The following is a 72,089-nucleotide window of genomic DNA, read 5'->3' on the forward strand; positions in this document are numbered from 1 at the left end:
CCAAGAAAACTGCAGGGACCTGTCCAGGCAGTTTCCGAGAATTGGACACAATTGAACGGATTTAGAAAAAAAAAACTATTAGTACTAATACTATGTAGTATATGAAGGAAAGAAACCGACTTAACCAGCTGGTTGAGCTATTTTGAAATGACAGATGCCTAGATCTTGCATAACTTACTCTTAACTTTTCCCCCATTCACACCTTTGCATAGGAGTGGCTGCAGATATCAAGGCATTCTGGGAATTCACTGCAGGCAAAATAATAAAAAAAATGTTCTTAAAACAATTTCAAAAGAAGTACAGTAAAAAACTTTTAATATAGTATGGTGCTACTGTATCTGTTAACTAGAACATATGAGATTGAATGTCAAATGTAGGCAACAATGCTTAAGGATTCTTTTCAAAACACTGAATTTTTTCCTCCCCAAATTCATTTAACATAAATATAAACAATTTGATATAGATGGTCCTGGTACTCTTTCAAGGTAACAGATGAATATTTCCAAGAAATGTACTATATAAATAAATGCACAAGGTGCATATAGTACATTTATATATATATGACCTCCTCTAAACAATGCAGGATGCATGGCGTCAGAAGCTGTTTCTCTTGCTCCTTCTGTTTTTCTGGAGGGTATAGCAGGCAGAATTTGGCACACTGGGTAGAAACCTCACCAGTGTGCTGCCTGGATAAACAATTTAGGTGTGCAAATGAGAAGGCTGTTTGTTCCATGCTGAACTTGCATGCTGAATAATCAAAAGAAAGATTATGAGTGGCAAAAGAATCCTACATTCTTTCTCAGCCTTTTGCAGCAGTGCAAAGGCTGAGCAAGAACTAAAGGCAATAATTGGTTTCTCTCCTTTAGCACATTTATCTACTCCCCCACCCCCCAAAAAGGGAAAAGGTGAATGAAAGGAAGCAGTAGCTGCTTGTCTCCATATTGTAACTTTTTCTTCCCTCCATGGGAAGGGTCAGAGCAGTAATGGTTGATGCTCACCTGCTTTCTCCTCTACAACAGGCTACCTCCTTGCACTTCCTGTCTTAATTCTCTCACTGGTTGATATGTAAATGTGGGCCATTTTGGCTCAGTTCTCATCATGATGCTATGGAGAGGGGAGAGCACAAACAAGTGAGAGAATGAGGTGGTTGCTCATCTGTTGACCAATTTTCTAACCTCCACGGAAAAGGCGATTGTTTGTGCTCTGGTCAACAACGTGGGCCCCACGATCTGTCAATCTGCGCACAGAGATTAAGGAAGATGCTGCCTTCTCTTGCTTGCTTGCACCCTGCAAATTGGGAGAGAAGCAAAAAGACCCTAGCAGCTACCTACCTGTGGAGTCTCCCCTACATACCTCCTTCCAGGCTCCAGGCTATGTTGAAGAAGTAAGAGAACAAAGGAGAGCTATTTTTCCTGTTAGATCACTTCTCTTGTCAGATTTTTTTTCTTCAAAGTCAACGTAGCAGGCAAACTAGGCATGAAATAAAACAAATTTTATCAAATCAAATGTATTCCCTATTTGTGGTTTTAGGTATCTTGTTTTCAATTTGAGTGTCTACTGAATGGAATGTTCAAGTTAATACTGAGTTAATAAGTGCAATAAAATAAAGCAAGTGAAAGTAATCCACAAAGTCCATGCCAAATCACATCAGTGTTGAGGATGCCTACAATCAGTCTGCTGTTTTTGTAGCAGCAGACTAACACAGCCATCCCTCTGGAAAATTTTAAACATAAGTTAAGGTCCTGCGGGTCACAAGACTTAGAAGCAGGCGGTGGACTGTGACAGCCAATGTTAATTCCCGAAACCTTTCTGCGAGACTCGATGAAGCTCGACGTCTGAAGGTGCCACTTCCCCGCGGAAGTCCTGAAAACACCCTTTCCCCGATTTGAGCAGGTTGCTGCCCAAAACTGGGTCTTTCTGCCCCCCTCTCCCTTACCGGCCTGAAACGCTCTTAAGCAAATGAAGGCAGATGCGCTTTCGTCCGACGAGGAAGTGTTCCTCAGTTGAACCTCCGCGCTGAGGAAATAGTTGGGGCTGAGAAAGAGAAAATGAGGAAGCGAGCGCTCCACTCATCCTGAACCGACTGGGGCTTCAGCAGAGGCGCCCAGCAGGCGTAGCAGAAGAGCCAAGACGCCGGGGCGAAGTGTGCCGATTTGGGAGCTGGGGCCGAGGGAGGCGAAACCTTGCCCGGAGAGCCTCAGCGCTGACGTGGATTTCACCTTGGGGGCGCGTCTCTTCGCAAATTCCCTCACGCCGCTGGAAAGGCAGGGGCTCGCGAGCAGAGGCCCCGGTCGGAGGTTCCCACCACCCGTTGGTTTCTCAAGTAAGAGGCGCTCGTACGCCGGACTTCGAGGGTGGGAGGGGCTGGCAGAAAGGGGTTCGGAACTACCCTCTTCTAGATGTCTGTCGTCGAGGGCTTGGAGTTGAGTAATTGCGGGAGAGGGACATTGGAGGCGGAGGAGGAGATCGGAGTTAAGGCTTCCATACTCCTCTTGAGTTTGGGAAAAGGGAGTTACTGATAGGACAGTACCCCCCAAACCAAGAAATAGCAAGGGGTCGTTCGGAAGGCGGGACGCGGGGGTGTGAGGTCGAGCTCAGAAGAGGCGAGGCAGGGAGTGGCCTGGCTGCGAGTCAGTTGAGGGAAAGAGGCGTGTCCAGTGTGAAAGAAGAGGATGAAAAAGAACAGAGGCTCGTTGGAGCAAACTCCTTGAAAAATCGCGGCTTCGTTAGATTACGGCAGCGTTTCTCAACCTTGGGGACTTTAAGCTGTGTAGACTTCAACTCCCAAAATTCCCCAGCCAGCCATGCTGGATTACAGCTCTCTCAAAATGGTCCAACACAACTGGAGGGTTGTGGGAGGTTGATGTATGTGTATGAATAGTTAAGAGACCTGAACACAGAGATAGACATAGTAGTTTTTATGGAGAAAAAATAATGTCTGTTTCACACAGCCAGTGACAAAACAGAAGTGAAAGCCTCATTGTTACTAAAGACACCTCAAAATGCTTTTTTCTTTTGGAAGGGTTTCATAATACTGTACACAGACTACAAGTGGAAGTAGTTTTTTGTCAGGCACAATTTTGTTTTGTTTTCTTTCTTGTCTCTGCATTAGTGCACAGATCAGTTCAGACGAAGGCTGCTCTAAAGGCATGATTTTGGGTGAATCTTCAGACAGTAAGTTGTGCTCCAAAAAAAAAAGTAAAAATGTGTTTCAGGCTACACAAGGTAGGGAACTAAAAGAAGCTGTTGATAGTAAGTGCAGAATAGGGTTGCTGATGCAGGTGGCAGAGAAAACCAGGAGTCAGAATAATGTGTATAGAAGTGTCGTGAGACTTCAACTTTTTCTGCGAGGAGGGAAATTGTAAAGGGAACGTAGTTAGAAGTTAAGACTGATCATTTCATGCTCTGATATTCATGAGCAACTTCACAGGCACTCACTGCTTTCTGCTTCATGCTTGACTAGCTGTTCTTTTTTTAAGGGTTACACTTTTTATCTTCTTGGGATGTGTGTTGGATGTTTTGTGCCTCTGAGTCAATGTTGACTCCTGGCAACTACCTCGACCAGTCCCTGCAGTTTCCTTAGCAAGGTTTTTCAGAAGTGGTTTGCCATTGCCTGTTTCTTAGGGCTGAGAGGGAGTGACTGGCCCAAGGTCACCCAGCTGGCTTCATGCCTCAGGAGGGACTAGAACTCACAGTCTCCCAGTTTCTAGCCCGGTGCGTTAACCACTACACCAGACTGGCTCTTGTATCATTTTATGGCAAACCTTCAATTTCTATTGCAGTGTCTGTATATCACTGTTACATAAAGAACAGTGTCTTGGGGTCTTTGGTTTTTCCTTGCTCTATCTCATCACATTATTCTGCAGAGAAACCCCCTCTTGACATCGAACTGGCACCGTTGAAAATTTTTTATTTTATTTATTTATTTTATTTATCAGATTTGTCACTGCCCATCTCCTCTGAACGGAGGGACTCTGGGAGGTTTACAGCATAAAACAATAACTATACAATAAAATTCCAATATAAAATATAGACTAAAACAATTTTAAAAAATACCAAATATAATAAAATCCTGATGGCTATGGTCTCATTCAATCCTTGGGTAGGAGGGGCACTTCAAGGCATTAGCCAACCCCAAGTATGATTATTCTCCTCCCTGCCCCAAGCCCGATGGCAGAGCCAGGTCTTCAATTCCCTCCGGAAGGCTAGGAGTGATGGGGCTAATCTCACCTCCGGGGGCAAGATGTTCCAAAGGGCGGGCACAACTGCAGAGAAGGCCCGCCTCCTGAACCCTGCCAGACAGAATTCTCTTACCAACAGGGTCCATAGCATGCCGTCTCTGCATGATCAGGTAGGATGGGTTGATGTAATGGGGAAGAGATGGTTCCTCAGCCTGGTTCCATGCCATGTAGGGCTTTAAAGGTGATAACCAACACCTTGAATTGGACCCGGAAGCAAACTGGTATCCAGTGCAGCTCGTGAAGCAAAGGTGTTATAGGCACCCTTCTAGGGGCACCAAAAATAGCCCATGTGGCCGCATTCTGGACCAGCTGAAGCTTCCAGATACTCTTCAAGGGTAGCCCCATGTAGAGCGCATTGCAATAGTCTATATGGGAGATAACAAGGGCATGAGTGACTGTCCGAAGGGCCTCCCAATCCAGGAAAGGGCACAACTGGTGCACAGCTTGCAGCTGTGCAAAGGCCCTTCTGGCCACGGCTGCCACCTGCTCTTTGAGCAGGAGCCGTGAGTCCACGAGGACCCCCAAGTTACGCACCGGGTCTGTCTGGGGCAGTTCAATCCCATCCAGAACCAAAGATGACCAGAGTCCTGGATATGGGAGAGCCCTTAACCCATAACCGCTCAGTCTTACCAGGCTTCAGCCGAAGCCTGTTGTTCCCCATCAGGACCCCCACAGCCCCCAGACACTCAGAGAGGGTGGTCACAGCATCACTTACTTCACCCGGGATGGAGATATTCAATTGAGTATCATCAGCATACTGATGATACCTCATCCCATGGTGACAGATGACCTCACCCAGCGGTTTCATGAAGATGTTAAATAGGAGAGGAGAGAGAACCGAACCCTGCAGCACCCCACAAAGGAGGGGTCGAGGGTCATATCTCTCACTATCACCACTGATTGGGACCGGCCCTGGAGGAAGGAGGTGAACCAGCGTAGAACCATGCCACCCACCCCCAACTCCCTGAGCTGACCCAAAAGGATACCATGGTCGATGGTATTGAAAGCTGCTGAGAGATCAAGAAGAGCAAGGATGGATGTATTACCCCCATCCCGCTCCCGCCAAAGATCATCCATAAGTGCAACCAATGCTGTTTCCATCCCATATCCAGGCCTGAAACCTGACTGAAAGGGGTCTAGATAATCCGTTTCCTCCAGAACCCTCTGGAGCTGTAATGTCACCATTTTCTCAACCACCTTCCCCAAAAAGGGGAGGTGGGAGACTGGATGAAAATTATCCAATACAGTAGGGTCCTGCGATGGTTTCTTGAGGAGGGGTTGTACCAGTGCCTCCTTAAACGCAGTTGAGGACACTCCCTCCCTCAAGGATGTATTGACCATTGCCTGGACCCAGCCACATGTCACCTCCTGAGCTGCCTTCACCATCCAGGAGGGACATGGGTCTAGATGACAAGTGGTGGCATTTACTGTCCTGAGGATCCTGTTTGCTTCCTTGGTTCCAACAGGATCAAACTGTTCCCAGATAACATGGTAAGTACACTCCCTTGGTATCTCCACAGACCATGTGTCATGCTTGGAGTCTAACGTAGAGCAGATCCGAGCGATTTTGTCTTGCAGATGCTCCGAAAACTCCTCTGCATGGCCCTGTAGGTGGGTCACTGCACCCACCTTTCCCAAAAGGGACTGAGTAATTTTAAACAGGGCTGTTGGGTGGCATTCTGCAGACACAATAAGGGCAGAGAAGTATTGGCACTTCGCTGCTCTTATCGCCACCAGGTAGGCCTTAATAGTGGCTCTAACCAGTGTTCGGTCGGATTCGGTCTTTGTCTTCCTCCAGCGGCGCTCTAGATGTCTCTTAGTCCTCTTCAAAACCCTCAGCTCCTCCGTAAACCACGGGGAGCATCGGGTATGATGAGGCAAGAGAGGTCACACAGGCATAATCCTGTCCAAGGCCCCAGCCACCTCCCTATTCCAGGCAGTGGCCAGGGCCTCCGCTGGACCATGCAGCAGATCGTTGAGTATAACCCCCAGCTCCCTCTGAAACCCTACTGGGTCCATCAGTCGCCGGGGGTGGACCAATTGAATGGGTCCCACCTCCCTGCGGAGGGGGTTGGCATAAGAGAATCTCAGGGCCACCAGGGCATGATCTGACCCTGACAATGGGGATAGCTGTAACTTGCCCCTCAGGTCACATTGCCACCACTCCGACAAGAAAACTAAGTCCGGGGTGAGGCCACTGTCTTGAGTCAGCTCCTGAATAATCTGAGTCAGGCCCATGGCTGCCATGGTAGCCATAAACTCCCGAGCTGCCTCCAAGGCACACCCCAGGGACAGCAGGTTGAAGTCCCCCAGAACCATAAGTCTGGGGAACTCCACTGCCAATCCTGAGATGGCCTCCAGCACCTCAGGCAGGGAGGTTGCCACACAGCAGGGAGGCTGGTACAGCAGCAACACTCCCAACTGCTCTTGGGCACCCAATTTGAAAAACAGGGTCTCACAACCGGCCACTTGGGGAGCAGGGCCCCTGAAGGCCACCAGAGACTCCCGAATGACAACTGCTACCCCTCCTCCCCTGACCTGGTGTCTCACCTGGTGCCATGCCGTAAACCCGCCCGGGCACATTTCTGAAAGGGGCACCCCCCTTCAGGGCCCAGCCAGGTTTCGGTAATACATGCCAGGTCTGCCCCCTCCTCAGTGATCAAGTCACATATGAGGGGGACTTTGTTGTTAACAGACCTGGCATTGAGTAGCAGCAGCCGAAGGCCAGGGCCCCTGTGGATCTGCTGACCAGGGCCTGGGTCTGAGCACAGAGGGCCGGAACATGCCACCAGTAACAAACTCCGGGGGTGTCTTCTCCGTAGATGGCCCGCTCTCTGGCTCCTGCCATAGCATCCCCTACCCGTCACCACCTCAATAATATGACCTGCCCTGCACCACCCAGAGACTCCCCTCAGCCCCACTCCTGCACTTCCGGAGTCCCCAACTTGGAATAGAGGTCCCTCCATCCACTCACACACTCTCACACAAACACAGTTATCCACAGGGCAATGGCAGGCCCTCCGGCACACCAGCCCACACTCTCGGTGCCGTCCGGGCCCAGCCATCACCCACCCATTCACTCTTCAGTCATTCACTCTTCAGTCACAATGCTCCCTGTTCGGCCTCTCTCACTGGTCGGCCAGGGGCATCTCATTCACTCCCCCTCACCTCCTGCCTCTCACTCAGGAGGTGAGTGCTCTCCCACACCGTCAGACACTACCAGACTCCCCCCCTTGTTTCTCACCCTAGGAGGGGGTCCTCATTCACACTGGAGGGGCCACCACAGCTCTCCACTTCTTCCGGGCAGGTAGGAAGGGGATAGCCAAGATCTCCGTGCCAAGCCCGCTCCGCATCCCCGAGGTCTGTTATGCCGAGGCCTGTGCCCCTGGGTCTATCCTGGGGTCTCCCTGGTCAGTCTATCGGTTTGCCGTCTCATTGGTCGTCGACCCACTCTACCAGGCCGGTCCTCCAAGTCCGTTCTGCTGGCTCGCTGTGCTGCTGGTCCGCTGAATTCTGAAGGTGTGGAACTGCCAGGCTTAAGTTAGAGGTAATTTCACTTCTGAATGACTCAGAGATCTCTAGGCCACGTCGAAGTAGAGTTCAAGACATCCTCACATGCAGGCAGTGATTCCCTGCTGCTGCAACCAGGGGAGTGAGAAAAGGAGATTCCTCTCCTTCTCTGCCTGCCCCCCCACCAAGCACAAGTCCTCTCCCTTCCCTGTAAGCTGCCTGTTTTACTTCCGCAATTGGTGGACAGCATTGCCACCCGCCTCAATAGCAGCAGCAGCAGCAGCAGCAAGTCAGCACTGGACATAAACCAAACCTGTTTGGCGTATTAACACAAAAATTCCTAAATAAATCTTTATTTACAACAAGAAGATATATTATAATTAATTGAGCAACTAGAACAGAAGGAAGGAGAATTAATTCTCAATTTGTTAACAGGATTCAAATGTTGAAATTAAGGATTTAGATGTTAAAAGGACAACAAGAGTCAGGAGACTGTAAGGCAAAACAAGGTGGCAAGCATAAAACAACCAAACAACTAAGCTAGGGTTTTTCCAAGGCTGGCATGGCAACTAGGTCCTCAGCCAATTCAGGATGAGAAATAGCAGCGACACAGGAATCTTCAGTAGTCAGCGGTGAAGCAGCAAGGCAGGGCTGGAGTACCTGGGAGGAGTACCAGCAAGACTCCTCTCCACAGAAGAGGATGGCCCTGAAACAAGCAAATCCTTCCAATTTAGCTGCTACCATTGGAGCAATGATGGTGCTTTCCAGGAGACAGTAAGAGAAGGGGCTGAAAAGGCAAAGGATCCATGCTTGGTGGGGATGAGGGAGAGGCAGGCAGCTAGGAGAAGAATGAAACAGGGACGGTAAGGGAGGATACTAGTAGGAAGAACATTGTGGTGGGACGTGATGGCTGGTTTTGTGGATCTTACTAGTGTGAATAGTGACCTCATGCAGTGCAATCCACAAAGTCAATACAGTATCCTTCTGACCATGGGGGGAGAGGGGGAGAATAGGGGTTTGGTCTCTTGGGCAGATGAAGGGGAAATGGACACAGAGGTACAGAGCTCCTTGGAGGGGGCAGCCCTGTGGTGGGCCATTTATTTATTTGTAGAGTTGTTCATCTCAAATGTATAACTCTGGGCAGCTCACAACAATAAAAAAACAACTAAAAACAATAAACAAAATACAATATAAAACCACAAAAAAGCATATAAAACCATATTAAAACCATTAAACAAAACCAGGAGTGGTGTTCCAGAAAAACTCAGCAACATTCAGTATAGCCACTGAGCAGCCTCTGCCATGCATCTGGATCCCCAAGCCTAGTTGCAAAGGCATGTTTTCAAAGCCTTACAAAAGGTCAGCAGGGTCAGGGCCAATCTAATCTGGGAGGAGGATGTTCCAAAGGGCAGACGTCACAACAGAAAAGGTTCTCTTCCTGGGCCCCATCAGATGGCACTCCTGAGTGGATGAGACCTCGAACATGCCTCTCCTGCTGGACCTAATGGGATGGGTAGATGTACCTAGGGAGAGGCAGTTTCTCAAATAACCTGGTCAGATTGGAACACTGCAGGTTGCCGGCCTTTCTCAGTGTAATGGAATGAGAGCTTATCTTGGGGAAAGAATGAATGAACCGTTAAGGGAGGAAAAACAACAACTAGGTTCTAAGAAAGTGGAAAGTGTGAGAGAGGAATTCAAACTAACCTGCCTTGAGTGTGACAGGTATAAGCTGGGGCAAGCTCTGACAAGCTTTCAAGAGTCTGTTGTTATACCCCACAGCAATATAGTCATATTCCTGGAATCCTTGTGGTGTTTGTTCCTTGACCTGGCCTACTTCAAAGAGCTGATATTCAGGCTCTTCCTCTGTCTGTTCACATAGAAGGGGGGAATTGTTCTTTTTCCCAATGGAAAACACTAGTTTTTTTCCCAGCTCACTTTGATCTGGCTTCAGCCAGCCCCAGCAGCAAGCTGGCTCCAACCCAAAGGTTCTGATGTGAGGACATCTTCCTTAGCAATTGGAAGCAGGCTGTCTTGGAGTCCTCTTTCACTCTCAAGCTTTAATCATTGTAATTTAAGACTCTGCAAACTTGGCAAATGTCTCCCATCACATTTTCTTTTAATTTGTTTAAATGCTAGACCATCCTTACTCTAAAGATCCTGCCAAAAATCACAGAAAATGAATTCAGTGAACTGTACTAGTAACTGACAAGTTTATGTGGAAACAGTTAAGTTCTGTAGTGGAAAAGCATTTTCAGCCTAGGACCCCATTCCCTCTGCTGCAGTTTAGTGATGTTGCCAAGCAGTTATGGGAGACAGTCAACTGCATCTGAAAGGTAACAGATGCTATAGCCACTTCATTGAATAGGGGACACCAAACAAAGAAAAATCCATATAGAACATACTCTTTACAATATTATTCAGAGTTTCAGAGTAGCAACTGGGATTTCTGTTACCCAAGCCTCAGACACTCATTATCAGACATTGGGCTTGTAAACCATGGTTTAAAACTTTATATCATATGAACCCAGCCAAATGTGAATTAGTCCATAACCATAGGAAAGCAAAACATGGCTTAGCACAATGCATCAATCATGTCATCTATGTATGTGATGGCAGGTCATAAATAACCAGGGCTCTTAATCACATGCAGGGATTTGGATTATTTCAGCCCTTGTAATGAATATGTTATGGGCAATTCTTTTCTCTCCTTTCATATATACTTTAAACATTATCTTAAGTATTTAAATACTTTTAACAACTCTGTTGACAAACATGATTTTGCTGCAAAGACTGCAATCATGTATACATTTTTTCTCAAACAGATTTTACTGAATTTCCTAAGACTATCTAATCTTAGTGAATGAAAATATTGTGTGTGCGCGCACGTGCATGCCTTTCAGTCAGTCTTGACTCCTGGCAACTGCCTGGACAAGTCCCTGCAGTTTTCTTGGTACCATTTTTACAAGTGGTTTGCTATTGCCTCCTCCTCAGGGCTGAGAGAGTGACTGACCCAAAGTCACCCAACTAGCTTTGTGCATAACAACCAATGTACCAGTCTGGGTCTCAAACACATTTACATACTACCTTTTAAGTAAAAGGTGAGAAAAAGTAGGTTTTACCACACTAATTGTTTTTAGATTCTAGAAACAGCTCTTGAGTAGTAATTCTTCTCTATATAACTTAAACTTTATAAACGCTTACCTCAAATTCAAATTATTATCTTAGCAGAGCATATCATGCTTAATTCAGAAACGATTAAAAGAAAGTAATTGCCATAACTACATATTTTTATGATTTATATAATCCAGATTTAGTTATTCATAGAGTAAACCTACTGAGGTGAATGAGATAACACTTTTGAATTATTATTAAGTGCCACTGATATCAGGTAATTTATTCTAAATGTAACAAGGCTTGCATCGCTTGCGAGATGGACAGTGCAGAAATGTGAGAAATAAATTAATAAAATAATAAAATAAATAAACAACATTTGAATCCAATAATTCTAAAACTACTCCATGGAAATAAGTCAAGCTGATTGACTTATACAGTTATCATAATGGGGGCGGGGAGCTGTTTGTTTGTTGTGCTCACATTCTGATTGCAGTTTGTCGAGTGTTAACTTCCCTAAATATTACTAAAATTGATATAACATTAGATTGTTGTTGTGAGCAGAATTTGTTCAATTTTTTTTGTGGGAGATTTAATTTAAATTCTTTAATACCATATTAAACCATAAGGAATCTTTCTGTTGTTATTAGCTCTTGATTTTGCCACTGCTATTCCGAATAGAAGATATGAGAAAGAGAGTAAATGCAATCAGAACATTTTCCCTAAATCTTCATATGATATTAGAAGATGGGAAAATTTAGTGCTTATTTTATTAAGGTTTAAATGTATGTTTATAGGATCTTAAGCAATGTGAGTTTGGAGGAAGGAGGAGAAATGGAACAAAAATGCACTAATAAATATTTTGTTACCTAGTGAAATGTACATTTTAAAGATGCTGGAGTTAAGTGAGAACTTAGCAACTGAAGTTCTCTGAAGTTTGAAAAGGGTAGAAATTTACTTAAATATCCTATAGGTGGTAAAGCTAAACCAGAGGTCTTCCTCTGTGCCAAATACCTTGATAAAGAAGCAGTGAAACCTGAAGAAATATAAATTCTATACTGTCCCTAAACAAAAATTTCCCTAAACAAAATTTCTGGCTGGTTTATAAAATGTATCAATTATGTTAATGTCAAAACTGATACCTGAAATAACAGTCATAGAGATAATAAAATCAAAATCTAGCAAAAAATTAGTCTTCAGAATAAACATACTGATAAAATAGCATAGTAAATAAATTTATATCAAATTTATACTAGAAATAATCATAGAGATGACAATCATAGGGAACAAAATCAAAATCTAGCAAAAAGTTTAGTCTTCAGAATAAACATACTGACTAAAATAAGCATAGAATTAGTATCAAATTCACAAAAGTATCAAAATGTACCATAGTTTGACATAGTGCCAAACAGTCACAGTGTAGTCTCTCACATTTTTATTGTCTATATCAGTGTTTCTCAACCTTGGAAGCTTTAAGATGGGTGGACTTCAACTCCCAGAATTTTCCAGTCAGCAAATTGCCGAGGTTGAGAACTGGTCTATATTGTCTCTCACATTTTATTGTCTATATTGTAAAATTACTTTCCTGCTTACTTTGTGTATTTTTGCTTATTACTTTTTCTTATTACTACATTTATGCTAGAGGGAGAGAGAGAATTGACACACCGTTAAATTGTTTATAGTCATGTTTTCTAAATACAAAAAATAATGTGCCTAATGTTTTAAATAATTGATTATTTTTGTTAGATTGTATCAAAGGAACACAGATAAACTAAACTAATTATATTATTCTAGTAGCCCTGTGTAGTTATAGGAACATAGTTTCAGATAAAAACAGGAAGCAGCTTTTCTCAGAACTATTTTTTGTAAGTTTTAGCAGAGTATATTTTACTGATAGAGTAGGAAAAAAAATCTGTCTTGAATATCCAATTATATGTATTCAGATAAATATTGTTTAAAATGTAAAAAGTATGGGGACTTTAATTTTACCTATTGATTTACCATATTATTTTCTTATCATTTGTGGTAGTTTCTGACATTTGAACTAAATGCCTATAGGGGCTGCAGTGGCTCAGTAGTTAAGACGCTGAGTCAGAGGATCATTAAGGTCGGCAGCTTGGCAGTTTGAAACTCGGAAGCGCAAACCGCATGATGGAGTGAGCTCCCATCACCTTGCCCCGGCTCCTGCTAACCTAGCAGTTCAAAAGCATGCAAATGCAAGTAGATAAATAGGTACCACTTCAGTTGGAAAATAACAGGGACATCAAAGGAGCCCCCTTGGGCATCCCCCAGGCAACGGTGATGTCACTGGCAAATCCTTTCAACACAGAAGCACCTTGGCAGGTGCTTCTGACATGAAAAAAGCAAAACAAAACAAAACAAGAAAACCCCTAAATGCCTGAATTGCAGTCCATACTTAAGCAATGTTAATGGGTTCTTGAGCTAGCTTTTGTTTTTTTAATCATAGATCAAGGCAGGCAATATAGTACAGCAGTATCTATCTTTGTATAACTGTATTCCCATACACTAAGAACATAATGTTCAGAGTATAGTTTATGAACTACAGTGACTTGTCATAGCGAGAATATGTACTGGTTCAACATCACAATATGATATGATTAAGAAGCTTGATGATGGTATAGACAGTGTAAAAACTCCATACATTGCAGACCTAATTCCTAATTCTGCTAATTGGATAAAAGAGTCAGCTTCCATTTCCCTATGAGAACCAAGTATCAGACCCTAGTCAATGTTTCATCAGGGTACCAGCTAAAGTAATGGCCATGGCAGACCTCTTGTCTGGCAACTCCAAATTGCCCTATAAATATTTTCTCGTCTCATGTTTGGCTGTTTTCCAGACCAGCACCAGAACACATGGGGATGACAATAGGACATTTATGTCCTTTGCTGGACAAAGCCAGCAGCATACTCTTGAATCACATACCTCTGCTCCATTGCAGCTGAGTTTTAAATAGAATTACAGCATAAAAAGATCTGCAAAACCCTGAATCAAATTTTAGGCTGTGTTGCCTTTGCATCAAGATTTTCAACATCTATAACTCCTTTAATTATGTTTAATGAGGTTTTGGTTATAATCCTGAGATTTCTGAGGATGTCACAGCAGCAGTAAGTTTTTTCAGATTTTTGCCTTCAGGGATGGAAAAAGAGTACTAACTACAGAGAAAGAAATTCAGTCTTGGAGACCTCCCTGTCAGCCCATATGGAACTTGCTGGGACCAATAGGAAGGGGCATTAGGCATTATGTTGAAAGTGGGCCAAGAAAGGCTGTAGAACTTTCCCCAAACTAATTTCTAATCTATTCCAGTCAAAGTATTAACCCAAAATGAAACCAGTCGAAAGGGAAGTATTCAGAAGATATTTGTTTAGGAAGAGTTAAAAGAGAAATAAACATTGCTCCTTCCTCAATTTACCCTGCCATCTGGAGACTCTATAACCTTTAAATTCAGCGATATTAATTTCTAACCATACAGATAGGTAGAAGTGCTGTGCTTGAGAATTATTTTATTTTGGGGGGCAATTTATGCATTGCCTCAAGCCTAGGGGTGTAGATGGTTCTCATCCTCAGTTTATGTGACAGCAAAAATAGATACACAAGTCATCCAACTGTTAAAAGGGTTTTATCTGAAGTTGCAAAATATTTCTGGGTATTATTATTATTATTATGCATCTGCATACATGTATATACCGTATAGTAATTCTGTGTTAAAATCTCTTCTAAATTTTTTTACCATTCACATTCTATTTGATTGAAAAGATATTGCTTAACTTTTTTTTTTATCAAGGGAATAATATTTTGGTGACATTCATATTGGTAGTATGCCAAGGTTTTGCAAGTAGTTAGGAGTGGGGCAAAAGGATTTGTTAAAGTATCTTGTCTCTTATTGTAGATTTATCTCTCTGGCACTCTGTGTCCTCTTTGATTTTCATGTCTGAACTATCCCAAGGGGATATTTCAGAAGGGGACTTGTGGGTTTTTTAGACCAAGAAATGCGAAAGAAGCTGGAGATTTCACAGTGATAGAGATGCAAAACAAGAATAAAGGAAATCCTCTGCAACTTTGGAACATTAAAGTAAGCTCAAAACCCAGCATTTCTTGTTGCTATATACAGGTATGACAATCCATGATTGTGGAACTGGGTAGACCATAGCTATGTACTACACTGATATGCTTAATAGTAATATTTTCACTTAAATCAAAGAATATTTACATCATTGTATAAATAGTTATATTAAGGACACTTTGTTCCACTTGATTTTCTTTACTACCATGGGTGAGGTTTTATTTTTGCTTATTGCTCTAATAGCTCTGGTATTGATAACTTTTGATGTTCGTGTATTGATTCCTGGAGATGTTGGCTCTACATTTTCACATATATGCAAATTATTACAGTTTTCTTTCCTTATGCTGTGCTTGATGAGGTTTGGTTTGTTGCTTTTTATCATTTTATTCATAGAGTTGTCAGATAAATTGATACTTGTATTTATAGTAAAATAAATAGTCCAGGTTTTAAGGTTAAGATATGGAAGACTGAGTATGTAAGTCTCCACAAAAAAATGAACATAGTCAGGAACCATCACCCATATTCTCATTTAATAATTTATATGTCCATATACATTCTGGTTATCAATCCATTGTGTGAAAATGATAGAACTGTCATTTGATGCCCTTTGAGATCATCCTGCTGCTTGATCTGGACTAGGAATATGAGAAACATTTTTTCCAAACACCCAGGTGTTCTCCATGAAATGAGAAATCCCCATATCAGAAATTTTGAAAGTTTTCTCAGGTTTGACAAAGGGGCAGTTGTTCAAGAAAACTAAGGACAAATCACCCTTGAGTGTGTAAAACTACTTGTGTAGGTCATTTAATTCCAGACCATATTGGTAAATAGTTATAAAATTCCACTCCATAAAAAAAATTACCTATCCTTCTTGTGAAATACTTTCTAACACGCATATCCCAGTATGATTTACCAAACTGACAATGCATGTTTTAGCCTGCTTTCCTTAGATTTTTTTTATGTATGTACAGACTGAAATGTGAAGCAGTGTCATCACCTTGGTGACATCAAAGCAACTAGTAGTTACTTATTGATTCACAGTGGAACCAATTACTTAGAAAAGTAGTTAGTCTGTGTTTCACAGGATGTGGTCAAGCAGAGCCTGGACAGCCATCTGTCGTGGATGCTTCAGTCTAGATTCCTGCAGTGAGGAAGGGATAGGATTTGATGGCATAAATGCCTCTTGCCAACTAAGATTCTAGGAGAGATAGAGATACATAGATATAGAGTTAAACTGTTTGGTATGCTAAGTTCATAGCCATTGCTTCCTCTCCTTTGCTGTATTGTAAACTTTATAAATAGCTCTTTATTTTTAATATTAAAGATTATCTCCAGGAGAGTGAAATAGTTAACACATTGGGAAAAGTGTTGACTTTTTTATGTAGTGCTGGGCTACTAATGTTAACAAATTACTTATACAAATAGGTGTAGGCAGATGGTCTATTAAATTCTTGGTAGATTTTTCTCTTATTTTACTGGTTGACATGTTTTGCTAACTGTAACTGCAATCCTAACTCTTCTGTCACTAAAATACTTCTGGTTTTGGACAGAGGGCTGTCCTGACTTAGAGCAAAAAACCACACTGAGACAGGGATTTGGTCTCTAGTGTTTATTGAACTACTCTAGTAGACAGAAAATCCTGCCAAACTGAAAGAGTGTGGGAAACCCACACAGATAAACCCCAAACTCAAGGTGGGTCTGCTCTGAGTTTCTTTGAAGGACAGTTCAAAGCCTTTAAACTACGCATGCATTTTCCCCCCTGGATAAGGGCCCCTTCCTGCTCACCATCCGTACTCATGGCAAGGACACTTTTCTTTCACTTTTTCTTTCTCAGTTTTTATTTTAAATAACTCCAGGAGCTAGAGGTTTCTTTCTTCCTCAATAAATTCTAAAGTAATTTTGCTAAATCATTACTTGCAGTTTGGCTGTCCTATTGATGCAACTTCTGTTAAATATGCATAGGACTCATAATAATTAAAAAATTAATATTTATTATTAACAATTATTTATTATTTTAGCTTTAGAGAGGATATTATGTCTATGTTTAATTTAATCATATTTACTCTCAATTGAAATGTAATTTGCTTAAGAGTACTGTTGTGTTGTATATTTTCTTTCTCTCTGTATATACTTCCAAAATATGCAGGTGCAATTTTTGAGGAGGATGAAATATATCTAGCAGGACTTTAGTAAAAAATTGCTAACTGCTCATCCATTCTACTTGAAGAGATTGTATATAGCTTTTAATTAAAAAGGCATACAATATTTCTGCTGCAAATTCACCTACTGTAAGGTGTTAGTTTGGAGAGTTTGAAAATTATAACAAGAACAGTGAAAAAGAATTGTACTAATTGCCTAATTTGGGACAAATCTGTTTTCTCTGATGTTCACATTTTTAAAAGCACATGTTAATTCTGTTCCATTTCAACCTCAGTTTGTAAGGGGTCTTGTCTGCTTATATTTTTATACATTTTCTTTAATAAATGTATTTTTATAAACACATTTATAAAATACATTTATAAATGTATATTAATATATACACTTTTGTATAATTCCTCCCACCCCATCCTACCCCACCCAGATTCTCTCCTTGCCACCTCACCCTATCCATGTATACTAATGTATACATTTTTGTATGATATTCCCCTTCCCACCCCACCCCAATGCAAATTTCTAAGAATAATTTCTAAGAATGTTCATTAATCATAAATAATTTCAGCTCACAGATTAATGCAAAAACTATGAATTTGGTAGTTTCATATTAAAATGAAATTAGACATGAGGTTTTTTGAGCCTCCCTCCTCCTACTCTTTCCTGCACCCAAAGTGTAAATGACTTTAAATGACTTTTGAATGTCCACTAGCCACAGAAAGAAATAGAAATGCAGTTTAGGTGCTTTCAGCTAGAGGTGCACATATATTTAAACACCAAAGATCAGCACTTGTGGTTTCCTGTATAAGACTAAAATAATAATTATTAAAAGGATACTGTGAGAGCCCCAAGTCTGCAAAAACTGCAAAATCAACAGGGTTAGGAGGGAGGGGAAAAAAGCAACAGTTTCTAAGGCATGGTCCAAAGGTAATAGCTGAAGAATTCTAAGCAAACACAATTTTTCTATTATTCAGCAGCTCTTAGATGGAAAGAGCAATTGAATTTTATAATGCTAAGTCTAGTAAATCAATGGTATATGTGTCTGAGCTGTATGTACCAGTATAGACAAATTCTTAGGTTGCATTCATATGCAAGCAATTCACACTTCAGTGAGTAAAGCTAAGCCAGGAAGCCCCTGATTCAAAATGGATGTTGTTGTTGTTTATTCGTTTAGTCGCTTCCAACTCTTCGTGACTTCATGGACCAGCCCACGCCAGAGCTTCCTGTCGGTCGTCAACACCCCCAGCTCCCCCAGGGACGAGTCTGTCACCTCTAGAATATCATCTATCCATCTTTCCTTTGGTGGGCCCCTCTTCCTTTTGCCTTCCACTCTCCCTAGCATCAGCACCTTCTCCAGGGTGTCCTGTCTTCTCATTATGTGGCCAAAGTATTTCAGTTTTGCCTTTAATATCATTCCCTCAAGTGAGCCGTCTGGCTTTATTTCCTGGAGGATGGACTGGTTGGATCTTCTTGCAGTCCAAAGCACTCTCAGAATTTTCCTCCAACACCACAGTTCAAAAGCATCGATTTTCCTTCTCTCAGCCTTCCTTATGGTCCAGCTCTCGCAGCCATATGTTACTACAGGGAACACCATTGCTTTAACTATGCAGACCTTTGTTGTCAGTGTGATGTCTCTGCTCTTAACTATTTTATCGAGATTTCTCATTGCTCTTCTCCCAAGGATTAAGCGTCTTCTGATTTCCTGACTGCAGTCAGCATCTGCAGTAATCTTCGCACCGAGAAATACAAAGTCTTTCACTGCTTCTACATTTTCTGCCTCTATTTGCCAGTTATCAATCAAGCTGGTTGCCATAATCTTGGTTTTTTTGAGGTTTAGCTGCAAGCCAGCTTTTGCACTTTCTTCTTTCACCTTCATCATAAGGCTCCTCAGTTCCTCTTCACTTGCCTCCCAAATTTACTATGGCAAAACCATGGTTTATGTGAACAAAAATGGATTTTTTTCTAAATTAATGTTGAGGGTAGATAAATGTCCTTTAAAATAGTGCTGTCACTACCCCCAAAATGATAATCAAATTCTTATACTGAAGTTTGAATTAGGGTTTCCAGGGATATCTATCTATCTATCTATCTATCTATCTATCTATCTATCTATCTATCTATCTATCTATCTATCTGTCTTCTTCCCATTTACCCATTTTCAGTGCTAAAGAAAAGGTTCTGCACGAACCCCTCCAAGTTACATTTAAAATAAAGAAGTTGCACTATTCCACCAAAGCTGACCGAATTTCATCTAGCACAGGGCCGCAACCACAAGGAATGGGAAACCAGCAGCAGTTTCAGAAACGGGGCTGATCCACGAGTATGACGACATGCCACAACAATGGATATGAGAGCTTTTTATCGGGCCCTTCCTTACAAGCACGGGAGGCAGATTATAGTATGATGGCTTAAGGAAGTGCTGACTGCATTTTCAGCTGCTCCCTTAGCAGTGAAGCCGAACGGGTTGTGTCAGAACAAGAAGCTGCATACTTGATAGCGTATCACACTAAGCCTGTGTAGCATATATGGAGGCAGGGGAAGGGGAAGTGAAGGAAGACCAGACCGACAGTATGTCAAATGTTGCCATATTTCACATTGTCCATTGACTTTACAAACATGGAATTCAGCTGGGACACTTAAGAATGGAAAAACTGGCAGGTTATCCTTAAGCTACTGAAATCAATATTTGCTGTCATGGTGGCCACTTCCTCCATTCTAACCCCTTCCCTCTTTTTTACTGTCACATGGCCAAGAGTGAAGGTATTAAGGGATTGGAAGGCATTTCAGAAGCCACAGAATGCTTTCTCTTCCATGTTTTACTTTCTGATATGTGATATACGTATCCATGAGCAGTGCACTGCTTACTCCTGTACAAGAGCATCATGAGATATGGTCAGCTAAAATATTGTTTCCCTTTTGTTTATGATTATGATTCATTGATAATCTCTTAGATCATGATTGCATTGTATATATTTCCATCTCATGGTTCCAATAAGATCATCAAGGTAGTGTACAAAATAACATACATTCATATGAAAATGTCACTAACTCAGGTTTTTCATTCTTTCCAGGTGTAATATAACTTCAAAAGCAAACAAGCAAACAGACCAGTGGGAAAAAAATGGCAGGTTTTAATTCTGTTAGCCACCTAACCTATTTTTTTGGCAACATCACACGTGAAGAAGCTGAAGACTACCTGCTGCAAGGAGGACTAAGCAACGGACTCTACTTGCTGAGACAGAGCCGAAACTTTCTAGGTGGTTTTGCTTTGTCTCTGGCATATAATAACAAGGTTTATCATTATACCATTGAGAGGGAAATTAATGGCACTTATGCTATTACTGGAGGAAAATCCCACAGGAGTCCTGTAGAACTCGTTGACTACCACTCAGATGAAATTGATGGTCTAGTGTGTTTACTCAAGAAACCATGTAATCGGCCACCAGGAGTGGAACCCAAAACAAGTCACTTTGAGGACTTAAAGGAAAATCTAATCAGAGAATATGTTGAACAAACCTGGAATTTACGTGTAAGATTATTATTTTTTCTTTTCATTATAGTTTTCCCTCTTTTGCTTTTGGGTGGGTAGAGATTATAGCTGGCGAAGCAATGATGCAAAGTAGGCAATACCATGTCATATATGTAGGCAAAGCAAGGATTTTCCATCTTACTTGAGTTTGGGGAGGAAATTGGAGGTTTCTATATTTGTTCATTATTTGAAGCCTATTTTAGGACTTGTCCTAAATTTGAAGCCTATTTTAGGATTGCATTTGACATGTATTTATCACTTTAAAATGGTGGGAAACCATGCCATTTATTTTAGCAATTTTGGTCAGAAGATTTTCTGTGAACTGCAAAAAATAGATCACCTTGCCACATATGCTCCTGACATGTTACTCACCCCTATCTAACAAGCAAGAGGTACAGTGGTGCTTAAAAGTATGTGAACCCTTTTGCATTTTTAATATTTCTGCATAAATATGATCTAAAACATCTGTTTTCCACACAAGTCCTAAAATTAGATAAAGAGAACCCAATTAAATGAGTCAAAAACAATATACCCATTCATTTATTTATTGAGGAAAATGATCCAAAGCTACATATCTGGGTGTGGCAAAAGTATGTAAACCTAGTTTTAGAACTTGTGTGGAAAACATATCAAGTTTTAAGTCCTATTTGTAGAGAAATACTAAAACTTCAAAAGGGTTCCCAAACTTTTAAGCACCACTGCATGCGTATACTGACATTGAGCTGTTTGGCCTATAATATCCTAAATATCCCTTGGGTTCGTTTTTTTAAACATTGTGTCACATGAGTCAACTTCCAGTCTTCTCACACTGTCCACAATTGAAGTATAAGTGTGCTAGAACATCTTCTTCTGATAGCCCAATGTGCTCTAGATGTTCCAATTCCTTCCCTGGGAAAGTCAATACAGGTTCAGGTATCAGCCCTATATCTTCTGCAGCAAAGGCAGATACAAAGTATTAATTCTGTTTCTCTGCAAACTCCATATTCTCCACAAACATTCCTTTCACTGCTTTGTCACCTAATGACCTAAACACTTCTCTGGCTAGTTTTCTTCTTTGAATATGTATTTCAAAATTCTTTTTGAATGATTTTGCAATTCACTTTCAGTTATTTTAAATTCATTTGTATTCGTTAGTATGACTTTACACCTTCTCTGCCAGGGTTTGCACCGCAGACATTTCACAGTACTGCTTGTGCAGGCAGAAGTTAGAAAACACCCCTTTTGATACTGGGCAAGAAAAGATGGACAGAGTTTGCCCTTGCAGTGAGCCAGTGCTGGTTTGAGAACAACATCATATCTTCAAGTCCTCAGAAAAGGGTTAGTGGAGAAGTTCCTGTCAGAGCAAGCCAGACATCTGGATGATCCCTAAAAGTTATACTAAAAGTTCTACACTCTAAGTTTGTATACTCTAAAATCGTAGTAAACTGCTCTGTTTATGTCCAAACCATTCATAGCAACTTCTATAATTAACTATATTGTATACTTATATCTTTGCCCTTCCTGTCAATTGTACAGGGACATGCCCTTGAGCAAGCAATTATTAGTCAGAAACCACAACTGGAGAAACTGATTGCTACAACAGCACATTTGAAAATGCCCTGGTTCCATGGGATGATATCTCGGGAGGAATCAGAGCACCGTGTGCTTCTGGGTACAAAGACCAATGGAAAATTTTTGTAAGTATACATTTTTCCCTGCAGTTTCCAAAAATTAATGCTAACAACCAGAAGAATAATATGAAAAGTAAATAAAACGATGTGGTATATTAATTGTTTTAAGCCATTCCAAATAATTTTTTTTACTGTCATTCAATGCATTTCCATTTACTTAAAACAGCATTCATGATTTGTTTACAGTGGCGTTATCAATTCTTTACAGAATAAAGAACTTCATGTCCCCTGACCGTAAAATTGAAAAAACTTTTTCATACACTATCACCTTCATGTAAAAACAAAATGGACAAATTAATGGTAGGTGGCGGTTATAATCTCTATAGATAACTAGAAAGTCCATATTTCAAATAGTTCATATTTGAAAGCTTTTGGCCATGTCAGAACCTGGATAAACAACTAGAGAACTATGTTGCTTTTATGCTCTCCTTGTGTGCATCCAGAGGATTGGTTTGAAAAAGCAGATCCTGAAATAAGTGGACTATGGATGATAATGATGCATTCTTCATTCTGTCCAATGGAAGAAACTAGATCAACAACACTAAAAAGTATTTTGTTTATTTCTCCCACTGTCATTTATTTGACATTGAATGAAAACAGATAATAAATTTGAGATATATTTCCATATTCTTCTCTCTCAAAGTATAGTTAGTTTGCTATGCTTTCTGACCATATTTATACCATTTATACAGTTTTTCAAAGTGGGTATTGTCCCATACTTTATCATGTACTCTTCTTCAATCTTCTTTCACTTTGCAGTGTTATTTCTTAGATTAGTATTATATACTTTGATCTCACAACTGGACAATTCCAGCAGTGTCTTTCAGTTTGCTGTGCTGTCTATCAAAGTAACTTCTAAGGATAAGCCAATATAGGCCCGTCTATGCCTAGAATTCCATAGCTGGCCTGACTGTTGCTGAAAATTCTTGAAGTCCAGATATACAGTAGAAGCTACCCAGGTTGGGGAAAAGAGCAATAGAGCAGTCTTCAGGACAAAGCTGTAGCAAGAAGACTTGACCAAAAATGCTGCAACACTATTCCCCTTGTAAGTTATTAACAGTATTCTGGCTTGAAAGGAAAAATAACAAACTGCCTAATCACCCTGAAGCAATTCTTACTTGTTGAGGATAATCAAGTCAGAAGGAAGTTACAGTTCATAGGTTTCATCTACCATTTAGAAGGCAGACTGCAGTAGCCTCAAGAGATTGGCAACTATACCTACTGTGGTCTTAATAATAGATCTCTACTAATTTACTAAATAAGTAATAGGTCAATAAAGTAAACGATGTAAGCTACATAACATGTAATTTTATTATAAAACCTGTTTCTAGTATCCTGAAAACCAGAACTGGATTGTGTGAAAGCCTAAATTCAGTAAAGGCAGAAAAGTTGCTGAAATCTGCAGAAAAAGCAAATATTATTCTGACTTCCTGTCTTTTTTATTAGCAGCTGACCTATTTATAGGTCAATCAAGAAATGCACAGTGTGATAGTAATTCAGGAACTGGAATATACTAATCATTAATGGAAGCTTGGAAAAAATGTATTAAGATCAAATCAGTTACCGTATGTCTTTTTTTACAGACTGTGTCATAGAATGAGTGTAAGTCAGTACAGTTCTTTTACTGGCCTTCATTTTTCCTTATTTTGCAACTTTTTAAAATATAACCTTCTAAGAACATGAACTGGGGGAGGGGAGTAAGTAAAAATGAAACCAATTTGTACGGTAGTCCTTATCTGGTGTCATTCGAGTGTATTAAACTGCAATCATAGCCCAATGCATTTGGAAGGCATCAGATTGGGATAGGTTGCTATAATTGAGTTGCCGTCATGATAAGAGACATTGTAAGTATTCGTATCTTTTCTCAGGAAAATTATGAAGCTAAGCAGATTCTCCTTGATAGGAAAATGTTCATATAACACATTGACTGTACGCTTAAAATATTGATTTGCTGAAATAGAATCCAGCAATGAGCATCTTTTACTGTACGGCTTAGACTACTACAGGAGTTGCTTCTTAGTGCTTTTGTTACCTCAAAGGTTGCCCATTCTGTGATTTCTTGAGAAGTATTTGCTGATTTCCAGATCCATTAAATAAATTGTGGATAAGTTAAGTAATTCAGAAAAGTATATGATGAGAAGCGCAAACATCATATAGCTAATGATGCAGTGAAAATTTAAACCCATGTTTGTCTCTGTAACAATGGCTTCACTTGCATGTTACAATAAGCACTAATTTCAATGAATTTTGGTTTACAGTGAATGAGCCAGTATCCTAATGCATGCTGCTCAATTGCTATCACTTGGCTCTTTTAGGCAATAAGTAGCTTAACAGACTGCGGAAGTCTCCATACTTTGTTTATGATGCCATCTGAATAGGTAGAAGTTGGATCCAAAGCCAAAATCTTCAGTAGTTTCTAACTTTGGTGGACAAATAAGATTCTCGGTTTGGCCAGATATTTAACTTAGATTACAGACTGGATTATAGCACCATATGATTAGACTGCATTTATGGAAGGAGTGGGACACACAGAAGAACTATATAAATATCTGATATGAAAAGATGTACTACAAGTATAAAAAATCAGTCTGTTAGAGGTACAGGATAGTCCTCATTTGGCAACCACAATTAGGACCAGCAACTCCTTTGCTAAGCAGAGTGGTTGCTAAGTGGGAAATCATTTGACTGCAACTCAAAACTGACAAGACTAATCAGTTTCACATCTTCTCTTTTGTTTTGCCTTCTAACCACTCCCTCACCTTTTTGAATCCTCATCTCAGTGCTGGGGTAATTAACAAGAAGGGAATTAATGTTTGTATTTACAGTACATTCATTGGACAGGAAGGGATTACAGGAGAGCAAGCAGGCACACAATGGGGAATACACATGGAAAGGAACGCAGTGGCGCTGGCAGCCGTGAGCGTGCTCTGCAAACAGCCCAGTTTATTCCCCATTGTGTGCCTGCTTGCTCTCCTGTAATCCCTTCCTGTCCAATCTTTCCACTCTGTAAGAGGGGGAGGAAGGAACAGGTCAGGCCAGGAGACATTGCCTACCGAAATTGCTTGTTTTTTTTCCTTTCCCCCCTTTGAAATGAAATGAAATGCTTTCCTGGTTTCAGTATCTCCAGATGAGCAGTACAATCCATGGAAGACAAACATCAAATTCACTGTCAATAATACACTAAGAGAAAAATGATACAATATGTTCTCCTCCTGATATATTACCCCAGTGATTATTTCTAAAATGGATAATATATATTCAGAAAAATTTTGAAAATGTAAAAATCAAGTTGGAATGTTTTGTCATATCTGGTGGCAGTGTCATAAAGCTGTTTTTCTATCAACTGCAGGATGAGCCAAGTTATAAATACTTTGCTACCAGTTATTTTTCTGTTAAGTATTACTAAACTTTATATATATCTACAAAATAGATTTTGCTGTCCTTATATATAATTGCTGCCAGGATACTTTATACTTTTTACTGGAAATCACATTTCATTCTGTAAATAGTTTGCTGCCATATCTGAGATTAGGGTTCTCTTAAAAATAAGGGTTCTAAGCTCTTTAACTCTGGTTTATTTTCAGTAGATAGATCTTTCAGCTAATTTAAAATTTGATTTTAATAATAATTAAATATAACAGTTTTGAAACTGCTGAAGTATTAAGCTATCACAAAACTATCTTTATAATTGTTTTAATCCAAGTGGCTATATAAGGATAAATGTGAGACGCTTCTTCCAGTGGAATAGGTTCTACATTTGTTTTAGTTTTATCTTACATTAGCCTGCAAACTTTTCCATATAATATCTGTATTTTGCAATTTCTCTGTGTCTTTTTTCCCCTTTTCTTTTTAAAATAAATACATTTTTAAAAGAATGTCAGTTTGAACCACATAATAACAATCTCAGTTGTTTTATCTACTGCTGGCAGGAGCAGCTGAATGATTGCAGTTTGGGCAATGTGTTCCAATATGTTTTGCCTTACATATTAGATTGTCCTATGTGACACACCCCTCCGTATGACTCTTTATACAGAATATAATTTACTTTTTTTTTTTACTTTTTAGGATTAGGGAAAGAGATAACAATGGATCCTATGCTCTTTGTTTGCTTAATGAAGGCAAGGTAGCACATTATCGCATTGATAAAGACAAGAAAGGAAAACTTTCAATCCCAGATGGAAAGAAATTTGATACTTTATGCCAGGTTTGTTGAATGCTATTCACTTAACTATCTATTAAACTTGCATGCAACAGAGAGAGAGAGAGAGAGAGATTGGTGTAAGTGTCTATAGTTTTTAACAATGCTATAATTATTTTCATAGTTACACTGAATCCTTATGTGTGTGTATGTACAGTATGTCCTTGTGTGTATAAAATATGTCCTGTTAAATATTGATTAAATTAACCTATCCAATTAGGGTAACCGGGCAATTTTTGTGGCGGAGCAGATTGGGAAAGGTGTTTGTTTACCGATCTAAATGAAAATAGCCATAACAAATAAATTTAAGATTCCTTTTCAGAATATATGTGTTCACCTTTAAATGTTTTCTGTGTCTTGAGGGAGTTTTAATTATAAAATGTCTCAAAAGGGAGATTGTCTTGGAAAATCGTAGTCTTAGAAAGGAGGCAGAGAATTGCAGTAACCAACAAAATTAACTTTTAAAGTATGAGACTTTCATAATATTTTATATGTAATTGTGTTAGTTGTATGGCATAGAGAATTGAATTCTATGACTGGGTTTGTGGCTTATTCAACAAGCCACGATTTAAAAAAGCCATAGCATTGTGATATGTGTGAACCATTTCATACTTAAGCTTTGCCAAGTTATTTTCTTAAGTGCACATACCACATTGCAAAAAAAGTGCACATCTAATAGCATGAATAGCTGTGAGCTGTATCTATTAATTCAGTATGATATTGGGAAAAGTCTATGTGCTTCCCATTCACCCTTTAGACAAAGGGTGCAGCAAAGTGTACTTCCATACATCTTAACAATAAAGGTGCAAAAAAAGACAAACAGGAGACTAGTGCATTTGCCATTACCTCTTTTATTTAATAAACTGCATTCTGGCTTTAGTCCCCCTTATTCTTAAATGTTGTGGTATAAGGGCTATCTATTGATTTAGAGGGCACTGGCAGCTTTGTTGTAATATTGTCTCAGGTAGAAAGCTATTAAGTAAGGCAGTTCCATTGGAACAAACAAGTACAACTAAGAGGAGTCTGAGTTTGGTCAGTCTTGGGAGCTGTGGGGATATAAATATTTATAATAAACTCTTGTTCTAGATTATAGTTATATTGCTTTATATGTAAGTATCAAAATACATGGTTGCTTAGGGAGACAGAGATTTTATAAGTGATATAAACTTAGAAGGTATGTCACCGTGCCAAAACAATTCTATTATTCACAATAGTTTCATAGCCATCTTGGGGGAAAAGGGCAAATAACAGAAGTGTATCACAAGACATATGCCTTGTCACCTCCAGAGTAGATTACTGTAATGTGCTCTACATGGGGCTGCCCTTGAAGAGTATCCAAACGCTTCACCTGGTGCGGAGTGGCTGTGCAGACAGTTATGTTTGTTACACCACTGCCATCTGTGAGCTGCATTTGCTGCTGATCTGCTTCTGAGTGCAAATCAATGTCCTGGTTTTGACCTTTAAAGCCCTACATGGCATGGGACCAGGTTATTTGAGGGACCATCTCTTCCCGGTTACATCTACCAGCAGGAGGGGTATGTTGCGGGTCCTGTCTCCTAAAGAGTTTCATCTGATGGGACCTAGATGATGTGCCTTTTCTGCTGTGGCTCCCACCCTCTGGAATATCATCCCCCCTGAGGTGAGGTTAGCCCCATCCCTGTTAGCTGTTCAGAAGGCCCTGAAAATGTTCTTCCAGCAACCTTGGGGATCCCGTGGGAAGCCCTGTGCGATGGCTGTACTGTGTTTAGATGGATGTTCTTCTCCCGCACTTGTCAGGAATATAGAGCGAAGAACCATGCTGAGATCAGAAGATTTAGCTCTAGTGTTTATTGTTCTACTCTATATTACAAAATCCTGCTAAACTGAAAAGGAACTAGTAAACCCTACCAGAAAAGCCCAGAAAGCTAAGGCGGTTCTTTTCTGGACCACTTAATTGGGAGGCAAAGAGATTCAGTGCTGCACATGAGCTTTTCCCCCTGGAGAGCCCCCCCAACTCTTCACCAGCAATGTCCATAACAGCACTCTTGCTTTTATTTATTTTTATTTTTGAAGTGTTTTAATGGTTGTGACATTATTTTAATTGTTGGTTGTACATTGCCCAGAGTCAAGTTCAGTAAGATGGGCAGCCACATAAATTTGTTAAAATAAATAAATATATTGTGCATTGTGACATCACAACACAAACCATGGTAACTTACATACTTGTGCCCAACATCAGGAAGCAAGTGTGAAAAGCCAGGATTTGTATTGTGACATCACGACGGACTGTTTATCAGTTTTGCATTATCGTAGTTTGTACTGAATTCCTGTGAATAGTTTTAGAAATGACATGAACTATTAATTTTATTGCATTTTGGCTGTGTGAAAAAGAGAATCCTTAATATGGATTTCTCAAATTTTATGTATGACTTTTAATGTCATTCTTATACTGGTAAAATCAGAAATATTAAAATCTCTCACACCAGCTATATAACATTGTAGAGCTAAATCCTTCTAGTTTGTATACTAAAACTTTACTCATATTTCTTGTTGGTGGAAGAGGAGAGTTGGAAAGAAAGAGGCAGTTACTTCCAATTCTCTCTTCAGTTCTTCATGCCACCCAAAAAGTTGGATGCCTCTGTCAGATTGGAATAATTTCTATCAGTAGAAAAAGTCCTTCAATTCAAGGGACAAAGAAAACTACAACTCTTTGTTCTATTGCCCTTCCCCACAAAGCTGTACTTTATGCTAAGCCTCTTTTTAGTTTAGGTTTACATATGGTTTAGGTTTACTGAAAGATCATTTAATAGCTCAGTTGGTATTCTTTCTACTTATTTTCTTCAATGCCGTCCCTTCCACCCAAAACCAGATCTTATTAAATTGAGCAACAAGGTCTGGACTTTGATTTCTTACTGTCATAGATTCTGCTTTACAAAACTCTAGGAAGGGCCTTGCTCACTACAAAATTACCCTTCTTTATTCACCAATTAGAAGATCCTTATGTCAGCAGCAGCGTTCTCTCTCTCTCTCCTTCTTTCTCTCTCTTTCCATTCATTGACTCTTTAGATAGATCATGTGGCTAAAAGGATGGGCCATAAAGGTTGTGCTACTGTTCTTTCTGCAAAAAATTGGGTTAAAGGAGGGGTGAGAGTGTTCACAAGCCCAGTCTTTAATTTCTCTAGCCATATAGGCTTAATACCTGCAGAAGTCTACTTGAGTCAATGGCTAGTAAGAAAGAGGAGCTTAAAATAGTATCCGTAGCCCAGGAAAGATATTTCAGTTTTATTGTGAGAGTTAAATCTCACATACTTCAGAGGAAAACAATCTAATATCACATCTAACCATTATCAAAACAAAAGACAGGTGGAAATTGGACTTCCTGCCCCAAGAAGGGGCCAAGTAGCCCATTAAAATGGGTGGACAATATAAATACAAAAAGTTTGAATATTTATTCTATAAATGGCTGCAATCACACAATTATTTCATGATAGCTTTCTAACTTCAGTAAAACTAATTATCAAAAGTTCTCACATTCTTATTAAATTACCAAGTTGTTTCCAGTCCTGCTTGCTCATTGAAACCTGATATTTATGTACAGTATGAAGCAGAAATTATTAACCAAACTTTTAGCTGTGGGCTGGTGTAATGAATGCCTATTCTAAAACACTCTCAGACTCATGAGCAGGAATGCAAAGATATCTGATTTATTAAAGAATAGTATGCAGGATCACGAAGAAAGCTGAGAATGATGAAAGCGCGCCAAATGCAAACTAAAAACCCTCGGTGCAAATGAAATCCCTCCCCACATAGAATCTTCCCACACTCACAATCCCAGGTGCTCCTAACGGCTTCTGATGGTCTGCAGGAAAAGTCCTTGAACAGGGCACATAACCCAAACACATTCCATTGAAATGAACATAGATACAGAGCTTGGTACAAGGTTTCACAGCAGCTCCCTCCTAAACAGAAACGCACGTCAGCGCCATGGCATGTGAAACGTTACCATGTACAGTGCACATTGAAACAGTGAACATGACAGCTGGAACTAAAAATTTAATAGCTTGTTCATGCATTTATCTCTGCTACCTTCTGCTTAATTACCCCTATTTTATTTCATCTACATGAAAGCTAGTGGAACATTATTCCTACAAAGCAGATGGACTTCTAAGAATAATCACAGACCCAATTCCAGATCCAGATTTTCAGTCAAGAAATAGTAAGTGGCTTATATTTTTAAAATGTGGAATCCATACACTGTGTGCATTACTAACATCTGATTCTGTCAAGATGGATCAAATTCCTAGTAATGAAATTAAAAGTACCTAGCAATGGCATTACACGCATGATTAATTTAATTTCTCTGAAAGGCAGTTGCTTAAAACAAGATAATGGTCTAATGGTTAAGGCTAGAAACCAGGAGACTGAGAGTTCTAGTCCTGCCTTAGGCATGAAAGCAGGCTAGGCGACCTTGGGCCAGTCACTCTCTCCAAGCCCAACTCACCTCACAGGGTTGTTGTTGGGAAGATAGGAGGAGGAAGGAGCTTTAGGTATGTTCGCCACCTTGAGTTATTTATAAAAATAATAAAGGCAGGATAGAAAAATAAAATTAAATAAATAAATATCTGTTGCATTGGTGGAAGAGACATAATTTCTTTCCATTTGGAGTGGTGAGTTATAGTGTGGTGTGTGTGTGTGATCCATTCTATATCCAAAATGAAATTGGATCAGATATGAGTTGCATATACTTGTAAATGAGGACTGTGCAAACATTTGAAAGAGCCCTTTGCATAGCACATTGGCACAGATGAAGTGTAACTCCCATAAATATTGACATTAATGTAGCCTCTAGATAACTTGGCTTCTTTCAAGTTGTAGGTACATGTCACTAAGACCAAACTTCCACTGGGAGTGCTGATAAAGCGAAATGCTCATGCCTTCATGAGCATGCAAAACAACCTTTTTTTTTTACTTATAATAAGTCAAAAATGTGTTATTTTTGATGTGTTATTTTACACATCAGGAAAACCTGACATGATAAGATCTCTATCCTTCATCTGGGGCCAATTTTAGGGAGGGTTATTAAATTTTGCTCCCAATTTGATTATTTTCGGATGATGAGCTAGTAATGAGGCTCTCATTTTCAGCCTGTTGAAAAACCTTCCAATAGATTGCAAAGGTACAGGATTCCTCTTGAGCAGCAGATAAAAGTTTATATTAGTGTATCTCAACACCTTCTACTTTAAGACATGTGGACTCCAACTCCCAGAATTCACACATCTTAGTGTTTCTCAACCTCGGCAACTTTGATTTATATATAACCTTTTCTACTCCAGAGAAGTCTGTTCCAGGACCAGTTCACATGTGCTCATTTGTTCACAGTCTCTTTTTCTCTTTTATTGGGAACTGGATTTATTTTTGCATGGAGATAAAATTTCCACCTGTCTTTCCTCCTCGACACTACTCTGAATAAAAGTCACAATGATATTTTTATAGTAACTGATATGTCTTTTTACCTTAGGTACATTTGATTTTGGCCAATCCCCAACACTTCCTAAACCTCGCAGCTCCAAGGTAAGAAAATGTACTGGTGAAAAACAGTAATATTTTAAATAATTTTATGAAGTCTTGCCATATTTAAGTGTTTCACTTTGGAATGGTTTAGATATTTATACTTGCTGAATAGTATGTTAAAATAAGTTTCATAAACAGGTTGCAAATTGCATTTTTACGTATTTTCATTGGATAGGACTATGTTTTGCTCTCCCTTTAAATGGTATATAAAATTAATTTGTTAAAAGGCAACTATAGCACTAGTGATTAGTGAGTATTTTATCTACCATATATAGGGTTGACCTGATATAGATAAAATAGAATATATTACTTATTGGAATATTTCAAATTTTGAAACACCAATTCTTTATTGAGAATAACTAATGAAAATAAGTAGCTTTGGATTTATTTATTTGCTCTGTAATCCATATACATATGGGATTTGAATGCATTTCAAAGCAGAAGATATAATAGGAGAACAAGATGAAAGAAGATAATGGGGGCTATATTTAAAAGGAATAGGTGACAATGTTACAGAGATTCATATAAGATATTTGAAGAAGAGAGAAATTAATAAGCACAATCAAATAAGACTTTTAGTCTCAAGCATTGAACACTACTGGAAATTCTTGTCCTGGTTTGTAAGACTGGATTTTATCCTTTCTATTCACATTAGTGCTAGAACAAGCATGTAAATGACTTAAACTTTAAAAGTGATTATTTTAAGCTTGTTTGTGTCCTAGTTCAAATAATTCTACTGCTTATCTTAGACACAATCTATTAATTGTGCTAAGTCATAATGTGACTGGTTGATAAATCTAATCATTATGCCTTATAAATTATGGTTTATGGCTTAGTATGACATGTGAATCTAACCAATTATGCTTAATCTGGAAACATGTTTAAATAAACTAGGCCTTACTGGTATATATAAAATTTGTCTATAGATGGCTGTTTGAAATAGATCTGTGAAGCAGTTTCCCAAATACCTGTGCCAGGAAGAGAGCAAACAAAAAATAGCCAGTTCCTTCAGGAATATATAATATATCATAAATGCCTCATGGAAGAATCTCCAAAAGTTTGGATTCAAAGCAGCTGTTTACATGTCCATTTCCATAGGTGAACGAGGCCAAAGTATAAACCTGTTCTTAAACAAGGATGGTGCATGTTATTAAAAAATTAAATTCCAATTCCAATATTCCAGTATATGTAAAACAAATTGAACCATTGAAAAAGAAGAAAGAAATTTGCGCCTACCCAGTAGAACTTCTTGGCATCTCCCATATTGTTGCTAAAGACATAGCCATAAAAGTGTATTTCTCAGTTATGACCTTTAAAACAAGCAACCTAGCAAGCTGATTAGAAAGCCAAAAGTTCTAATTAAAAATGCAACCACTGTCATGAAATCCAGAATTAGTTCTACTTATAATAGACCCATTGTAATCAATAAGTCTGCAGATGAATAATTTAAGACCTATTGATTTTAATGGATCTCTTTTGAAATAAGACAAAGTGTGAATTCAGCCAGAGTTTGATTGAAGCAAGCATCCATTTAGCTTTAAAAACCAGAGACTGCAATGTACTGCACAGAATATGCTATTCTTAGAACAGACCTATTGTAAAAGACTGAAAACAATAGGTATGGTTTTTATATTTTCTTCATACATTTATTTATCCTTTTGATATCCTTTATGATTTCTAGACTTGGTCAACAGGTGGAATTATCACCAGAATCAAATCATATACTTTCCCAAAGCCAGGAAGCAAAAAGGTGCAATTAAACACAGTTTTGTTAATGTTTAAATGTGTGGAAGGACTTATCTTCACTTCGCTGACTTACAAATCTTTTTCATAGTTTACTCTGTCTCTTGTTGCTAATCCTCTGTGCACATTTGGCAACTTTCTTCAGCTTTTACTTTTTAATTTATAGAATTAATCCATGGCTATTCTATAATTGGGCTTGCATTTTATTTCTTTCAAAATACAATAATGATATTTGTTTTACTAATTAAGTTGATTAGAAAGAAGGTAAATAAGTATATTAGAAACAGATCCAATTTCTGAAACATCAGGCAGCCCAAGTTGACCGGCCTCTCATTGTGACACATTGTCCCCCTGTAAGAAGTAGTTTAGGTTGCCTGGAGTGAGTGTGCAGGCTCAGTGCAGGGCCTAATATCCTTCCTCCCCACCCACCCACCCTTGAAGAAGTCCAAGAAGAGAGCAAAGAGGAGATTGGCTGGGTTGCTGGGGTGGTCCTCAGGAGGAGAAAGAGACAGTTGCAGGAAAGGCCCTTGAAGAAGTGCTCAATCCTAAACTAGCAATTGGCACAGGCTGCCCCCATATCCCAGTGCAGCAGGAGCAAGTGAAACTTCCCTCAGTGTCACTTGTGACTCCTGCTAGGATGTCATGGCCCAGAGTTTATGAACCCCTTGCCTGCATAATTCAAAGCATTAGACTAATTTCTACTACTTACCTCTCACACTATAATAACTGTACTAGTGATACTGAGTGTTTTTGATTGCCACCTTGTAATCTCTTTCAAAGTCTTCCAGCTGCTTAGCCCTGTGCAAATTCCTATATAATATAAAGAAAATTGGTGCATGGGCTTCATTGTGTTCTGAAGGCTCTTCTAATAGAGAAGTATTAGAACAATTTTATTAGAACATTAACTAAGTTGTTAAGTCTGAAACAAACTATTTCGAGAAATGAGTTTATCATCCTTTTAAGTGTTTTACATAAAAATCTGTAAAGGAGATGCCTAATTTACAAAACAGATTTACAGGTGCTTGTTTCTTTTCCCATCACATGGGTCATACTCACCTCTTCATAACTAAATAGGGAAAACATGTTTAGTCTGCCTCTCTCCTTCACGCTAGTTCTGATAAAGTCTCATACAAACAAATGTCATATGTAAAAGTAATTCTCAGATAATATAAATTCATTTAGTGCTGTCAATTTCAACACGCTCAGTTCCTCATTGCTAAAGAGCGAATCAGGTGCTTTGGAGAAGACAGGAAGATTAAGTGATCAGTGACCTTTCCTACAATATCTCTATTTTTCTCTGCTTCATTCAAAATAGGGCTGTTACATCTTCCTAGCAGATATACAGTAGGTACTTACATACTATATTGGGAAATTCATAGGTATCTCTTAATTACTACAGATTCCCTTTAAAAGATTCAGTACCGGTAACAATTAGTTTGTTTTTCTGTGGCATACATAACAAATAAAAACCATTTATAAGTGATTTAGTAGCAGCAGGTTTTATGTTAAAAACATTTGTAACTGACTTCCATTTTTCCCATGAAAAATGGTATTCAGGATTCCAAATTGCCATCATAAAGGCAGCTCTAAAGATATATTATTATAAATATTTATGAAGTAAATCATTTTATTTAAAAATAAACATACTTAGGCTACTAGTCGTCTTTTTGGAACAAAGATACTCAAATTGTTTTGCAGCCTAACTCTCCTTGTAGCTTGGCTTTTTTTTAATCAAATTTATCTCAAACATTACATGTTCTTAGGATATCAGCTTTTGTGCAAATTCTACAATTTAGTTGGAAGCATGTTAAAATTGAATTTACAGATAAAGCAACAAAAATAATTGAATGTGTTAGCAAGATGCTTTTGTTGCTTCAATATGATGGATGGATGGATGGATGGATGGATGGATGGATATAGAATTCCCGCAAAATATTTTATTCTGTATGTTATCTGTTTATTCTATTATTCTATTCATTCTGTATCTTAGGCATAGTTCTGATTCAAACACACATTTGCCTGAAAAAAACATTGTCCAAAAAAGAGATGAAAGATACACAAAATAATTTTATGTTCACCATAAATATGTATCTGTTGCATCATTTGTTTATCCTGGTACATGCATTTTCATCGGTTTTTTATTTTTCCAAGCAAGCTAAATATCTTAATAAGCCTTCTGTTTTTATTCACTTTTACTAAAAGAAGCATAGGTCTGGAAAAGCAATAGGAGATATTTAGAGAGAGCTTCATCCCACTGACTAATTTCGCCTATGTTATCCACATTAGTTTCAAATAATGCTAGACCAGCAGATCACATTTATTTTCCCAGTTACTGTTTCCAAGTCCATGCACTTTTGAAGAATGGTTTATACAATGAAAAGTAGGAGTGAAAATATAAATTGTATTAGAAGAAAAACACTGACCAGTTCTTGTTTCAGTGGATGCAGTATTCTGAAATAAGATCTACAGTTGTGTAATTGAAATACAAAAGAGTTATTTAATTCCTTTAGGAAATTATTTAAAATATTTGCAGAAATCTTTATGCTTTTGTGTCATAAATCTTATTTTACTGCCAAATATATGCAGCAAATAACTTACCTAAGATTTAGGTAAGCTTTGCTCCCTTCCTTATTCCTTAACCCCGCTTCCATCTTTTTTTTTTTGGCTTAATGTTTGTCATGTAATTTTCTTCTTAACTTTGTCCCTCTCTTCACCCCCAGAGGCACTAAAATAAAAATCTGTTTGTGTCATAGCTATCTTTCTCTGTTCCTGGCCAGAAAGATGATTCTGCACTACTTGCAATGATTAACAGTTATGTGCCCTCATGGGCAAAACGAGGTATGTAATAACATTGTTTCATTTCTGGTAATGTCTAAAATATAGGCAGTTAAGAAAGTGTCTCTAGCTATTCACAAGTCAAAATGCTTTTTTATTTCACTACAAACAAGTGAAATCACTTGTTCAGGTCTTGCATGACTTCTCACTATGTGATTTTCCCCAGCTTTCAAAAAAAGTTGGCCTAAGATTTCAACACATTGATTTAGCTACATTGGTCCTTTGTAGAACTATGGACCAGACTCCTCCAACTCTTCTCTAACCTGGTGCCCTCAAAATTTGCTGGACTTCAGTTTGTTTGTTTATCCAGATGGCCATCCATCTATCCAATAACTCTGGGCAGCAACCCAGATAAAAGCAAAGAATTCCATTAAACCCCAAAACCAAATAAAACTGTATTGAGAGTCAGTAAAACCACAAAACCACTAGTCGCATAGACCCATGCCAGAGCTCCAAAGCTGATGTCCCCACCCCAATGCTTGGGGAAAGAACTAGGTCTTCACGGCATTCCAAAAGGGCAGTAAAGTGGGGACTGTTGTAGCCAGCACAGCTAGCCAATTGGATCATCTGTTCCTTACTGTTTGCTGACTGGTAAAAAAGCTTCCTTACATTTTGTATCTAACGTTTGCCTTCTCAGTAGAACCTAGTTGGGACTCTAGCCTCAATAAACGTTCCAAATAAATTTCTATGGCCATACTCTCCTTTCTTTTACTACATCAAAGAAAGATACTAGCTCTTTAACTTGGTATCTGAGGAAAAGGACTTTCTGTCTTTTGCCTATCTTTCTTTCCATTTCAAAAAAATTGTGACATTGGTTGGGAACCATATCCAAGGCTCTTGTGGTTGATCTTTAAATAATGTTCACGCATGAACATCTTTTTTTTCTTTTGAATTAAATAGTTTTTATGTAGAAATAAAGTCAGCAACATGGGAATAGAAAGACTGAGTAATTGGGATAATTCATAATGTATTTTCAGAAAATTTATTTCAGAAATCCTTTGCCTATTTATAAGAAAATAGATTAGTCCAGAGTTGATGTCCTGCTACTTTGAGTGTTTCCCATGAAAATACATTTTATTTCTTTTCTAAGCATTAATTTCGTTTGATTTCACAAACTTTGAATAATCCAGAAAATGTTTCTATACATGTGATTCAAAAGCAAATGAGAACCATATGATATGCATAAAATAGCACAGTAATAAAGCCATTTTAGTTCACTCCTGAAGTTCAAACTAAAATGTAATCTCCCCATGATTATTTGAAAAGATGTTCCTCATTTTGAGCTAATATTTAGTAGTTAACTAAATCAGTAAAGACATTTTCAGGTTACAAAGGAATATTGTAATAAAGTAAGTTTTGCTGTTCATTTAACAGGTGAACAGAGAGAACCTTTGCCTATGGATACAGAAGTTTATGAAAGTCCATATGCAGACCCAGAAGAAGTAAAAGCTAAAAATGTCACCCTTGACCGAAATTTACTGACTTTGGAGGAAAAGGAACTTGGTTCTGGTAATTTTGGTACAGTAAAAAAAGGCACTTACGAAATGAAAAAGTAAGCTATTGATCCCCTTCTTTATTCTTTTAGTATGCTTTTTGTCATTTACTTTGATACTGCTATTAATTATTAGAAAACTTATATGAGACCCTTTATCTAACATAGACTTAAAAATGAAGTAGATTCAGTCAAATGAATATTGTTCATTTGCTATAACCTTCCAAGTGATTTGGTAATTTAATGTGAATATAGAGTTGCTCACATAAAACAATAGTAGCAATAATTTAACCATTAAGTAGATTAACTCTTAAGTCCCAGATCCTTGCATTGGATTGCAGTTGAATAACTTGTTAGCTCAAAACGAAGGACACTGGCAGTTTTATTCTCTCTGAGCTCAATCAGAAGTCCCATTAAGCTCAGTAATTGCTTACAGAATTTCAGCCTGAATCTTCCTTATAGATATGGATATAATTGTATCCTTAAAATGCAGTTTTGTATATGTTTACCCAGAAATTCAGTTGATTTAGCCTAGAAAGAGTGTTTTGGATTACAGCCTAGCAGTTTGTTAGAAGACTTTCATATCAGTATCCTTCTTATTTGAATTTATAATTTGTTCATATGGAAAATTAGCATTCTTCCTTTGATTTTAATCTGGTGCTTTAGCAGTAGACTATATAATTAACAAACATTTTTTCTAGATATCTTTGCCTTTTCTGTTAGGAAAAAAAATGGTTTGTGTGCAACACTTTTATTTTATTATTTGTATTTATTTTTTTATTTTCATAACAAAACAATATTTAATCTTAAAAAAAGGGAATTTAAAAAAATTAAAAGTACAAACTAAAAAGGAAAAGAAAAAAGAAAGAAAAATCTATCTTATATGTTATACTTATCAACAGTCACTGCTTTACCGATGAATTCGCTACTTAATACGAACAATACAAGATATTAGTGTAAGATAACACAGAATTTCTGCCATAGTAACACATATTGCTGCATCATTTGATCAGTAGAAAATAATCTGTTTTGCATTTTTCAAAACAGATAGATCACACAATTCCAACAACCATTCCTTGACATCTGAAATAATGTAACTTTTCCAATTTCTTAATATAATTCTTTTTGCCACCCTCACCTGCCCCCCCCCCCATGTTTGATACTACCACAATTTCTGATAAACAGTCAAATTCCAAAGCTTTGGTATAAAATTAAACATTACTTTAACATATTTAACATTTAAAGATGTCCTCATAAATCTATTAATATACAATACACTATCCCAAAAAGATACTAAATGATCACATTACCATATCACATGGGTCAGTGGTCATGATAAGGTCTTTACCATATTATATGGGTCAATATGGGTCAAATATCATATCATATATGGGTCAAAAATACCATTGGGCCAAGATTTTATCAGCCACCTCTTGGTGGAATGAAAATATAATAGACTATTATCTCTTATGGACTAAGTTGGACAGTTATTATCTATTTCCTTTGCAATCATGGCAAGTGCTTGAAACAACTTATAGCAGAAAAGATGTTTTATTTCCAGGAGTACAAGTGGTGAGAAACCTTTGAGCCATATTGAGACGTAAACTGAGTTTTGATAATGAGACTCATGAATATTTAACTCTGGAAAAATTCTACTTTGAAAATTGGTGGTAAATCTCTTAATTGGAAAGTTTTGGTGGAAGCTGGGATCATGATTTTAAATCAACTACAATGTAATGATTATTTTAAGGATTTTTCCCAACTTCAAATTGAATTTGGTCTTCCCAATTCGTGACAGTGGAGGTATCTTCAGCTTAAGCATTTCTGACAGATCAATATGAACCAGATGCTTTGGCTGCCTCAAAGGCACCTAAGTTGCTTTCTTGCTTGATGGAATCTATTACAGAAATAAAACCTATAACATATCTCTATCAACAGCTCAAGAATATTTTTAAAGTGGATATTTCTGGGATATTTCAAACATGGACTAAAGAACTGGAATTTCTGGTAAAGCCACAGCAATGGCTTCAGATCCTCAAAAATATTAAAATTGTATCTACAGATTTGAGATTCAGGTTGATTCTGTAAGGAAAATGTTAGCAGAGCAAAGCAAGTGAATTACTGCTGGCCAGCAAACTTTATTTTAGGACAGAGTAGGCCACCTCAGCCCATATGTGAAGCCCCAGCATCCCATGTCCAGCCGTCAGAGCCTACCCTTCTCTGGAGCTTAACATAATTAAGTTTCCTGGGATTCCTGTTACAGAGGAAAGAAAACTGTGGCTGTGAAAATTCTCAAAAATGAAAGTAATGATCCAGATATAAAACATGAACTCCTAAGAGAAGCAAATGTAATGCAACAACTTGATAACCCATATATTGTCCGAATGATTGGAATATGTGAAGCTGAATCTTGGATGTTGGTAATGGAAATGGCTGAGCTTGGCCCCTTGAATAAATATCTTCTCAAACATGGGTAAGTTGACAGCTTATTACAAGTTTTGACCAGTAATAAATAAAACTAATGGAATCTAAATTGATCATTAAAATGCCCTCTGCTCATTGGAAAGTGCAGGTTATATGAAAACAATACAAAGTAATGTAATATCCAAGGGATTTCTGATATTGGTGTTTCTTTGGATACTTCAAAAGCAAATATTTTTGTAATACTGACATTTTCAAAATTATTAATACATGATTATTTTTAAAGCATAATTCACTTGAAGGCATACCTACAACTTTCTGGCTTACTACTGAATTTCAATAAAAGTGAATTTTGTTGAATGCAAATATATATGACTAGGCTGTGTTCATAGTAAAAGATGGTATTCTGACCTGCCATCCCTGCTTACATGAATGCATGGTATTTGGCTACCATATTGCTGGATTTACTATTCCACAAGTATATTTCCAGAGCATGGAAGTCACTGCAATATAGAAAAGTCACAAATGCAAATGATTGGGTCTATTTAGGTGAGTCTTTGTATTGGTTTCTGTAAATTTGCTTCTCAACAGATCTTTATCAGCCTAAGTCAAGCTTTTCAGGGGCACATTACAGAAAGTTGCTAGGATCAGGACAGAGAAATCAGAAAAGATAAGAAAATATTAATTTTATTTTAATTTAAATGTGATTTAAAAGATTAATTCAACTAATATGTTTATTGACAATTATCACTTTCTGTCACATTATAATTATGTCACATTAAAATTTACAATTCAGTGACAACTTCCGAAGGGCTCTGAGGCTGTACAAGACTTGGAGGAAAGAACTCTACCCCTGTTCTAGACTACTTGGATGCTACATGGATATAATTAAAATTTAACAATATTGTATGAAAAAGAATGAATGCATAAGGAATATGTTCTCTAAGTAATTGAAGTTGGAATATTTATTGGATGTATAATTAGTACCTGCTCTCTACTGGGTGGGAGTGGGTAATGATGAATGTAAAAAATATATGTAGGTTTCTAAAAGTCAGGTTTGATTTTGCAGAGATGTCACAGAAAAGAATCTAATAGAGCTGGTTCATCAAGTTTCCATGGGAATGAAATATTTGGAAGAAAATAATTTTGTGCACAGAGATTTAGCTGCAAGAAATGTGCTTCTGGTTACACAACATTATGCCAAAATCAGTGACTTTGGACTTTCAAAAGCTCTTGGCTCTAATGATTATTACAGGGTAATGTTTCACTCTTTAACATGTTTTAAGATTTTATTACCAAATATCACTGTGCATTGTGATGTCACTGGAATTCAGCTTCCGCTCAACATTATGTCTTGTATAAATTCATTGGGAGAAAAGACACTGAGTAGAACACTTCTTCCTATAGTTAAGCTTTTTGAAGCATTATGATGTTATGATTTATTTATTAAATGTATATGACTTGTTCAGTAAAACATTTTATCAGGACATCACAAAAGCCACTGCAAAGCATCATTTAAAATATATCAACTATCACTTATGTATGCTGAGTGAGTCAAGGAGCTAGAATTCACAGGAAGAATTCTAGTATTATTTCCAATTAATGGCATCAATTTCTTTATAGTTAGGGGTGGAATCCTCATGAGCCAAATGCTTCCTATGAAATCCTCATTCACTAATGGTCCTCATCCTAGAAATGTCAGAGAGGGAGTGATTCTTCCCACTCTTTGCATGGAGAAAGATATTCATGAATGACAAAGTGAAGACCAATAGCATCTGCCATCTGCTCAGAGAAACATATAGTATTATTATAGTATTTTTATTTGATGTGTGCTTATATCTAACAGCAGAATAAGCAAACAATAGAGCATATATGTTTTTTTTTATCTGTTCAATCGTGTCCAATTCTCAGAGACTGCCTGGACAAGTCCCTGCAGTTTTCTTGGCAAGGTTTTTCAGAAATGGGTTGCCCTTGCCTCCTTCCTTGGGCTGAGAGAAAGTGACTGGCCCAAGGTCACCCAGCTGGCTTTGTGCCTAAGTCAGGATTGGAACTCATGGTCTTCTGGTTTCTAGCCTGATGCCTTAATCACTACACCAAACTGGCTTTCTCTATATATGTACAGTATAGTATATCACAATATACTGTAGTATAAAACACACATACATGTGTGTGTATAAACATAAAGAATTTTATTGTAAACCGCCCAGAGTCCCCCTTGTGGGGGAGAAGGGCGATGATAGAAATTTGAAAAATAAAGAAACACTAATCCCAACACTACTATAATTTAAACCAATATTGGGTACCACAATTGACAAAAGTGTTTTAAGGACCTTTTCAAACTTCAGGAGATCAGACTCCAAACATAGTTAGAGGGAGAGTTGATTGCAAAGAGTAGGGCCATCAATTATAAAAAAACAAAAGTTACAGTCTTTGGGCAGAAGTCCCCTAGACATAAATGGAAGGTGGTTGAAGAGTGGGCACCTGTCCTTCAATCAAGTAACTTCTAGCCACTAACTTGGCCTCTTATTTACAGTGAGAGAGATTGCTGTCCCACTACTGTGCCCCTCAAATTAAGACAACAACAGCTACTGAAATGGTGGCATAGTATTGATGGTCATCAAATTAATCCAGCATTACATCTCCTCAAAATGAAGTTAGCCTTTTTTTTTCTTTACGAAGCTAAGTTTTGGAATTTTTGTTCATCATACAATCTTGATTTTTTTTTCAAAATAAATTCTTAAGAACTGTTTTGGGAGTCCCTAAAGGCACCCCTATATCTTTCCTCTGTGCAGAGAATGACATCCAACCTATTAAAACAAACATCATGGTCAGATCCTTTTAGTACCAGAACACTGTAAATTTCCTTTCAGTTTCCTGGTTACCTAAATTTCACCCATTAGAGCAAATAAAATATATTCCAACAACATATCCTTACTGGTTCAAAACACTAAGGGGCCTCATCTACACTTGTGGACTCAGCATATTTCTTTGCATCTCAGAACAACTTGATAGCTCTGTGGACTTTTAAGAACAGGATATTTGATATCTTTGCATAAGTTGATTTAAGTTTAGTGATTATTAACGAAGTTGCTTTTTGATATGTGATGCTAAAAACTAAAATAAATACAAGCAATGTCTGAAATATACTGTATTTATTCAACTTGCATAACTGCCCAACTCACAACGGGGGGAGGGGCGCTATTATATTATTGTCCCTTCCCTCCAGTCAACATTAGTAAGATTAGAGATGCAACGATCAGCATGGGGTGTATGTGATAGTCATTGCCTAAAACTTTGAAACTCCCAATGAGTCTACCCCTGTAAGAAAACAGTTTAAAGGTTGTTCCTACTGTCTGCTATATTGCCCAACTTCCTTGCCTGCCCATACCAAATAATTAGAACCTCTTCTAAAAAAGGAAAATATTCTGGCCAGATTCCCATAAGATTGAAATTTTACTGAACACACAGAAGATGTGGAGATTGGCAAGTTTTGCTTGAACAGCAACTGAACATTATAAAAATTTCCTCTATAGTGTAATTAAATGAAGATGATTCTGTTCTTATAACAATTTTGCTAATGACTATTAACCTGATTTTATATAATTTAGAATTTTCTTTATTAATTATAGTTTACTGTTTTATTGTGCACTTAATAGATGTATTTTATGTTAAAACCCATGTTTTCTGATTCTTTTATAGGTTGTGGTTAATAGATATAATACACCAATGTATTATTTTGTTTTCTTTAATTATGGGTGTCATTACAGGCAGAACATCATGGCAAATGGCCAGTTAAATGGTATGCCCCAGAATGCATGAACTTCTTCAAATTTTCTAGTAAGAGTGATGTTTGGAGTTTTGGTGTGTTAATGTGGGAGACATTTTCCTATGGGCAAAAGCCATATAAGGTAAATAAACTTTATTTGCTATCATTAAAATTTCCTTTCTTAATTCCAAATCATAGATTTAAAAATAAACCAAGATGGAGATGCTATGCAAATGTCTTACAGCGCTTCTTTGAGAGAAAAGTATTTCAGAAATTGTGATATTCTTATTTCAATTAGGGCCCAAATTGTCTTGGTTTTCTGTGTCACTCTGTTGTAGGGTATGAAAGGAAGTGAGGTTGCTCAGATGATTGAAAGGGGAGAACGAATGGAATCTCCACCGGGCTGCCCATCTGAAATCTATGGATTAATGAAATTGTGTTGGACATATAAGTGAGTATTCTCATATCAATTGTATTTTGCTGTTGTTTACTGAACTGACTGCTTCATTTTTTTATTCCACTTTTTGTTGTTGTTTAATTATGTTAAATTAAGTTGAAAAGATGAATTACCATGCTTTAGTTTTTCATGCTTCAGCTTATGCTTCAGGATATTCCTCACCCAATTCAAAAGTGAGGAGAAGTTCTGAAGCATTAGAAGCTTGACATGTTGTCTAAATCTGGGATGAACTATGGTTAATCTTAATTACAACACATGAAAAACTAAAGCATGGTAATTCATCTTTTCAACTTAATTTAACATAATTAAACAACAACAAAAAGTGGAATAAAAAAAAGGTGTTGCATCTAAACCACATACAGGGACTTTCTGCACCACCTCAGTATGGAATCCTTCAGTGAATGAGAAGCATATCCTATATTATTGCAGTAGAAAGCTTAGAAGTCTTTTTCTTATATGTATATAAGAAAAATAGCAACTGAACTTTTATTCCCATTAGCTTCTGGAGCAAAGATAATTTCATTATAGTTATTAAGGAGGAGAAGACATATTTGGAATTGTAAACGCAGTTGTGGATGAACTCACAAAATATCACGAAGCTTTCCAATTCAGGAAATGACCACAAGGGCATGCCCATTTATCATAAAGCAAAATGGCAAGGTAACTTCCAGACACTCTACCTAGCCACTAGGATGTTTTCTACTACTCTAGTTTTCTTCTATCATTTTTCTGCACAGCTGGATAAACCCCATTTTTACATTGTTACATGTGTCACAATGTAAAAAAACGTACTTTGATCTCTTGTTTGTGACCACCATCTGACTTTTTTGACCCATTCCCTGCTTTCAACCCCCTCCATGCAGACACTCCTGGTCAGGACCTGTCTGATAGTATTGGTAAGTAAGAAGATGAAAGAAAAATACAGATCATGACTTTGCCTAGATTTGTGATCCCTTCCAGTGCTTCCAAAATGTCATTTCACAGTGCAGTATTTTGCCGGGTCCTTCTTCCTAATACTGCTGGGAAACAGCTATTAAGTTATCTGATAAAAGTAGCAGTTACACAATATGTTATTCTGAGGCAAAAGAAAGTGTTAGTAAATGTTGTTATTAAAGAGATAATATATTGACTGGAAATCGTTAGACAAATAACAAAAAGTCTGCTTGGCTACAAAAATACTTGCCTTTTTTCTTCCAGTGCTGATAATCGGCCATCATTTTTTACTGTTGAATTAAAGCTACGTAACTACTACTATGACATTGCTCAGTAAGAATATTGTGGACTTACAGTGAAGACATCCCAGAAAACTGATACAAAAATTTTACTTTTCAAATAAGTTGCCGAGTACCAAAATGCACTCCAGAAGAATCGTTGTGAAAATACAGTTGCTGTAGAATTGCCTTGCTATTTTTAAAAGCTTGCTGGTATCTAAAGTAATATTTTCAGAGTGAACTACTTTGATGTTCAAGAGTTTAGCATTAATTATACATTCCTAGTCTATTAAAAAATGGATTTTGTTAGAGATTTGAAACAGTTTAGGTTGCCCCCTGATACTTCTCTTGCTGTTGGAATGTACCACCTATTGTGATATCAAAAGAACATTTGTATTTTCATCATTGCTACCGCTAAGAGAATTTGATACTCTCACTTTTGAAAACTCAGAGGAGAGATTGGTTTTAATTTAGAAATGAGCTGAGAAAGTTAGAAATAACAGATCATAGCTTTGAAACATATGGTATATATGTGCAAAACAAGAGCCATATCCCCATTTCTGCCAGATGTTCCCCCTTGGTATTTATTGTTTGGAAAAAATATAAACATCTGTAAACAAAATTGGCAAGTTATTTCATACAATCACAACAGATACCTATTGTTATTTTAATATTTAAGGTTGCATTTACTAAAGAATAAAAGTAAAAAATATAGATGAATTAGCATCAGCACTTAACCTCAGTCTGTTGTATCTAATAATCAAAACAGTGGTGGGCTCTGGGAACCTTATTTATTTAGGTTTATTCTATATTAAAACCTTAATTTGTTAGGTGACATTAAATCGGGCTTGTCTGCTGGGGTACTGCTCAATATCTCAATTTGTCTCCAAAAATAATCCATAACTCTTCCAGTGACAATTATGTAAAATTTTGTACATCTTGTCCATCTACCTTAACCACTGTCTACCCTTTCTTCTACTTCTCCAGTGTTGACAAGCAAAGTCATATTTTTAAATCTATGATCAGCTCACATTACATTTTCAAAGTTTGCAAATTTCAGCTTACTAATTATTGCCTCAGTTAATTACCTTTATTTGGCTCAGGATTGAATAATTATTTTTGCATGATATTCTTACTGTCTCCGGGTCCATAATTTGAAGTTGCTTCTCTCATTCTTTCTCAGTGTCCATATATGTTATTGGAAACACCATTGCTTTAACTATTCCGATCATTGTGGTCATCAAATACCCTCCTCCAAAATATCCTTTGAGGGCTTTTCCCCACTTGCATCTAACCATAATACAAACATACTCTAGCAACTTCTTTATGCTGCTATGTTCCCATGTTGTTGTCTTCATCTTGTCCCCAGCCCACTGATGAGACAGGCTTAAGTTGTCCTTATCCATTATTAAAGCAGTGTTTTCACTGTTACAGTTCAGGAACCCTTAGTCTTTCCAAAGTGTGAAAAATACACTTCATGGACTATTCTGTCAGCAGCACAGTCAGGTGACTTCTATTGTGTAGGATCAGCTTCAAGTTAGTGCAATCACACACTTTCCCCTCAGTTCCCAGGCATGTCACCATTCTTTTTTCTTAACCTCTGGCAGAAAGCACTGGGCACAGCTGCTCCAGACCCAGCAATTTCATCAAAAACAAGTTGTGAGGACTTTCCAGATGCAGGATAGGGATTGGCAATGGGACAACACATTTTATGCCAGTATAGTTTTCTGCTGACTCAAACATAGGTAGCCACTTTAACTAGGCAGTAGGGAAGGGCCCTCTTCGTCACTGCATTTATCCCCAGGATTAATGTCTTCTTTACTCTTTGTTAGATAACCTTGAGTCCAAAAAGATAACACTTGCCGTCTTCACTGCAAATGTAAGCCTATAATATTAATTGTAGATGACTAGATAACCTTCCATGGCTGATGTCCAAGACATTTTGATGAGAAGTATCTGCAAGCAACCAAGAATTTGTCAGCTTAAGCATGGGGAGACTAAGTGTTACTGAGCTGATTCATACAATAAGAGTTTCTAATATTGCATCTACTGTGCAAAAGTACTTTTCTGTGTGCTTTTTGTATTTTCTGTAATAAAGGGCTATCAGAAGAAGTACTTCAATGTTCATGCCTTAGCACTACTAAAGCATCTGAATTTGGGTTTCTTGATGATACTGTTTCTACTAAACAGCCTTCTTGCATTATTCTCAGAATAAAGTCAGGTATTCGGACAGTAGGGCATATCCAACTATGCATGTTTCCCCTGTTAGCTTAACATCTGCCAGTGAAATACATTCTCCTTCCTCATTCTATCCAAATATGCTGCAAAAGATTGCAGACACTTGTGAGTATCAGTTGCGTATTACAAGGAGCACAAATGCAAACCCTGTTGCATGTGATGCAGAATAAAAGTGTAACTTTAAATGTCCCCTATTATCTTATTTGCTTTGTAACTCTCTTACATTTCTGTAATCTTACTTGCATCTGTTTCTTACCACAAAAAATCCACTAAAAAGGGAAAGATGGACTAATACCACAATGCCCTTGATTGATAGTATTAGCAACCATGTATTAGGAAGCATCATTATTGGCTGAGAATTCAAGGATCTCTGGAATGCTTGAGGTGAAGCATTTTCTAAACAATTCCTGATCAATTTTGCAACTTTCCACTGATTTTTATACTGTACTTTCTGTATATTTTAAAATTTCTTATTAGTTTGTTATTTTAATTGCATCCCTGAAGACTTGCAGTACATGTAGCCATACATCCTATCATACAGATTTAGGAACAGATAAAAAGTAAGTTATGTTATGGAAATGTATATTGCTTTAAATAACCAAACATAAAACATTTTGACTTTAATTTATTTTTTATATCTCTTTACATATATAGAAAAGCATTCTGTAAGAATGGAATTGAATAGCTAATACTTAATTGCTGTTTGTTAGTTTTATATGCATTCACAAGATCCTATTTTATCTGTTTGTATGGCAGATATATTTGTAATGATGCAGATGAATTCAAGCCACCTGTATATAATAAATATATCATCATAGTAGTGAGATAAATGTATCTATTTAAAAACCCTGATGCACTTCATGAATGAGAAGTGCTACATGTACTACATTTAGTACATGTAGCTTAGATAAAGACCTTCCATCTCCTATGTCAACATTCAGAACCTTCCATCTCCTATGTTCAACATTCATGAGTTCCGATTTTTTTAACGTTGATGTAACTATCAAAATTGAAGGTGAGGGATATCAATGTCTTTCTTACCTATTTTAGACACCTTAAAAGATTATTTCTCTTGTTCATAATAAAGTGTTGGAGATAAATGCATGACTGACAAGGGTGACTGAAACTCTGAAAAGACAAGTGGCTAAATATAGTTTCTACAAAATCAGACTCATGTTCATTTAAGCTAGAAATCTATACACCTTGAATTCCATGGAGTTTCCAGACAGATATTTACAAGGTTGCTCTGTAAATGTCTCTTCAGGCTTCTTTGTGGCTTGAAGAAAAAGGAACAGTTTCCATCTGTAGACATGGTTCAACAGGGAAACAGTACAACTCCTCTCCTTTTGACTTTATTGCCAGAGGAAAAGAAAAGAAAGGTAGTATACACACACACACAATTTCATCACTAACTACTACTAACTGGAATGCTTTCCAAGAGGCTTTAAATGTAAATGTATACAAATGAGAAAGCTGCTATAATCACTCCCTCATCTCTCTTGAATGTAGAAGATTAGTAAAAGGTATATCTGTTCATTTGACAGTTAAAACCTTTGTATAAAGAATGACTATGGAATGTGAGAAAATAAAAAATCAGCACAAATGAAGAGCCCAACAAAATGAAATTTAATACATTCAGACATTTAAGCCTTGATACTCTAAATAAAAAGTAAAATTAAAAATTAAAACCATTGTTTAATATATCTTTTTAAATGATGTTCTGTTACTATTATCCACCAATGAACAGAAAATGTTTCTATTGCATTATTTCCATTATCTGCATTTTATTTTTTGAAATATGTGTTTACCTACTTGTTTTTCCAAATAATTGCCTTCTTTGGTCTAGTATTTCAATTTCTGTATGCAGTGCTATTGTATATTAACAGACATTTTACAGATGGTAATGGACTTTCATTACAAATATTCAACTTTTGTACGGTGGTTATAACCCAGCCTGAAGTATGTGCTTGTTACTTTCCAGGTCTAGCATGGCCAACCACTTCTTCACAATGTTTAATATGCTTAATTTGAGTGACTCAGATCAAGAGTGGCAAGTAATTAGACAAAGGAAACAGCCAGTCCTCAGTTTCTGTGTTCACACTATGACTGTTGCAGTGCAGACTATGCTGTTTAATGCAGGGTATAGGTTGGCTTTCTTCAGAACAGCAGAATGATTTTAAGTCTATGCTAGACAATATGCACACAAGACAGAAATCTCAGGAGCTACACTAGGCACATAGGAAGCCATTTCATACCTAAGAAACTTTCTCCATCTATTTGTTATTTATGGCAGAGGATCTCCAAGAGTTTCAGGAGTTTTTTTCCCCAACCTTACTGGAGATTCCAGAGCAATTGGAGTTCTGCAATCAAGAGATATACTGAGGTATATTTGAATCTCAATTCCAGTGATTGACAGCAGTGCTTCAGGATTCTGATAAAATCTTTCTCGTAGTTCATACAGTTCTCTTATGTAGCTCTCTGTGTGATCTGAGGACACTACCTCTCTCTTTCAGCTCAGTTATTTTCAGAGTAGGGAAATTTGGAAACCTCTCTCATGTATGCCTCTTGGCTTTCAGAAGGAAACTTTGGATATACTGTATATACAGCCAAGGCATAGTAAATAATGTCTGCAGTGCCCTTCCCATACCATAGTCAAAGATAGTAAGGCATGCCTTTGACCAACAGATGGCAGTATTTGAATAGATTTTGCTCACTTCACTTTTCCAGTTTTCATTTAGTGAGTAGCATGCAGACTTTCAACAGAATCTTATTTTGAAATCACAAAAAGTAAATTTTCTACATATAATGCATAGGAAAAGGCTTTTCTGTTTCTCAGTGAAAAGTATATCCTGCCTGATCTTGTGCGTGGATTGAAATATTCTTAAATTTAGCCTGGCTCATTTCTAAGTAACTTATAGATATACCAGGGGAATAAATCTCAAAAAATCTATAGATGGTTTCACATTAAGCCATAAGGTATTTTCATTTGGTTTTAACTTAGCATGTTGTGTGAACTCATCCATTATGGTTTTTATATCAGTTAATGATTTAATTTGATGCACGCATTTAGCCAGTTGGGGCTTATTTAGCAAATACATTAACTTAATGGAAAATTCAAAGCCAAATTCAGATAGATTCATGCACTTCACAAATACTTTGCCTTTCAGACCAGATTAGCCATGTCAATGGGAAGGAGCCAAGATGGTGTAGGAGAAGCAGCTCTTCACCTAAGCTCCTCATGCTTTTCTGGACTCTTAGGATAATAGTTAGGATTCAAATATATTAACTCTGTTGGCAGAGTGCTAGAAAGCATTTGGCCCAGGAGAGATCAGAAAAGTCACACACCAGGCATTTCTATAGAAATAATTTTATTTACAGAAAACAAACATATTTAAAGGCTGTTTGCTGAGAGGAGAGATTTCTCTCAGCTGCATACTCTCTGCAAGCCTACATAGAAGAGAAACCGAAACTAAAACAAGTTCAGGCAAGTTCCTCCCTTAGGCAATGCAACCATTAACATGTGAAAAGGAAACAATTAAATTCAACCTCTTCACCCGGCCAAAATGATTAGTTACCATAGTAACCTTAATCTGTAGTAGGAAACAATATATTAACACTCCCCGTTTTATACTACAGAATAAGATGCAAACCAATTTTCTTTGACAACTCTGTATGTCTTTCCATTCACAATATTTTAACATTATCTCCCCTTTGGTTTAACAGAAAGCTACCATCCTTCTTCCTGTGTATTTCCAAACCTAGGTTATTTGTTACAGTTCCAAGGCTTTTTAATGTGAAATGGCTTTTCATGCAGGCTTCAAAATCAAGCCTTTGTTTTTTCTGTTGGTGTGAACAGCAGCAAATCATCAACATAAACGCACAGATACATACAGCCTTGTTTGTCTTTCTTCATATATACACATGGATCTGTTTTTCCTTTTTCAAAACCAAAATTCTGCAGTTTTTCATCTAATTTTTGGTTCCAGGATATAGCAGCTTGTTTTAACCCATAGATTGACTTCTGCAGTTCACAGACTAGATTCTCCCCTTTTTCATAGCCGGGGGGTTGCTGCATATATCATTTGTGGTCTAAATCACCATAGAGAAATGCAGTTTGAATGTCATAGTGGTGAACTGACATTCCTTTGAGTGCAGCAATTTTTAACAGTAATCTAATTGATTCACCTTTAGTAACTGGTGCAAAAGTCTTGTCAAAGTCTAAATCTTTCCTTTGAGTGAACCCTTTTGCAACTAACCTTGCTTTATATTTTTGGATTTTGCCATCAGCATCCCTTTTCAGTTTGAAAACCCACCTTCAACCTAGGCAGCATTCATTGGGAGGTAGTTTTACCAGTTTCCATGTTTTATTTTCTTTCAAGGATGCTAACTCCTGTTGCATGGCAGAATGCCAATTTTGTGCAATCTCAGGTGGTAAAGCATTCACTTGTTCTAAAGACTCGGGTTTTGTGAATATGTGAAAAGCCTTTACTGTTTCAGCCTGAAAACGTGATGGAGGAATGCCTTTATTACTCCTCTGAGATCTGCGAGGTAATACAGGGCTTAAATTTTGACTCCTATCATTTTCCTGAGAAGCATCTGTCTCATCAGACAGATCTTCAGTTTGCTTTTCTGGTTTAATGTCCTCATCAGGCAAAAGATCACTATCAGCAAGTCCTTGCTATTCTCTTGTGGTGGTCAGATCAACTGGAGAGCTGAATTTAATCTCCCCCAGTTTTGTTCAGCAAAAGAAGCACTTTTGCTAATTATCAATTTCTCTCCCACTATGAACCTGTAGCTCCTCTGCCTTTGTTCATAGCCAACAAAGATGGTTTTCTTTGTTGTGGGGCCTCCTTTCCTTCTCTGTTGTTTTGGAATATGAACCCAAGCAGTGCTGCCAAACACTCTCAGATGGTTTACCTTTGGTTTCACACCATAAAACAAATGGAATGGAGTGTCCTGAATCACAGAATTATGCAATCTGTTTTGTACATAACAGGCAGTAGATATTGATTCTGCCCAATACTTAAAAGATACATGTGAATCTTTAAGCATGCATTCCATCACATTTTGCAAGGTTCTGCCCTTTCTTTCAGCAACACCATTTTGCTGAGGGTTAGAAAGAATTTGTTCTATCCCCTTTTCCACTAGGAACCTTTTGAATTTGTGAGAAAGGTACTCTCCTCCTCTATCACATTGGAGTGCAGATACAGGCCTAGGGAATTTTCCATTTGCCCATGTCACAAAACCTTTAAATTTCTCAAATGCCTCATCTTTATGTTTTAAGATGTAGATAAATGTGTATCTTGAGAAATCATCAATGATGGTCATTACATACCTTGCTTGTCCAAGACTTGGAGCAAAAGGACTAATAATGTCAGAGTGTACAATTTCCAAAGGTCTAGTTGTAACTCTGTCACAGCGCTTACTCACAGGAGCTTTTAGTGTTTTCCATTCTTTGCAAACTACACAATCTAAGTATTTGTCACAGGGTTTTATCTTTAGGTCAGCACACAGCTGTGGCATTTGTGCTATATACTTGAAATTAGCATGACCAAATCTCCTGTGCATCAGGTGTACACATTGGTCATGATATGGCGTGTTGCCAACTGCAGCCTTGCAGCTTGGCTTCCTTGCATTTTGCACAATGTACAAGGAGTCTTTTAATATACCAGTAGCACACAATTTTCCATGTTTACGTATCTCACAACCATTTTTCTTAAATGTTATGACATACCCTGTTGCAGCCAATTGTGCTACAGATAAAAGATTTGATTGTAAATTTGGCACATACAACACACCTTTTACAGTTTCTCCCAAGCAGGATAAATACAAGTCACCTTGTCCCATAATTCTGATCACAGACCCATCAGCCAAAGATACACTTTGTCTTTCAGTTTTAGACAGTGACACAAAAGAGCTTTTACAATTACATAAATGACAATTGGCCCCAGAATCTAACACCCATACATCAGAATTACCCTTCTCAGCAACCTGTGCAATTTGGGTTGTCTGAAGAGCCTTCTTCTGTGTTGCCCTTGTGTTCTTCTTCTCTGTCTTTCTACTCTTGGGTCTCAAGGCACAGTCTTTCTGCAAATGTCCAGCTGAACCACAGGTGAAGCATCGCTGGCTGGCTGGCTAGTGCTGTGGCCTCCGCTTCCTTTCCCTTCTTTTCCCTTGTTTTCTGGTACTGCAGCTTTCCAGAAGAGATGGGGGGGGATCTTTCCTCTCTCTTCTCCCATTCAGCGAGTAAGCGCTGTGTAACATACGATGGGGTGAGGTCTGCTTCAGGCATAGCCTCCAGGGTACAAATCAGCGTGTCCCACGTTGCATTCAGTGAGGACAGGAGGATATATGATTTTGTGAGAGGTGTAAATTCCATTCCTCTCTCCTGCAACTCAACAAACAGCTGCTGAATATAATGCAGGTGCTCAGGAAGGCTATCTCCTTCTGCAAGGTAGGCTTTGTACAGCTTTTTTGTCAGGGTAACTTTACTCCCTGCTGTTGCCTTTACATATAAGTCTCTCAAAGCGTCCCAAAGTTGCTTTGCTCTGCATACCTCGCACGTGGACTAGCTGACTGTCCTCAACTCCCAGGATAATGGTGGCTCTAGCCCGCTCATCCTGTCTCAGCCATTCAGCACTGGGATTTTGGGGGGCGGGGGGGTTGCTCACCAATTGGCAGCCAAAGATTCTCTCTGTGAAGATACATCTCCATCTTCAGGGCCCAATTCAAAAAGTTGGTCTCTGATAGATAGGCATTGCTGAGGGCTGGGAGGTAGCCATGGCTTCTTCCTTCTTTTGCAAGTCACCTCAGCTGGCTTCTTTGTCCTGTAGACCGGCAGTTGCTGGAAAATCTCCAGGTGGCTCCAAAGAAAATCTTCACAGGTCTTTGCTGCCTGCCTTTAAATTGTGCATGAGGTGTGGAGCTGATCTCTCTATTCTCTCTGGGGTTTTACTGGGCTTCTTACTGGGTTTACTGGGCTGCTTACTGGGCCCATAACCTGTTGGCAGAGTGCTAGAAAGCATTTGGCCCAGGAGAGATCAGAAAAGCCACACACCAGGCATTTCTATAAAAATAATTTTATTTACAGAAAACAAACATATTTAAAGGCTGTTTGCTGAGAGGAGAGATTTCTCTCAGCTGCATACTCTCCGCAAGCCTACACAGAAGGGAAACTGAAACTAAAACAAGTTCAGGCAAGTTCCTCCCTTAGGCAATGCAACCATTAACATGTGAAAAGGAGACAATTAAATTCAACCTCTTCACCCAGCCAAAATGATTAGTTACCGTAGTAACCTTAATCTGTAGTAGAAAACATATTAACAAACTCATCTTTTAATCTACTCCCCTTACCCTCATCTTGCAGTTATATTGCTTGATGCTTTAGTTTTTAAAGTTTTACAAGTTTTATTGAGTTTTATTAAGTATCAGAAGTGAGGGACCGGGAATACCAACATGCCTGGCAGACGTAAGAATAGCCTTGTCAGTGTATTAATTTGTTTAAAATACTGTATTTGTTTTTCCATACAGAAGCAATAAGTTAATCATATTGCAGGAAATATACCCTGAAAAGAAGTATGAAAGGAAACAGATAATCGGTTTCCTGCAATGCTCAGCTTCTCAAGAACCTTCCTTCAGAAGGTTGGAGAATGGGCAATAGTTGTCCAAAATTGCCAGGATGAATGATGGCTTCTTGAGGAGCAAGAGTACCACTGCCTCTTTTAAGGCAGGTAACACTATCTGCCCTCCTAAGGGTACAAGCATTATTGCCCTGACCCAGCCTCCTGTTAACTCCCTGGAACCTTCATCAACCAAAACAACCAGGGATCCAGGCTGCTGGTGGCAGGACTGATGTTGCAGAGAATACTGTTCACTTCCTCAGAACCAACAAGCTCAAACTCCCTCCAGATAACCTCACAAAATTATCTTGATCATCTCTATTGGACTTGTCCAGCTGCATCCAACTCCAAATGAACCTGAGCAATTTTATCCTCCAGCTACCAAGCAATTCCTTATATAGAGTTGTATGCATATAGTTTTCAATCTAAATAGCACTACCTCTTAAACTGCTTCCATTTACATATGGTTCTCATATATGGATACATTGTCTGCATGCATAGCTATAAAGATTAAGGCACTTTAGACACAACCCAAGATCTTAGGCAAGAAACAGAAGAAAACCAGGACCACCACTTGGGAATGCATGCTAAGATCCTTGATAAATTTCAACAATGGGATGCAGGTTTATGTGCCTTTATGCTGTGGGAACAATGTAGGAAAATGCCATTTTTGGGGAAACAAAAGGGAATATCCACAGTCACTAGTAAGTGTTAAACAATATATCTGCTTGGTGTTGACTCAATAAACATAACATTTGTTATCTAAAACAGAATTCTCCAGTTGTCTCATATGGTTTGACAACCCCTTCCTTGCTTCCTTGCTTCCTTCCTTGCTTCCTTCCTTCCTTTTCATAATTTCCATGTACTTTGCTTGAAGTATTGAACAAATAGGACATGATGCAGTAAATTAAGCAGCTCTGAGAATGGCTGTTCTGCATTCCTTAGTCAAGGAGCAAACACAAACCAAATCTCTTTCTCTAAAATGCCCTGTATTCTTGTGTTCTTTTCTTCCTTTCTAACTCTGCTACTCTGCAGCATTTAAAGTTGGTCTGCTATAGATTTCCCACAGAGGATAATCAGTGACAGACATGTGTACTTTACAGCCCACCAAATAAATGGGAATGAAAGATGGAGAAGATATGTGGGAATGACCCAAGTTGTTAACAGCACTGTTTCCAAAGTTGTAAGTTGACTGGTTAGTAACTTGAACAGCAAAAAGAGATGAACTAAATGGTTCAACCAGGGGAGCAGAATCAAGTAGGTTCAGATTGCTGAAATAAGCATTGTGACATCATGATGCTGGTCCCACCACTTTTATGCCTGCATCGTGACATCACACACATGCCCCAAAGGGGCAGAGCACTAAGATCTTGAGCATGTGGCTGGATTCAACTACTACAGAAAATTAATAATGACCGCAGCTTATCCCTGGTCAGAAGCCACTTCAGATTTTTTAAAAAGATATTATAATCTTGCCTTTATTATTTTTTATAAATAACTCAAGGTGGGCAACATACCTAATATGGCTTCCTTCTCCTATTTTCCCCACAACAGCAACCCTGTGAGGTAAGTGGGGCTGAGGGAGGGTGACTGGCCCAAGGTCACCCAACCGGCTTTCATGCCTAAGGCGGGACTAGAACTCACAGACTCCTGGTTTCTAGCCTGGAGCCTTAACCACTAGACCAAACTATTTTTTTACCCTATAATGGTGAATAAGAGCCACTATCCAAAGAGTTTACAAGATTAAACTTGCTTTGTTTTTGTCAAGCTTTCCTGCCAGTCCTTCAATCCAGAACTAAGCCTACAAAGTGGAGAATGGTTATAGAGATGGCACACTAAGGAACTATATTGATTAAAGCATCCAAATATTAATAATGAACCCTAAGAAAAATACATCTTCACATTTTATTTATTTTTTTCAACCAGAAGACATTCTGCCATACCATTTTGCCATAAAATATTTAGTGGACCATCCCCCAAATCAATTGGGAGCTTCTATAAAAGCACAGCTAAGTTGAAAGCAATGCCATTGACAGGTAGAACAAGCATATTTTATAGAACTGTTTTTGTGGTGGAATACCAGAGGCCCACATCTGGGACATCTGCCGGAAATAAGGCACCAGTTGTGGGAGTTGACACAACTCAGCTGCCTTCCGAAAGCTGACAAAGCCACAGCCAGGACTGTTTCAGCCAGGTATAGCTAATGAGGGTAAGAAACACCCAAACCCAAGTCATATGAAGCTGATATAAATCAACTTGTCTGTTTTCCTCTGATGTGGATTTAGTGATAAACAGAGAATACAGCCGACCCATCCCCTCAAGAAGAAAAAGGGAAGAATCAAAACTGACTTTTTGTGTGAGAAGTGTGAGAACAGCCTTATCCTTGCAGAACAAAAGACCAGAACCACAAAATGTGCTTTGCCTAATTACAGGAAGATTTTGATTTCTTAAGCAGGTGTCCATGTGCCTTTATGACACAAATAGAGATACAAAGATATAAAGAGGGAGAACATGAACACATTAATAAAAGCCCCTGAAGAATGGGAGACCGCAGTGGTTCAACTGCCAAAATCTGGCTACTGGAATGCCTTTCCATAACTGCAGAAGGAAGGCTGTTGTTGGATATTCAATTTGTTAGCTTGCCTCATAATTTCTGTAAGAAAAAATAGCTTGAAATCCAAGTATATTCTTACGTTTACTCTTTTAAGTGCACTGACATCTCCCTTGTCTAGCCCACCTCAATGCTAAACATTCCCAGCTAATATGATCCCAAAATATCTGGAAAGATAGATTGGGAAGGCTATGATGATCGTGAAAAGTAAATAGCTTTCAGCATCAACTACTTTATAATAACTTACTTCAAGACACAGAAAGCAGACAATGCAATGAATAGATTGGGTTGGGTCCAGTTCTGCTGCATTAACTTGTTTCTTGTTACAGAAGAATTCAATTGTTACAAATACGGAACTACCTTGTGCCAGCGCAACAGGGAGGGTACCTGAAGGATTCTAGGAAAGTCTTTTGGTGTCATTAATAAAATGAAGGATATGAAGGATCTCTTGGGTATGGAAGAAAAGAATTTGAAAGAGAAATATGTTTCAGTCTGAGGAGAGTGAGCAGTAGAGTTTTTCCTTTCAAGATAAAAGTGTTTGAAAAATCTTAGGAAACATTAAGAGAGGAAAAGTAATTCATCCCTGTGGAGTTTTTGAACAGGTCTGATCTAATTGAGGAAGGAATAGATGGAAGGAAAGGTTTGAATAACTTACAAATAATGGGGGAGGGTACAGTTTTTTAAAGAACCAAGTGTTGTTGAAATGAAGTGAAAGAAACTAAGAACAATTCTAAATGGCATCCTAATGAGCCCCCTTCTCTTTCCCACACTACTACAGAAGGAGCTAAAGAATTACAGTATCTAGCAGGAAAATGTACTATATAAGCAGATAGAGATGGGCCTCAGCAATGATGCTAAGTGGTGGCAGCACTTAAAGAAGAAAGGCTTATTCAAAAGGGGGGTGGGATTATCCCCAAGCTTGCCCCATCCCTGATGGAGCCACTGTTTCATCCAGAGCTTGCCACTCCTCAGTAGCCAAGGCTACTTTCCTGTCCTTCTCACTGCTTGTAACAGAAAGGAATTCACTGCATTGGGGTTTGGGGTCGACAGATGTAGGTGTGGCTTCTAATTTTCAATCCCACTGCCAATAGACAGGGCCAGCTGTAGACATGGTAGCACCCAAGGCAACGTCATATTCTGGCACCCCCTATGGTTTGCCTCATCTTCCGATTCTGTTAGGAATTTCAAAAAGGCACCCTCTTGTTTCCCTTTTCTTTTTTGCTTTATGTTTTTGAACTTTATGCTTAATTTTCAGCCCCAGACCATTTTGCTTCTTGTATCAGACATTTTCACCCTATTTACTGTGAATCACAGTATTTCAATTACATCCTCACCCACTGTTGTCATATGGCAACAATTCAGTGGAATTATATTTAATCCTCAAGTTAAATATAATTTCATGCATTCAAATGAGAGCCAGTTTGGTCTAGTGGGTAAGGTAATGGGCTAGAAACCAGGAGACTGAGAGTTCTAGTCCCGCCTGAGGCATGAAAGCCGGCTGGGTGACTTTGCGCCAGTCACTCTCTCGGCCCATGACGTCAGGCTTGGTCGACAAGCCAGTTGGTCAATTCCTGTCACAACCATCAGATCAACATCTGGTTGATCTGAAAAAAAGTGGACCCTGTACATCTGGGGAAAATGCTGGGAAGAAAAAAAAAATCATGCATTCAAACTGAGGAAATAAAACAATTTAGTATAATAACCAAGAAGACTAAAGTGTGATCCTCATTAAAAGCTGGCCAAAATAAAATGTTTTGAGCTGCTTGCCTTATGAAGTTTTTGCCTACTCTGCATTACATGATTAAGCCTGGAAGGATAATAAATAAATAATATTTATATGCCTTGAACCATAGTGTCAGAAAAATAATTGAAAGTCTCAGAAGGAATATAAATAATTTTGTGTTCATTCCAAAATAATGAGAAAATAGCTAATGTTTTTTAAAGTTACAGCTGTCCTGATAAAATTATAAAGAACCATTTATTGCCATAGCTATGCCTTTTTAGCATATTAGAAACCTCTCAAAAAATGCCAGGCAATGAAAGGAACATTTCCTCCAGTTGACCTGCTGGCCATAGAATTAGGTGCATCCATAGGGTGGGGTGGGGATGTCAAAGTAGAAGCCAGGACTGAAGGGCCACCCCCTTTTTTGTGTGCCACATGTGCAAGGCATGTAGAAATGGGGGGGGGGGTATTCTGACTTTTTGGTTCTCCTGCCCCAGAGGTCCCTTGTGGAATCAGTTCTCTTGAATGTGTGGCATGAAGCAAAGCAGCATAGCTCTATAAAATAGGTTATAGGGAAATACATTAATCTGCGCAAAGACACCTTAGCATGTTACCCTATTTTTAACCTCCCCACTAATGGTGAAAGGTAAATCTGATTCCAGCAAGTATGGACTGAATTTCACAGTTATAAGGAATTTTGGATCCTGATCACATTGGTCCAAGTTTTTAACACCTATCCGTTTGTTATCATGCTATGCTAAATCTGCCTCACAGTTTCTCAAAACTTTTCTCTCCCTGAAATAGAGGCCTCTGTTTTTATACCTTACTGTATTCCCAAGATGCTTGAGAATGCTTTAAAACTTCTCTTGGTGGTGATTTTGAGTTTACTTGAATGTTGTAGATGGTGGAGGCTGCTACTGCTGGTGTTGTTTTCTATCACATATCCAGTTATTGCTGTTTTAATGCCTACATATCAGATTCTAATCACAACCCTTGCTTACCAGCATTAACACATTACCAAAAGGTCATTTTGGAAGTGAAAGTGACCTTAGGATGAATTACCTTTATTTAGCCATTGAGATTATGATAATAGTTCCCAGAAATAATGAGCTTCTCCATCTAGAGTCGGTAAAATTAATTAAACTCACCATTTGTTTAATACGCTTTCTAATTAATCTCATCTGGAAAAGAGGAAACTTTTGTGAGTGTTGTACCAGGGAAAAGAGGCACCAAAGCCTCATTATAATTAGTTTGCGTGGAAGGTTTTAATGGATGGAAGCTTTGCTCATGGTGTTAGGTGCAGCATGTTATGTAACACAACACTAGAATTTCAAGGGAGGAAAGGCATCAAATCTGAAACCCAGATATGCTTTTCGTTTTCAAGATAGATTGCTGCTGTTGCATGGTTACTTCACGCTCCTCTGTATGTGCCTTACGATTCTACATTCTGATCCTGTGTTCTTATGCCTGCAGACTAGTCCTCCCACATCAACTGAGGTAGCCATGCAAATAGTTATTATTTTTATATATTATTTTTCATTGCCATTTTAACCGTTTCTGTCCATATATTATGTGGGTTTACCTTAACTTTTCTCCAAGAATTTCCCATAGTGTACATGATCTCCCCAGCATGCTATCTTCTGATCAAGATTTTGGGAAAGATTATGCTGAGAGGAAGTGACAGACTCAAGGTCACCCAATCAATGCATCCCCACAACATGTAGAATGAGGATACTAATTAACTCACAGTCCAAGTTTGCATAATATACTGAACAATAAACTAATAAAATGAGCTGGTTCACACATGGCTGAATGCAGATCTAAACTCATGTCTCCCCTGTCCCAGCCCCATTAACTAGTAGTCAATAGACCTACTACTTGGCACCCAAAAGACTTGCCATTCCACATTTTTCTCAATATATTTTTAATTTTAAAAATGTGGCAATTGGCCAAAAGCAAAATGCCAGACTCTAACATTAACTTCATTTACAACCATTTCTCCATATCACACATATATTCCATATGCTTTCCTAGAAAATGTATGGGGGGTGGGGGAGTTTGCAGATGTTCCCACATGCTCAGGAAGAAGATCAAGGTAAGCAACCAGGAGTCAGACAGAAAAGTTGGCAGGGAGCAAATCTCACTGGTCTCCTTTCTAGCCATAATCACTTCACAATTTGTGAAAGTGCCCACAACAACTAAATGGCCCACAGTATGGGTAAGTTTGCCTATTCCTGATCTCATCACTGCCTCGCACTGGCTCTTGTATCCCATGTGATAATAAACCTGCATGTAAAAGGGGAGAGCAGGAGCTTAGTCCAAATCTACTAATAGGTTTCTGAGCAGTTTGTAGTTCACCAACATTTTATTTTTCTCACCTAAATTCAGCAGCTGAAATGAAGGAAACCATTCCAAGGGTTGCTTGCAGTTATTGCAAACTCAGTCAGTGGGATCCTGAAGGCAGATTTCCAGGGTCAGAAATGTCCAGGGATGTTCTTTAATTCTCATACAGTTTTTGCACCAGGCTCTGATCTGTAGCTCTTTGGGACCTGAATCCCTGTTCCTTAGGGAGATGACGGTGGCAGAGAATTAGCCCACTGTGACAATGGGCTTCTGGGCTGATGTCACTTCCCTGAAATGGTACTGGCAGCAGGATGACTCTTGAGGCTTTGAAGAAAAACAAACTTGATCTGAGAAGCTTCAAATCAGCTCATCCCTTGTCTTGTTTCAACCTCACATTGCAAATAGTAGCTTAAATGAGTTACATATTTTTCACAACAAAAGCATGAAAGTCTCCACAGAGAAAAGCAGGATTTTAGGGAGAATAGAATTCTTCCCCATATGTGTTAATTGCAAGCATTTTTCTTTTTCCTGTGAGCCTTTATTCATTTGAAGACCCATCCTATGGCAATCTGAACAGGAATGGGTCTAGCACGGGTATAAGCACTCTAATAAGAACTCAGCTATCTTTCAAAATCTAGGATGCTATGTCAGTGGATGGCTATGCTGGAGTTGGAAAATAGGCATGCTTGATCCAAGCCCACACTCTGTGGGGCCAGATTTCTTTGTAGCATTCAACAGGTGTGTTTCCATAATTAAAAAGAAAGAAGAGGAATAACTTGCAGCACCTACTGGACAACACGCCTAAAAGAGATGTTATTTTCATCACGGGAGACTGGAATGCTAAGGTGGGCAGTCAAATGACACCTCGAATTACAGGTAAGTATGGCCTGGGAGAACAAAATGAAGCAGGACATAGGCTGATAGAATTTTGCCAAGACAATTTGCTCTGCATAACAAACACTCTCTTCCAACAACCTAAGAGACGGCTTTATACATGGACTTCACCAGATGGACAACACCGAAATCAGATTGATTACATCCTTTGCAGCCAAAGGTGGCGGACATCTGTACAGTCGGTAAAAACAAGGCCTGGCGCTGACTGTAGTTCAGATCACGAACTTCTTCTTGCACAATTTAGGATCAGACTCAAGAGATTACGGAAGACCCACAGATCAGCTAGATATGAGCTCACTAATATTCCTAAGGAATATGCAGTGGAGGTGAGGAATCGATTTAAGGGACTGGACTTAGTAGATAGGGTCCCGGAAGAATTATGGACAGAAGTTGGCAGCATTGTTCAGGAGGCGGCAACAAAATACATCCCAAAGAAAGAGAAAACCAAGAAGGCAAAATGGCTGTCTGCTGAGACACTAGAAGTAGCCCAAGAAAGAAGGAAAGCAAAAGGCAACAGTGATAGGGGGAGATATGCCCAATTAAATGCAAAATTCCAGAGGTTAGCCAGAAGAGATAAGGAATTATTTTTAAACAAGCAATGCGCGGAAGTGGAAGATGACAATAGAATAGGAAGGACAAGAGACCTCTTCCAGAAAATTAGAAACATTGGAGGTAAATTCCAGGCAAAAATGGGTATGATCAAAAACAAAGATGGCAAGGACCTAACAGAAGAAGAAGAGATCAAGAAAAGGTGGCAAGAATATACAGAAGACCTGTATAGGAAGGATAACAATATCGGGGATAGCTTTGACAGTGTGGTCGGTGAGCTAGAGCCAGACATCCTGAAGAGTGAGGTTGAGTGGGCCTTAAGAAGCATTGCTAATAACAAGGCAACAGGAGACGACGGCATCCCAGCTGAACTGTTCAAAATCTTGCAAGATGATGCTGTCAAGGTAATGCATGCTATATGCCAGCAAATTTGGAAAACACAAGAATGGCCATCAGACTGGAAAAAATCAACTTATATCCCCATACCAAAAAAGGGAAACACTAAAGAATGTTCAAACTATCGAACAGTGGCACTCATTTCACATGCCAGTAAGGTAATGCTCAAGATCCTGCAAGGTAGACTTCAGCAGTTCATGGAGCGAGAATTGCCAGACGTACAAGCTGGGTTTAGAAAAGGCAGAGGAACTAGAGACCAAATTGCCAATATCCGCTGGATAATGGAAAAAGCCAGGGAGTTTCAGAAAAACATCTATTTCTGTTTTATTGACTATTCTAAAGCCTTTGACTGTGTGGACCATAACAAATTGTGGCAAGTTCTTAGCGGTATGGGGATACCAAGTCATCTTGTCTGCCTCCTGAAGAATCTGTATAATGACCAAGTAGCAACAGTAAGAACAGACCACGGAACAACGGACTGGTTTAAGATTGGGAAAGGAGTACGGCAGGGCTGTATACTCTCACCCTACCTATTCAACTTGTATGCAGAACACATCATGCGACAAGCTGGGCTTGAGGAATCCAAGGCTGGAGTTAAAATTTCTGGAAGAAACATTAACAATCTCAGATATGCAGATGATACCACTTTGATGGCTGAAAGCGAAGAGGAACTGAGGAGCCTTATGATGAAGGTGAAAGAAGAAAGTGCAAAAGCTGGCTTGCAGCTAAACCTCAAAAAAACCAAGATGATGGCAACCAGCTTGATTGATAACTGGCAAATAGAAGGAGAAAATGTAGAAGCAGTGAAAGACTTTGTATTCCTAGGTGCTAAGATTACTGCAGATGCTGACTGCAGTCAGGAAATCAGAAGACGCTTAATCCTTGGGAGAAGAGCAATGACAAATCTCGATAAAATAGTTAAGAGCAGAGACATCACACTGACAACAAAGGCCCGCATAGTTAAAGCAATGGTGTTCCCTGTAGTAACATATGGCTGTGAGAGCTGGACCATAAGGAAGGCTGAGCGAAGGAAGATCGATGCTTTTGAACTGTGGTGTTGGAGGAAAATTCTGAGAGTGCCTTGGACTTCAAGAAGATCCAACCAGTCCATCCTCCAGGAAATAAAGCCAGACTGCTCACTTGAGGGAATGATATTAAAGGCAAAACTGAAATACTTTGGCCACATAATGAGAAGACAGGACACCCTGGAGAAGATGCTGATGCTGGGGAGAGTGGAAGGCAAAAGGAAGAGGGGCCGACCAAGGGCAAGATGGATGGATGATATTCTAGAGGTGACGGACTCGTCCCTGGGGGAGCTGGGGGTGTTGACGACCGACAGGAAGCTCTGGCGTGGGCTGGTCCATGAAGTCACGAAGAGTCGGAAGCGACTAAACGAATAAACAACAAACTTTTTGTAATTCTAAAACATTCCAAGTAAAAGCAATCTTGGCTATGTGTGGGAAGATAATTTAGTGCATAAATCTTTGAACTACATAGCAACACATAATGATGAAATAAGCAGTGCTTACTTTCAGTTTCCTATATGCTGACCAGCTTTATTTATTTTGTGATCTTTGCGTTGGCCTACTAGAGGTATTTAAGATGGATTTTTTTCTCCCTTAGGTCTAATGTGGCTACCTTTAAGTGCATTATCTATCCATTGCTGATGTGTCCATACTTGTGTTTTTTCTTTAAAAAAAAAGACATAATATGTATTAAGTAATACTTAAACAAGTAAACGATAGATATATTTATTTAAATTTGTGGTAGCACAGAGACACATTCCTAATTCTTTGCTCACTGCTTGCTCCATTGGAGGCATACTGACTGAAGTTAAAGTGACACTGAGCATCTGTTTCATCTCTATTGGCTTCTGCCATTTCACTGAGGCCCTCAGTTTGTGTTTTGTGGCCCAACACATGGAGAGGAATATAATTTCAGACTAAGGAAAATGCATTAACAGTCATTATCTTCTCCCACTTATTTTCTGCAGTGACTGTCAGCCTTGGTGAGATCATATTTTCCCCAGAAAGCTTAAGTGGTATTAAAGGGATGCCAACTCTGTTTTAAACTCAGTTTCCCTATTCAGATACTCCTAAGAACAGATTTAAGACTCTCTGTGGTAAAAACGGCACAACAGTATCCATCAAGATGAAGGTAGCAGAAGAGGGCCCTACCTGCAGCTGCCCAGAAAAGGACTAAGCAGGGACTCTCCCCATTGATCCCTCCCTATACTTTGCCCTTCCTACAGTATTGTTACTTTGCCAATCTCCCACACTATGCCTGCTCCAACACAGTCACAGTGAGGGAGATTGGCAGAGTGGCAGTGGCATGCTCCTTGTGCATGCTCTGTCTCCTTCCTGAATGCACAAGACCAAGCAGGTGACGAAGAAGAAGTAGGGAAGGGCGAAGTTGGTGATGAAGCTGATTGTTGCAGAAACTGAGAAAGAAACATGTTGCCAAACAGTGCAGAGAGAGACGTGGTCCTTCTCCCTAGCTACCTAGTGCCTAGGGCAACCCAGGGCAAGGAGAATTTCCTCTCCCATGATCTCCTATGGGACACAACCTGAAGGCCAGAGCTATCATATCTGGATGGCATGCCAGAGGGCAACAACAACAACAGCAAAAATACAAATAGAGATTTTTAACTCATCAGGAACTGTGTAGCTTTAAAATACAAGAACGGTAGTGTATGTTAAAGAAAACATGTTCTTTCTTTAGAAAAGGAGAAATGCATTGGAACAGTTTGCCCAGAGATCCAAGAGCAATTTTTGCTAGAACCAGCACCATGCAACTTTGTTTTAACTGAAGATGGTCAAAAAAATGTACATTTATAGCAAAGAATATAAAGGATAGGTAAGAAGTATTCTGCATATAGTTTCACTGAGCGGTGGATTTTAGCAGCAAGAGAAAGGATGCTCTTCAGAATTTTTCCAGGACAATGCAAAGCTGCTGGATACGCCAGGCAAGGACATCAATACTAACAGTAGTCTATATAGGTTTGATGAAAGCACACCTAACATTATTGTTACAGGGTGATTATTATTATTTATCTTTCTTAGAGGGAGGTGCATTTAGTAGTTAAAAACAATTGCTCATGATCATGGTCTTCCTTTTTTATCACATTGTTTTGGGGTGCTAGTATTCTCATTTTTTAGGATATTTTAATGATCACCCTAGCCCTGTGGCTGCCACCTGCCCAGCCAATGCCCAGATGTGGCGCTTTTACTCCAGTGCCCAGGCCAGATGCCTTGGACTGAGAAGTGTTTTGTCCTGGGTCCTCTGCCAGTACCATTGCCTGGGCAAGGGGCAGCTGAGAAATAGAGAAATAGGAATGAGAACAAGCTAGCTAATTGGCTGGAACCTGAACAAGACTATTCCCCACTACACCTTCTTCTTGTGAGTTCTACCTGCTAAGCTCTGTCCACTGTGATGGCACTTTTTATATGAAATTATAAGACTGCACAGCAAAGCAGGAAGATTTATGATGTCTTCTGACGAACGTATTTCTTAGTGTAAACAAAACATGACCTTGCATGCCTGAAATGCTTGCAGCTGTACTGAGCCACAAGTATTCTATAACCTTCTGAAATCCCAATCAGAAAGAGTTGGACTTGTTACAGTATTGGAAACTGCTTTTTTTCCACCATCCCCTACAGCAGAATAATGGTCACCTAACTGAGGTCACCTAAATACAACACTCCCTTTGTCCATGAAAAGTCATAAGGTGACCTTGGATCAGTCATTTTCTCTCTATGTAAGCTACCCCACAGGGTTGCTTTTGATGGAAAAATTGGAAGAGCAAGTGCAATGTACATTGTCTTGAGAGGGATATTGTCCTAACAGCCAGGAAACACGCTGAGACAAGAACTGGTCTCTAATATTTATTGCTAGTACTTAACAGGAATCCTAACAAACTGAAGAAGTGTGGGAAAACCCAGACATATAAACCCCAAGGGTTAAGGCGGTCCCGATCTGTGTCTCTTTGAATGGCTGAACAGTTCCTCAGTGCTACGCATGCGCTTGACAGTCTGGATGGGAGCCCCCTGCTCGCCATCCTTACTCATGACAGATATAAATCTAACAAATCATTTACAAAAGCAAAGCCTCATATGCCAATATTTTTTTAAAAACTGATTTTTTTAAAAAAACTCCTACTGTATGATTCCTAAAAATAGAACTCTAACAATTTCTTTAGCTCTTCATCCAGAAGTGTGTAGACTGGAACCTAATGCTCATTAAATTCAGACCTATTTCTACACAGACTTGATTAAAACTGCACTGAGCTTTAAGCTGGGGTGGGCAACATGCAGGGTGGCCCTTCTCTCTTTGAAAAGTCTTCTACAAGAGATCAGTTCAACATTTCTTAAGAAATATTTGTCACTTCTCTGAACTGTCCTCTTTGGGGGGAAAAAGAAGACAGTATCAGAAAAAGAATGCAAAGAAGTAAGTGGGGTATCAGAAAAAGACTCCCCATTAATTTTTGGCTTAGCCTTGCCTGTTACAGCTCCCCAAGAGAATACCTTTGATCCTTAAGGAAAAAAGATTTGGGAGGTTTTTTGCTTGCTTTTGTGCCTTCAAGTCAGTGGTGACTCCTGGCAACTGCCTGGACTAGTCCCTGCAGTTTTCTTGGAAACACCTTGAGAAGTGGTTTGCCATGGCCTCCTTCCTAGGGCTGAGAGAGAGGGACTGGCCCAAGGTCACCCAGCTGGCTTTGTTCCTAGGGGGGAACTAGAATTCACAGTCTCCCAGTTTCTAGCCTGATGCCTTAGCCACTACACAGACTGGCTCTCTTGATTCGTAAGGAAAAAAGGTTGCCATCCCTGTATTAATTTGAACAGTGGCTTTAAATTTTGTTGAACTCTGTTAATCTACATATATTTCAAACATTAGTTTGTTTCTCAGGAGCATGGAGGCCTCTTTTTTTCCCTAGCATTCAGAGAACTCCCTGCGCTATTTTAGTTTTACAGTTCTTAGCTAAAAAAAAGAAAACAATTTTTTTCAAGCACTTTACAGAAATGAAATAATCATATCCCTTAAAAGCAATTAAATGTTCCGTCGAGTAATTTGCAACTCTAAATAGCAAATGTACAAAAATAATTAGCATGGCTGAAAATCTGCTATTTCTCTGATAAGCTCATAAACCCTTTTAATTAAAATCACAATATTTTTTAATTGCCAAAGGGAATATATTTCTTTATAACAGAGGAAGATTTCTCGGTTTTAATTTAAGTTTCACACTAATATTCTTGTAATTGACAAAACACCCTCTGGGGCTGTGTGTGCCCATCTAACCAAATACTGTGCCTCCCATTAATACTAAGGAATTGCATACATAACATTCTTGAAAATACAGAAGTTAGCACAACTGGATTCTGGAGCCTTCTCACTTATGTGTGAGACTTATATATAGAACCAAAGCTATGCCTTTTCAGTGTATTGGTTACTATTGTATCTTACATGGAATAACATAACTTTCTGTCCATATATTTATTTTTACATGGAGTACTAGTTAATAACATTTATTTGCAAATAATATTTTTGCTTTAAGCACACATCTGATTCTTTTGAATCTCTGTACTATTTTATCAACATGAACATGGCCATTAAACTCTGTAGTTACTTCAGTTTATTTATTTTGTCAAACAATGCAGTATGGAAACACAGAGTTTGTTTTAATAGTGAAAAACAAAGCTGTGGTCTCTAGTTTTGAGAACTGTTTTTGCACTATACTCTCTCTCTCTCCCTCTCTCTCTCTCTATGATATACTAGATATAGATATAGATATATTGGTATGTCTCTTCTCAGGCTGTTTAAAAACCCCAAACACCAGAAATCGCCAGTTCCTTCTTTTAAAAAGCACTAACTTTACATGTTGGTAAAAGGTGCTAAAGGCTTTTACATCTACAAATTTGATCACACATTTAAAACACATCATTATACCCAGAGTTAAAAAATAGAGAGGATCAAAAGGTCATTGGCCCGTTATATTTGAAAAAAAATACTCAAAGTAATGTATAGTAATTCATTAGACGGTAAATTGTCTCAACAGGTGGTAGCATGAAGACAACCTTGTTTGGGTACAGAAGCTAAGCAGCATCAGGCCTAGCTGACAGTTGGATAAATTCTCAGAAAGTGTCTATGATATCACCAGGAACGTAGCTTGTCTTGAAGGGGACTTCAAGAACTTAAGAGCAACGAAGAGTGTTTTGTTTACTTATTTAGTATTATTTTCAGCTAATCAGATGTTTTCTTGAAGTATCTGAATAATGGGAGAGGCCTTCTTCCATAGTGCTCCCCAGCTATGGAACATCCTCCAGCAGGAGTTGCACTCATCCCCTCCTCTTTCTTCTTTTAGGAAAGGAATCAAGACCTCCCTCTTAAGCCATTTTTTAAATCTGAATTTGGATACAGAAGCAGTTTTCATTGTTTTTACAACTTTTTAAACTACTCAGGGATGTTATTGTTAGCTATACTGAATGCTTTATAGACAAAAAAGCTGAATTATAAAATGTACATATAAAGATATACATAAATATCAAAACCTAGTTCTTTGTCCCAATGTCACAACGATACTGCCACTATATTCTACCATAGAAACCCTACTCCTTTGGAAAGAATGCATGAGTGTGCAAAAGGTGTATCAAAAAGTGGCAGTTCTTCTCACATAGTCTGTTCTCATTAGCCTCAGAACTTTCCACAATGAGGTGTGAACTATGGAGAGAAGTTATGTGAACAGAACACTTGTACAATCAGGGTCCTGGGTTGTCTGATGTCCAATAGAATAGGCAATCATTACACTTCCCTGGGTTAAGCAGGGAGGTAAACTAAAATTTTACCTCCCTGCTCAACCCAGGGAAGCCTGGAATTGCAAAGCAGGATTGGGGCACATGAGGGATGTGGAGATAGGCTATCATAGCTCTATCTAACATAGCTCTATCCCATTCCATACCTTGAGCCCTCAGATGTTTTCCTGAATGTGTGACTAAGCCTATAATCAGGCAAACTGGAGAAGAGACAACATGAAAAATCTGAAGGGAGAATAATATGGTAATAGTTGCATACAACTCCAGTTGTATCTGTTGTTCATATATTTTCTGTTAGATCCTACTGATTTTATATCATGTTCCCATAAACCATCTGACTGACTGTCTGTTTCTTACCTATCAGCCTTGGAATATTAAGTACTTTCTCTTGGAGGAATAACATTTTTTTACTCTGGCTCAGGCAACAAAATATCTTGGGATGATTCTACACACACACCAACACACCAACACACTTTGATTCACTTTGGAATATGCTATATATGGTAAATGCAAATTGGAGTAACAATCTCCACTTCATTGTTTGCATAATTTGAGTGTGCATCCATGGCACTGCATTCTTGTCTGTAATAATGATAATCTTGAAAGACAGCTAAGAACTATACTAAGTAAGTAGAATGAAAGCAAGTAAATAATATAGTCTGAACAGAGATTTTAATAATAAAATCTGTTTCTTGTTGGAACCAGGAGAAAAGTATGGAGTGTGGAATAAGTATCTGCTTATGGTTTGTATAATTTAAGCTTCTGTCTGTGGCAGTGTATCCTTGTCTGTAATCACCATAATCTGGAAAGGCAGCTAGAAAAGATAGTAATACTATCTAGTAACAAGAGGTTTTTATAAGGAAAACTTGTTCTCACTGAGATCAGGAGAAACAGGCAGAAAGTGTGGATGGTGATGGTCAATTGATGTAGAAAGATGTGAAGA

At 38.5% G+C, this 72,089-nt stretch overlaps 1 protein-coding gene across 2 annotated transcripts; it reads left to right on the forward strand.

Annotated features, from left to right (window-relative positions):
- The first annotated feature begins 1,932 nt into the window (after positions 1-1,932).
- On the forward strand, positions 1,933-48,080 carry SYK (spleen associated tyrosine kinase). 2 transcript variants are annotated; one of them, XM_063295248.1, is made up of 14 exons: positions 1,933-2,323; positions 20,167-20,624; positions 22,140-22,300; positions 26,360-26,498; positions 30,600-30,687; positions 31,990-32,042; positions 33,724-33,792; positions 36,539-36,623; positions 37,995-38,172; positions 40,376-40,585; positions 41,603-41,789; positions 44,301-44,441; positions 44,638-44,750; positions 45,954-48,080. In XM_063295248.1, exons 2-14 carry the CDS (start codon positions 20,217-20,219, stop codon positions 46,024-46,026), a joined length of 1,905 nt encoding a protein of 634 aa, XP_063151318.1. In that variant the 5' UTR covers positions 1,933-2,323; positions 20,167-20,216; the 3' UTR covers positions 46,027-48,080. The 2 variants fall into 2 exon arrangements, with proteins under 2 accessions (XP_063151318.1, XP_063151319.1); XM_063295249.1 differs by lacking the exon at positions 33,724-33,792 and having other exon boundaries at positions 1,934-2,323.
- The last annotated feature ends 24,009 nt before the right edge of the window (positions 48,081-72,089 follow it).

This window comes from Candoia aspera, chromosome 2 (assembly GCF_035149785.1).
Source record: "Candoia aspera isolate rCanAsp1 chromosome 2, rCanAsp1.hap2, whole genome shotgun sequence".
NCBI classification, from domain to species: domain Eukaryota; kingdom Metazoa; phylum Chordata; class Lepidosauria; order Squamata; family Boidae; genus Candoia; species Candoia aspera.

What these genes read in the sequence shown, in the direction of transcription:
- SYK (XM_063295248.1), top strand. Translation starts at nt 20,217, where the DNA reads ATGGCAGGTTTTAATTCTGTTAGCCACCTAACCTATTTTTTTGGCAAC. An exon ending in GCCCTCATGGGCAAAACGAG is followed by an intron (nt 36,624 to 37,994) that starts GTATGTAATAAC and finishes TTCATTTAACAG; the next exon opens with GTGAACAGAGAGAACCTTTG. An exon ending in AAATTGTGTTGGACATATAA is followed by an intron (nt 44,751 to 45,953) that starts GTGAGTATTCTC and finishes TTTTTCTTCCAG; the next exon opens with TGCTGATAATCGGCCATCAT.